The sequence below is a fragment of the Desmodus rotundus genome, chromosome 4 (assembly GCF_022682495.2).
Source record: "Desmodus rotundus isolate HL8 chromosome 4, HLdesRot8A.1, whole genome shotgun sequence".
Classification (NCBI taxonomy): Eukaryota; Metazoa; Chordata; class Mammalia; order Chiroptera; family Phyllostomidae; genus Desmodus; species Desmodus rotundus.
In genome coordinates, this window is record NC_071390.1 from 78,580,873 (window position 1) to 78,637,762 (window position 56,890).

The 56,890-nt window shown below is 36.7% G+C and overlaps 1 protein-coding gene across 3 annotated transcripts; it reads left to right on the forward strand.

Annotated features, from left to right (window-relative positions):
- Window positions 1–626: 626 nt before the first annotated feature.
- On the forward strand, window positions 627–40,934 carry COPS4 (COP9 signalosome subunit 4). Of its 3 annotated transcripts, XM_053922813.1 has the most exons (11): window positions 627–848; window positions 12,919–12,998; window positions 17,153–17,304; window positions 18,299–18,402; window positions 20,807–20,960; window positions 21,121–21,271; window positions 27,675–27,845; window positions 32,880–32,995; window positions 34,205–34,289; window positions 39,653–39,824; window positions 40,421–40,934. In XM_053922813.1, exons 1-11 carry the CDS (start codon window positions 775–777, stop codon window positions 40,479–40,481), a joined length of 1,320 nt encoding a protein of 439 aa, XP_053778788.1. In that variant the 5' UTR covers window positions 627–774; the 3' UTR covers window positions 40,482–40,934. The 3 variants fall into 3 exon arrangements, with proteins under 3 accessions (XP_053778788.1, XP_024430617.1, XP_024430616.1); XM_024574848.3 differs by lacking the exon at window positions 39,653–39,824 and having other exon boundaries at window positions 629–848; XM_024574849.3 differs by lacking the exons at window positions 34,205–34,289; window positions 39,653–39,824.
- Window positions 40,935–56,890: the final 15,956 nt, after the last annotated feature.

Below are 56,890 nucleotides of genomic sequence, written 5' to 3' on the forward strand. Positions count from 1 at the left end.
TCCAGAAAAAGTGAAAAATCAAGAGCAGAATAATGATACAGAGTGTTACCATTTGTGAAAACAAGAAAGGATAAAAACTTACATTTATTTATTTTCAGAAAGAAAATCTGTAAGGCCATATAAACAATGAATACAATTACATGAAAAGATAGAATGAATGTATAACTTTTTTTCCAAATAGTACAGTTTCCAGAGTGAGAGGGCGTGTTATCTATAATTACTCCTGGACAACAATGGCACTGTCCTGAGCAAATTGGGATATACGATCAACCCATAAACATGGTACAGAGTACGAGAGGGAATGTGGGCATTTTAAATTGTGCTGTACAAAAGTACCTGTCTTTGATAAACCGGCAACAAAAGCAACTCGTTCTTAACCATAGGCAGTTGAAGAGCCGTTTTAAATGAACAAGAATAGTAAACCATATACGTGAGACACGGAACTTGATGAAAAAGCCATTGTTTTTGCTTACCCGGAACTTATTAGAGTTGCACAAATGACACACTCCCTTGGAGTTTATCCACCAATCCGAAGTCGGAGCGTGCGAGTTTGAGCCTGTGGGAGAGGTCTGGGCGGGCCTCGGACTTTAGGAGCGGAGCTTCGCGTTACTCAACCCTAGGGGCGGACCGAGCGCAAGCTCACACACTGGGCGCTCTGGCCCACAAAGACGCTACTCTGTGGCATCTCGGGTTCCCTCTGGCCGCGCTCTGGAGGACTACTCTCGTTTTCTTTCTGATTCTGAGGCCTGCATACTTGGCTGAGCTGGGAGAAAGATGGCGGCAGCTGTGCGACAGGATTTGGCCCAGCTCATGAATTCGAGCGGCTCTCATAAAGATCTGGCGGGCAAGTGAGTATTTCTGAGGGCCATGGGAGGTGGGGAAGGAAGCCACAGAGTTGTTTTCCTTGGGTTGCCGGCGGCTTTCGGCTGTGTGCCCAGTAGCCGGCCTGCGGATCAAGGGGGCGGGCCTGATTGCGGTTGTGGAGGCAAACGTTGGAAGCCAGAGAAAGCTGGAGGGGACTTTGTGCAGGGAGGCCTTCGGGCCACAGACTTGCGGTGACTGTCAACTTGTTCAGCTCTCGACAGCATCATTACTCGTCTCCTAATATTCTGGAAACGCGTTTTGAGGGACGACTGCTCCCACGGCCTTCTCAGTCTTCCCCAGTGGCACTTCCTATCGCTGGCTGGCCTCTTACACCGAATTCTGTATTTCTTTGGGCTTTTTTTTTTTTAATTGAGGGAAATTTAGATTTTGGGACCTCGATGCAGAGTTTTATAGGGAGATAGTTTCTTGAGGCTGTTGGGGGTTGAGGAGGTATAGCCGGTAACATGTCGTCCAGAACCATTTGGGCCATGTTATTTGGGTCCTTGTGTACTATCCGCCACCAATTCTGAAGAAGAGCACATGGGCTGATGTCCTCATAATATGGGTCAGGATGAGTAGAACAGGTATCTGGATTTTTTGGCAATTTTGTCGCAATTTATGTAGAAGTTTTAGGTCCACTCCAAATTAAAATTGTGACGTGCCTATTAACAGTGTTAATCATAGGTAGCTATAGATATTGTCCATTTCTCTCTGTAGATTTCACAGTGCTGTTCCTTTATAATGAACATGCATTCTGGGTACAGTATGCTTTTCATATTGATCCCAATATTTACATCCTGGCCCACAAGTTGAAGTCACTTGATTTATATTAATGGTATACGCCTGTTCTTACTTGGGAATTGAAACTCTGACTGTAATTTATATAGCTGTGCAGCCTTTTCTTTGGTGGTAAATGTAATATACTTTTATCAGTGAGAAAGTTTGCTGTGTATCTTTACTTTCTGTGGCAATTTCCCCCTCAGGAAACTGGAGATAATTAGATGACTTCTTGTTGACAGGGACAAAATGTGTGTGTATATACACATACCACACATCACAGAGAACAGTACCTGACACTTAGAAAGTGCCATAAGATTATCTTGTTGCTATTATTATTAAGCAGTTATTAACTACATACTGAGTTTTTCTTTGGGTTGGAAAATGAGTTGACTCTGCCTTCATAGCTCAATACTTTTTGCATATACTTTTTTTATAGGTTTGGATGAAAGTAAAACTAACTTAGATTTTGCCCCATGTTTGCTTTCCTTTATGTTTTATTGAAGAAAATAAGTACATTAGTTATCAGAAGAGGTATATTTTTCATGTATTTGCAGGTATCTGAAACTTAAGCATTTACTTCCTCACCTCTGAATTGCAGATAAACAATAGTGCCTCTATTATTGGTGCCTCAGTTATTTATTGCTGTGTAACAACCCAAAAACTTAGTTGTAAAACAACTATTTTTTTTTTCAGGATTTTTTGGGTGAACTGGGCTGTTTTGCTGATGTTGTCTAGGCTCACTCATGCAGGTGCAGTTAGCTGGCAACTTAAGTGAGACTAGTGGGCTAAAATGGATACCCATACATCTCTGGTTGGGTCTCTCTCCCCACATGGTCTCTCAGTTTAGCTGAGGCTTCCTTACAGAACCAAGAGGGTGAGTGGAAACTCTCTTATTACTATAAGACCTCATAAGGCTAGACTTGGACGTCTCACAACATCAGTTCTCAAGTACCGGTCAAAGTAAGTCACAAGACCAGCCCAGATTAAGGGGAGGGGAAATGAGTTTACCTCTCTATGGAAGGAATGTCCAAGTTACACTGCAAAGGCAGGTGGTCAGAGGGAGGCACAATTCATTGGAGGCCGTTACTGTAACCATCTATTCCATGGGATTATTGTGAAGATTAAATGAAATTTATGTGTTTGATAACTAATAGCCAGTGCTTTCTGAATAAAGGCTTGGTCTTGCCTGCAGCTATATATCTGGTCCTATCTGAGCAAGAACGTGTCAGGATATTTATTCTCCTAACAAAACAGTTCCTCCGGCTACATGCTTTATGATAGAAACACTCTTGAAATATATTAGTAGTTTCGGGATTTACATTAGGAGCTGAGTAACAAAGAGTTCCATATTAAGGAATGATGGAGAAAATGTTTAAAAAATATTGATACTGTGTGTTCCCAGCAATAAACAGGATATCTAAAACAGTAGTTTTCAATAAATATATGTATATATATATATATATTTATTTATTTATTTGTTTGTTGACTTGAGAGAGATAGAGATTGATTTGTCGTTTCACTTATTTATACGTTCATTGGTTGATTCTTGTATGTGCCCTGACTGAGGATCAAACCTGCAACTTCCATGTATTGGGATTATACGCTAACCATCTGAGCTATCTGGCCAGGGCCAATAAACATTGATTCAGTGCATGCTACAAAGGTTCAGAGCTTAAATTTGAATCCAAGTTTGTCTACTTTAAAAAGCACATTTTTAACCTATACTGCTTTTCTTGCCAAAACTTCAATTAAAAATGTTTTCCCATAACTATGAATTAACACAGCAGTGTCAATTGATAGTTTTGATAATTGATAGTGATAATTGGCTGTATGAAAAGCATTTTTGCAGATTTGTACACTGCTTTTGTACATATATGCATTGTATTTGTTTGTTTTCTCATACAAAGCTTTAGAAGAGGAGGAGCTCCTTGAGAGGGAACATTTGAATAGATAGCTGTTACGATAGCCTTGTCCTATTCACTTAGCTAAAATCTACTTGGTTTTTCGAAACTCAATTCATATGTTGTATTTTCCTAAAGCCTTCTCTGAACAACCACCAATATACACTCATACCCGTCCACACACCTGGACCTGGTTAGTTGCTTTTCTTATGCCCCATGGCATCCTATATATATATTTTTTACCTCTGTCATAAAGAGGTATGGATTCTAGGTATTTGTTGAGTTAATCCTATACAAATAGAACCTTCTATGTTTTTCTTTTCTTTCCAGTTCTGGGGTATGGAGGGTACAGAGGAAGATATTGGATCTTTGGAGTCTAAACATTTCATTTTAGCCCTGGCCAGGTAGCTCAGTTGGTTAGCTTGTTGTCCCGATATGCTGAGGTTGCGGGTGTGATCCCTAGTCAGGGCACATACAAGAATCAACCAATGAATCCATAATAAGTGGAACAGCAAATCAGTGTTTCTTCTCCCCCCTCTTTCCTCTCTCTCTAAAAAAATTAATAAATTAAAAAATATTTAAACATTTATAAGCAGCTTGGAGAAAGGAAAGTAATGGCAGGTGTTTTAGCTGCCTTTGATTATTAGAAAAGCTGTTTGGAAGAAGATAAATTCTTCTGCCTTACAGAGGTAGACTTTGGATTAGAATGGAATAAAACTTCAAAAATGGAGGATACACACAGGCACACACACTCCCTTCACAGAATAGACTGTATAACCTTAAAAGCCCCTTCTAACTCAGATTCTCTAGTTTTTTGTTATTCCTGCACCCAGCAGTTTTAGTGGTTCCCATCTCAAGAGTGAAGGTCCATAACATCTAGTGTTCACTCTGCACCAAGAGCAGCTTTACTACATTTTTCATAATCCTTAAAAAGTAATATTATTTATACTACATATGAGAAAACTGAAGTGCAGAGGTGAACTTGCTCCAAGGTCACATAGCTAGTGGCAAAGCTGGAATACAACCTGCTTGGCTCATAGCCCTTAAGTCTAAACATATCTACCTTTTGGTCCTATATTGTTTTCACCAAACTGGACTACATTTCAGACATGATTTTTTCTTTTTTGGTGCATAGAATGCCTGTCTTTCCCCCAATTTTTTCCCACTTAACACACAGTTGAAATCTTTAGAATGCTTAAAGATAAACCTCATTAGGAAATTATTTATCTCTCCCAAAAAATTATGTTAACACTTACCTGTTTTTAAGATTTTTATCTTTTAATTTTTCAGCACCTTCATTATGACATGTCTATGTGGGTATGTTTTTACTTATCTATGTCAGTTAGCTTTTGCTGTGAAGCAAACCTCTGCAAAACTTGGTGGCTTAAAACAACAATCATTTACTTAGTTCATAATTCTGTTGGTTGTCAGTTTGAGCTGGGCCCAGCTAATGTCTCTTCTCTGTTCCACATGGTCTTGGTTCCACATGGGCTCCCACATGTGCCTGTAGTTAGCTGCAGGTCAGGTAGGCATCTCTGCTTCTGTGTGTTGGCTGGGGCAGTGGAGGTGACTGAGCTACATATTTCATTATTCAGTAGGTTAGCTTGACCTTGTTCATGTGGCAACAGTAGGGTTCCAAGAGATGAAAACATAAGGCCTCCTGAGGTTTAGTTTCAGAACAGGCACTTCACTTCTATTGCAGTCTGTTGGTCAAAATGAGACCAGATGAAAGGGTGGGGAAATAAACCACCTCTTGATGTGAAAACTACAAAGTCACATTGCAAAGGGACATAGATAGAGACAGTAAAAGAATTGTGGCCTCTTTCTGTAAATGCTCCACCATATTATCCTGGTTGAGTTTCATTTTATTTCTTGAATCAATAGGTTGGCTTCTTTCATTGTTCTGAGAAGTTTTCAGCTATATCTCTTTATTATTTTTAAACTTATATTTTATTGATTATGCTATCACAGCTGTCCTGATGTTTTCTCCTTTTGCTCTCCTCTACCCAGGACCCCCCACTCCTTCAGGCAATCCCCCCCACCATTGTTCATGTCTATGGGTCATGTGTGTAAGTTCTTTGGCTACTCCCTTTCCTATACTATACTTTACATCCCCATAGCTATTCTGTAACTACCTATTTGTACTTCTTAATCCCCTAATCTCTTACCCATTCTCCCACCCCTCCTTCCATCTCTTTATCTTTAACCTTTGGCATTTTAATTAGGATGTGTCTTGGGGTGGGCTTTTTTGTATCCATCTTGTTTGGGACTCTCTGTGCTTCCTGGACTTGTATGTCTTTTTCCTTTACCAAATTAGGGAAGGTTTTTTTCATTGTTTTCAGATAGATTTCCAATTTATTGCTCTTTCTCTTCTCCTTCTGGTACCCCTATGAAACAAATGTTGGATTGCTTAAAGTTGTCCCACAGGCTGCTTACGTGATCCTCATTTTTTTTTTAATTCTTTTTTTCTTCTTATTGTGCAGATTGGTTGTTCTTTGCTTCCTTATTTTCCCAATTATTGATTTGATTCTTGGCTTCATCCACTCTACTGTTGTTTTCCTGTAAATTGTTCTTTACTTCAATTAGTGTATCCTTCTTTTCTGACTGGATCTTTTTTATGCTGTTGAGGTCCTCACTAAGTTCCTTGAGCATCCTTATAAACAGTGTTTTAAACTCTGCATCTAATAGATTGCTTATCTCCATTTTGTTTAGCTGTTTTTCTGCATTTGTGATCTGTCCTTTCATTTGGGCCATGTTTCTTATTCTGTTTATTTTGGCAGCCTCCCTGTGTTTATTTCTGTGTATTAGGTAGAGCTGCTTTGACTCCGTGTCTCGGTAGTGTGGCCTAATGTAGTAGGTGTCCTGCAGGGTCCAGTGGCACAGCCTCCCCATCACCAAAGCTGGGTACTTGAGATGCACCCTTTGTGTGGGCTGAGTACACCCTCTTCTTATCATTGAGCCTTGATTGCTGTTGGCAGATCAATGGGAGGGATTTACCCAGGCTGGTCAGCTGCAAGGATTGGCTGTGACAACTGACCACCAACCTCCACCTTCCATGGAGGATCAGCTGTGCAGGGCCAGAGGTGGGGGTGTGGTCTCTAGCTCTTCACTGAGTGCACTGGCCCTGGGGTTTCCCAGGTGTTGCAGGCCAAGATCAGCCACCACCTGTGTTTTGCCTGGGGCCACCCTGCCTGAGTTATAAAGGAATCTGAGATAGCTGCTACTTGTGCTGGGCTTGGGGATTTCCAGGCAAAGCCAAGCTGTGAATCTAGGCTGCCCTTTCCGGGCCTGGGGCTCACTGAAGCCAGCTGCTGCTTGTTTGGTAGGATTTAGAAAGTTGCAAAGCTTGAGCCGAGACCAGCCATTCACATGGAAAAGCAGCTTGGGTGGGTCGGTAAGTTCAGTGGGGTGGAGTCTCTGGCGATCTGCAAGGCGGGTCATCCAAGGCGGGTCAAACAGTGTTAGCCAGGTTGATGGAATCTTAGATATGGTACCAGTCTGCTGGCTCTGTGGGGAGAGGGCCCAGAAAAGGGACAGTGGCCTCTGTTCACCTTGATGCCACACACCTCAGCCTCCCCTTGCACAACACTGGTGCTCCTTAAGCCACCTCTCCCATGCTAGGGCCCAGAGGGAGTGAGACTGAGTAGGTGAGTCCTGTGTGTGGGGTCTTTAAGAGGAACTGCTTGGGGCTCTAGTAGTTTCTTCCACCGACTCAGTTTTTGCAGCCAGAAGTTGTGTGGACATATCTTCCTGGCACTGGAACCCTGGGCCAGAGGGCCTGGTGTGGGGCTGGGACTCCTGGCTCCAGAGATAACCCTTCCAAATTTTTATCTATCACATGTGGATGTGGGACCAGCCCGTTCTGCATCTGTGCACCTCCTACCAGTCTGGATGGATGTAGTTTTTTAAATTTTGTAGTCATCACACTTCCATTCAACTCGATATGTGTCAGTTCTGAGTGATGGTTGTTCTATTTTAGTTGTAATTTTGTTGTGGTTGTGCGAAGAGGCGAGCAATGTCTGCCTACACTGCCATCTTGACTGGACGTCTCCAGCTATATCTCTTTAAATGTTGCCTCTTTTCTATTCCATTTCCTCCTCTAGGACTCTACTGAAAGTCCTGTTAACTTCTCTTACTGTGACCTCTGTGTCTCTACCCTGTCTTCTAAACTTACCATTTTAATCCTTTATTCTGGATAAGTTCTTCTGATCTGCCTTCTAGCTTATTAACTAGCTCTTCAGATGTGCTGTTAAGAACTCCATTGAGCCCTAGCTGGTGTAGCTCAGTGGATTGAGGGCCGGCCTGCAAACCAAAGGGTTGCCCGTTCAATTCCCAGTTAGGGCACATGCCTGGGTTGCAGGCCGGGTCCCCAGTAGGGGGCACACGAGAGGCAACCACACACTGATACTGCTCTCCCTCTCTTTCTCCTTCTCTTCCCCTCTCTCTAAAAATAAATAAAATCTTGAAGAAAAAAAAAAAAAACTCCATTGAGTTTTAAGTTTGGTTATAGTACATTTGTAGTTTTTAAGGTTTTGGTGGTTCTTTTTCCAAATGACACTTAAGAAAAGATTTTGTTTAATTTTGGATTATTTAGTTGCCTCTCGGGTGCTCCCTACTGGGGACCTGGCCTGCAACCCAGGCATGTGCCCTAACTGGGGATTGAACTGGTACCCTTTGGTTTACAGCCCACACTCAATCCACTGAGCTACGCCAGCCAGGGCTCAAGTGACACTTTTTATGATTCCTAGTTTCTTGTTGAAATTTAAAGCTTGTCTTTATCTCCATATACGTGGTTGTATTATGGTCTCTCCAATACTCCAGTATCTGGAGTCTCTTGTTATTGTCTGTTGTTTTTGTTGATTCTAGCTCATATTGTCATGTGTAACCTTTGTTTGTTGAGCAAATTATCTGAAAATGTATTTTTAGAAACAGTAGGAGGCCTAGGATGTTACCTTTCAGAGAGGATTTTCATTTCTTTCTGCCAGGCTCCTGAGGGTGCTAGCAATCTAGGACTTAGACTTCAGAATTTTTTGCTTTACTTTGGTGGTTCTTGGAATAGATTTTGTAACCTTACTTTGAAAGTGCTAGTGTTTTATCCTTTGGCGGGCAAGGAACTGAAATCCCTGTTCTTCCAGCTCTATTAGTCTGCTAGAAATTGCAAGTTGCTTCTCAGTTTTTCCAGCAGATGGCAGAATGTCCCAAAGCAGAACCCACCCCTCCTCCACCAAAAACGCCTCTACCTCTCAGCTGTCTTTTCAGAGTCAGCAAATGTTTTAAGGCAGAAGCTGTTATTCATCTCTTTATGCTCTTATTCTCACCTGTTTTCTCTTTCTGTTGGGATTTTATGCTTTTTAAAAACTTTATTTATTTATTTATTTATTGTAGGGTTGGTCTGATCATCTAGTTCACCATTACTGTAAATGAAAGTTCTATTAATACACGCCCATTTCATTCATTTTGGTCCTACATAGTGACTGGGGTACATTTTCATTTGTATGTTTTATTTACCTCCAGATTCCTTTCAAGTGCTAAGAAACCATGAATTGACTTACTGTACTTTAGTTCATATACATATACATAAGAAGTACTCAACAAACATTTGTTGATAAATGGATAGGACAGATGCAAGGTGCCTTAATTAATAAAATTTATTTTCCTCCATAATATTTTTTAAGGAAAAAATATTTGGTATTTGCCATGTTCTTAACGTCAATTGCTTTTCCATCTTTTCCACTAAGTACTTATAGAGTGCTCAATAAAAAGCTATTATTATTTTTCTAAACTCTCCTCTGATTAATTAACCCATTTTGGTTTTACTCTCTTTTGAATTAAAATATTATCTCCTTTTATTTCTTACACTATTCAGTTCTATTGTAACTTGTTTTTGTTTTATTGCAATTTAATACTTGATATATTATTTGACTTTTTCTTTTATTTTCCCAGCTATAAGATCTTAAAATACTAAGGTTACTTAAAATTTTTGATGTCATACACAGAATCTCATATAGCATCTTCAAAAGGCTAGGTTCTCAATTAGTATTTTTGGGTGATTTTTTATGACAATATTAAATGGCTATTTAAATCTCTTATGTAAAATAGGTTTATTACTCATTCCTTATTTTTATTGTGAAAAGTAACTTCTGGTCTTAGATACTAGAATTGACATAGTAGAGAAGGAACAAGGCAGCATCTAGCCCCAGCTCTGTACCTTAATCTATAAAAGTCAAGAGTTTGAGTGGGCAATTTCTAAGACTGTGGCAAATTATATAATTTGTTGATAAAAAGCTTTTCATCACTTTGTTTTTAATTTTTATTTTTTAAATCCTCACTGGAGGATATACCCACTGATTCCTTGGCGGGGGAGAGTGGAGAGAGAGAATGAGAAAGAGAGAAAGAAGGGGAGAGGGAGAGAGAAAAACATGGACGTGAGAGAGCAACATGATCACCCCACAACACACCACAGCCCAACCATGTGCCCAACTCCCTCCTATTTTGTGCCCAGGAGGATGCTTCAACCAACTGAGCCATCCTGCCAGGGCCACTTTTTAGATTTATTTTGGTGTATTCCTATTACACATCAGTTGATTTATGAGTTATGAAACTGTGTGTTAAAAACTTAGGTTACTCATTGAATTTCACTAAGTGAGGCATTGTCATCTTTGAATATAATATTATTAGTACAAAATAATCTATGAGGGTGTAAGAATAAGAGAATTCAGCCATAAGTTTTGATTTAATTGAATATGAAAAATAAGCCAATCAGCCCTTGCTTTTGTGGCTCAATGAATTTAGCGCTGGCCTGCCAACCAAAGGGTCACTGGATCGATTCCCAGTCAGGGCACATGCCTGGATTGTGGGCCAGGTTCCCAGTAGGGGATGCGTGAGAGGCAACCACAAATTGATGTTTCTCTCTCTTTCTCCCTCCCTTCACTTTTCTCTTAAAAATAAATAAACAAAACCTTCTAGTGAAAAAAATTAGCCAATCAAAAAATAAGTAAACCATTGACTATATGAACTTAAAGTGTGCCCAGGGCAATAAAGTAAAGGTATAAATATAGATATGGAGAATATCGTGTGTGTGTGTGTGTGTGTGTGTGTGTGTGTAGAATGAGATAGATAACTGAATTTTATGTCTCAAATGTAGCAATTTTTAAAGTAACAGTTTTTATTTTAAAATTTAACAGTATTTCCCTGCTTTCCTAGAATAGTTCATCTGTTTTGGAGTTTGCTATCTTTTCTGTCAGTATACCTGCTATCTTACAAAGTCAGTTTCATTTATTGCAGTTCTGAGAAATCATATAGTCAAGGTTGTAACAATATGGTGTGAATTGAGAATCTATAAATGATGAGTGGTAGCTTGAGGATATGCTCTACAAAATACAAGTCATAAACTTGAATGAGTTTGAACCCTATTTGTGAATTTTTATTTCTTAACTATATTCTGTATGACATTCTGAATAATTGCAATGTCATTAGGTTTGTAAAATACATTAACTAATGCTTTTATTAAGTATTATGATTAAGACAAATGAAAGAAATAAAAATAGTACATAGTTATGTACTTACCTCTTTATTGAATAATTACTAACAAATAAAATGAAATAAAGCAATAAAATGTTATAATACTGTTGAATATTTGAGTGCTTATGATGTGTCAAGTACTGTTCCAGGCTTTGTAGATATAGCAGTGATCAAAACAAAGCACAATTTCTGCCCTCATGGAATTTATATTGTAGGAAGGAATTTGCCATTGCCTATTAGTTATCGTTGTTCCTGTTTTTAGCATTTCCTCCATCCTTTTAAGAATGCTAATTTGAATCTTATGTGGTCATGAATATTAGGTGTCCGGGAACTTTAACGCAGCACCCCCGCCTGCCACAGATGAAGAATAAGTCTACCAAGACATGATCTGCTTGGGGAGGAGAGGTGACCCATCTCTCAAAGGAGAAGGGCCCAGAGCCTTTCCCTCCATGGGCTTTTATTAGGTTCATTCACATAGGAATACAGATAAAGCTCATCAATCATTGTTAGCCAGTAAGGGTTGAACAATACAGGATTTACAGAGAACCTTGAGGGCTTATTCTGAGTTACAGCCAATTAGTTAGAGGGCTATAAAACTTTAGGCGCCAGACTCATTTCAGGTCTGGACCCTTATCTTTTAAACTGAGGGTACAAATTAAGTAGGTTTCACAGGAATGTATGTATTTTTCTTAGACCTGATTCCCCAGGGAATCCGCCCCTCCCAGCACAGGACTGCACTGCCCTCTGTTATTGCTTCAGGCTTAAGTCAGGCAAGGGAAGTAAGGCAGCCAAGAGATTAGGAGACTTCTTGCAGACGGAATGAGCACTCACTCAGGCTATTTCAAAGCCAAGGGGCGAGGGTCCATCACCCCCTTTTTCCACAGCCCCCTGAGTCCTTCCTTGCGAGCTTATCCCTGGTGACCAGAGCCTGTCTTAGGTTGATCCTCCCTTGAGGATTCTTACCCATCATTGGCTAACTGGTCAAGCTCAGGGCCAGGCAGGGTGAAGTGGGCAGGGGTGGCATACCTGCCAGGGAGATAAGCTTTGTCTCCTTAGTGGCTTATGGTCCCAACTCTGATTCAGCCTTAACTATGGGGGGTTACAGCCTCTGAAACCAGGCAGGGTGGTTCCCAACAATTAGGCAGAATAGTTATTAGAACTGAATGCAAGTAAAGAATTAATAGGCACTAATGACAGCATAAATTTTGTTCTATGAGTGTATTTGTCTTGGTGGAGTTTATTTTGTACACTAAGACATTCAATTTCTAATATTGAATTTCATTGCCTAGTCAACATTATCCTATTGTTTGGACCCTTAGATTCATTAGGTCCACAAGAGGAATGGGTTCTGGGTCTCCTTGAATAATGTTCTTGTGTGTCTGTGTAATACATAATTGAAGAAAATAATGACTTATTTTTTAAGGCATTTGAAAGGAAATTGACTTTTTAGTTTAAATTCAAAACTACAGCTTTCAAGCAAAAGTGGCACCTTGGCTCTAGGAACTTACAGATTTACCTTTTGTTATCATGGGCTTGAAAACTTTTTAAAAGTTGTGGTATATGGTAAACTAGACTAGAAGTGGCATCTTAGAATTATAGATTGACTTTTTAGTTTTAATTCAAAACAAACTTTCAAGCAAAAGTGGCATCTTAGATCCGGTAACTTAATAGATTCTTGTCATGGGCTAAAACTTAAAGAGAAGAGAAAATCTGTGGTGTACTATAAAAAAAAAACAAACAGAACAAGAGCACTATGAAAGATGCCAGAGTAAATAGAAATGAATAAACGTCAAAGTTAACATTAGAATATATAGTGCTCTCTGAATGTTATTTTTATTTGTTATTGTTTTAGGTATCGTCAGATCCTGGAAAAAGCCATTCAGTTATCTGGGGCAGAACAACTAGAAGCTTTGAAAGCTTTTGTGGAAGCAAGTAGGTGGAATGAAAATTCCGTGTTTGCTTTGTGTTACTGAATAGGACTACAAAGCTTGCTTAAGCCTTGTTTTATATCAAATCATCAATATAAGTGCATGAGATTATATTTAATATACAGGGTGAGACAAAAGGAGGTTTAGTTTTGAGTATGCAAAACAGTTTATTCTTTTATTATTATTTATGAATATTATTTTCCATACAGACAGCTGTAAGCCTACTTTTGCCCCATACTTTACATTGAAATTGATGGGTTTATTTTAGAATTTAAACTATTTTTAACTTGATTTTTTGTCATGAATTGTTTTCAGAGTTACATTCCCAATTAAGATTTTATGTAGTTGCCAGTAATAGTAACTGATGGGGGACAATATAGAATAATGACAAAAATAGTCTGAATTTAAATCCCAGTCCACTATTTTATTGGCTATGTCATGTTGGGTAACTTATTTAACCTATTTGTGCCTCCTTTTCTTATCTTTAAAGTGAGATGATACATACCCTATAGAATTGTTGGGAGATTAAATGAGTTAATACATTGTAAAGTACTCCAAATTAGTACCTGGCATATAATAACTGCTATATAAGTGTGAACTGTTATTATGGCTAACATCATTCCTTTTCAGTAGGAACTAGAAATATCCAGTCTTTAAAACACTGTTCCCCACTCCCTGACTTCAGTTATCTAGAAAATTACTCAAAATCCAGGCTGGGACTTCTGGCTAAGGTGGAGGAGTAGGTAGACACACTGTGCTTCCTTGCACAACCAAAAGAAGGACAACAACAAATTTAAAAACAAAACCCAGAACTGACAGAAAATAGAACTGTATGGAAGTCCAACAGCCAAGGGGTTAAAGAAGAAACATTCATCCAGACCAGTAGGAGGGGCAGAGTCAGTAGGAGGGGCAGAGACAGGCAGCCAGGTGGAGAGGACTGGCAGCAAGGCTGTGGCTGTGGACTGGGTGGTCCCACATTCTAGTGCAGATAAATGGGGGAACTACCGCGGAGCAAGACACACCAAGCAACCCAGGGATCCAGTACCGGGAAATAAAGCTTCAAAATCTCTGACTGAAAACACCTGTGGGGATTGAGGCAGCAGTAGGTGAAACTCCCAGCCTCACAGGAGAGTTGGTTGGAGAGATCCACAGGGTCCTAGAACGTACACAAACACACCCACCTGGGAATCAGCACCAGAAGGGCCCAATATGATTGTGGGTAGCAGGGAAAGTGACTGAAAATGGGCAGAGTGGAGCAAGTGGCACTGTTCCCTCCCGAACCCCTCCCCCACATACAGCATCACAACCCAATGAAATGGGTTGCCCCGCCCTGGTGAACACCTAAGGCTCCTCCCCTTACTGTGTAACAGGTGCCTGGAGACCACCCCCCCCAAAAAAAAGGCCCAAATGGAAGAACAGATCAAAGCTCCAGAAAAAATACAACTAATTGACAAAGAGATAGCCAACTTATCAGATGCATAGTTCAAAACACTGCTAATCAGGATGTTCACAGAATTGGTTGAGTATGGTCACAAATTAGAGGAAAAAATGTAGCCTATGAAAAATGAAATAAAGGAAAATGTACAGGGAATCAACAATGATGGGAAGGAAACCAGGACTCAAATCACGGTTTGGAGCAGAAGGAAGAAATAAACATCCAATCAGAATAGAATGAAGAAACAGGAATTCAAAAAAATGAGGGGAGCTTAGGAACCTTGAGGACATCTTTAAACATTCCAACATCCGAATCATAGGGTTGCCAGAAGGAGGAGAGGACGAGCAAGAAATTGAAAACTTATTTGAAAAAATAACGAAGGAGAACTTCCCCAATCTGACAATGGAAATAGACTTCCAGGATGTCCAGGGAGCTCAGAGAGTCCCAAAGAGGTTGGACCTAAGGAGGAACACAGCAAAGCACATCATAATTACATTACCCAAGATTAAAGAGAAGGAGAGAACCTTAAAAACAGTAAGGGAAAAGGAGAGAGTTACCTATAAAGGTGTTCCCATTAGACCATCAGCTGATTTCTCAAAAGAAACCTTGTAGGCAGGAAGGGGCTGGAAAGAAGTATTCCAAGTCATGAAAGGCAAGGACCTACATCCAAGTTTACTCTATCCAGCAAAGTTATCATTTAGAATGGAAGGGCAGATAAAGTGCTTCTCAGATAAGGTCAAGTTCAAGGAGTTCATCATCACCAAGCCCTTATTATATGAAATTATTAAAGGGACTTATCTAAGAAAAAGAAGACCAAAACTATGAACAGTAAAATGACAACAAACTCACAGCTATTAACAACTGAACCTAATAAAAAACAAAAACAAACTAAGCAAACAGCTAGAACAGGAACAGAAACACAGGAATGGAGATCACTTGGAGGGTTATCAGTGGGGGAGTGGGAAGGGGGGAAAGGGGGAAAAGGTACAGAGAATAAGTAGAATAAATGGTAGAAAATAGACAGGGGAATGTTAAAAACAGTATAGGAAATGTAGAAGCTAAAGAACTTATAAGTATGACCCATGGACATGAACTAAAGGGGGGCATCCAAGGTGGAGGGGAATAAAGTGGGGAAAATGGTAAAACTGTAATAGCATAATCAATAAAATATATTTCAAAAAAGAAAAGAGAGAAATCTTCAAGGAAAAAGAAAATCCAGGCTGGAATGGATTCTGAATGAACAACATCAAAGATAGAATAGAAGGGGGAAAAAAGCAAAAAAATAGTATCGGTGATACTTGATAGTACTTTACAGTTTATAGTATGCTTTTCACATCCATCCCACACATTCTTTTTAATAACTATGTGACTACATAGTATTGACAATAGATGTCCTTGTATTGTAAAATGTATTGTAAAATGAGTCTCAAGATTTTCCTACACACTAACATTCAGTTAGTGTGTGGCAGAGCCCTGACTGGAAACTAACTTTTTTGACTTACAGTCTTTATTTATAATACTTATATTTCCCTGAGAAGTGCTAGTTTGTGTAGTAATTTCTTTCTAACACTTATATGTCCAATGGACCATACAATGAAACTGTTTTCTTAGTCACAACCAGTATTTCAAAAAGAATTCCAATTAATATAAACCGATTAATTATAAAGCCTATAAGTTACTGCCTCAAAAAATTGGGGCTTGAGATGTGAGAGAACCGGTTTCAGAAAAACTGTTAAGACTGGCTTTATTGAGAACATTGCACTGAAGTAGCAAAAGAATAGTGCTTTTTGTTAACTTTGACCTTTATATAAACTTTGAACCAAAGAACCATAAACAAAAACACTCTTCTGTTAAATCATTTATATCAACTGAACAGTCTTTGAACCATCATTTGTTTTCATAGTAACTGCTAATTTAAGACAGTTTAAGCATGATTCACAAGCATAATGCATTTTAAAAAATGTTATGATAGTATTAATAATAACAGTTGTTGAGTGCTACATGCCAGGTACTGTTCAAAGTGCTTTATGTGTACTGCATTTAAACTTGACAACAATCTTGTCCACATTTTATAAATGGGGAAACAGAAGCACGGGGAAGTTTCTTGTCTGAGGGTGTACAATCGGGAGTGGTGGAAGATGTGTGGCTGTAGAACTTTCTTTTCTTAATCATGTGTAATAATAACCTTATAAATGTTTATAAACAATGTCATAAAATATGCCAGTACATCTAGTGCTTACCTAACTTATTTTTTGTTGTTTTTATTGGAATGTGTAAGTGCTAGTAACTGTCTCTACTTGCTTTATTTAAATGTCATGAAATTATTTCACTGTTTTCTTCTTTAAACTGATTTTTGTAGCTAGATGAGATATAAGGACATAAATAAAAATATGAGTGTTTCTGTGCCTTTACTTTGTATAAAAATAAAGAAGAGAAAGGAATAATATAAATTCTCAACTGTTTAAACTTTTTTTTGCCAACTATTTCAATTTCTTAGAAAAGTTATGGTACTTTTGCTACTTTGGTGTTTATCGTTATGTAATCAAATAATTAGGCATAAGGAAAACTTATTCCATAATATGAGATGATAGGTGTGTGAATATCCAGGAATAGTGCATTGTGGGTTGCATTAATATATATTACTTTTAGTATTAATTTTAGGTAAAGATTGCTTAGTAAAAAAATTTATAAATTCATGTTTATCTCTTATTTTTTTTGACAAGTGGTAAATGAGAATGTCAGCCTCGTGATCTCTCGACAGTTGCTGACTGATTTTTGCACACATCTTCCCAACTTACCTGATAGCACAGCCAAAGAAATCTATCATTTCACCTTGGAAAAGATCCAGCCCAGAGTCATTTCATTTGAGGAGCAGGTAAAAATCTGGAGCAGTGATTTTTAACTTGAGATAGCAACAATTATTTTGAGAGATAATAAATTTTTATTTATTTATTTTTTAAAAGATTTTATTTATTTTAAAGAGGGGAAGGGAGGGAGAAAGAGAGGGATAGAAACATCAGTGTGTGGCTGCTACTTGAGCGCCCTCTACTGGGGACCTGGCCCGCAACCCAGGTATGCACCCTGACTGGGAATTGAACTGGCGACACTTTGGTTCGCAGTCCAGCACTCAATCCACTGAGCCACACCAGCCAGGGAGAGAGATAATAAATTTTTAAAGGAGATAATCATTTAATTTCATTTTGTCAAAACTGTGCTAAACAGCATTTTACAATATATAACAAAATATTAGGGTATAACTCCAGCTGACATTTGCTCATTAATTACAATTTGATTTCATATATCAAATATTACTTTATACACAATTTAAAAAAATCAGTTAAATTGTTAATAATGCAGCCCTGGCTGGTGTGGCTCAGTGGATTGAGGGTGGGACTGTGAACCAAAGGGTTGCTGGTTCAATTCCCAGTCAGGGCACATGCACTGGGTCCAGGTCCCCAGTTGGGGGATGCATAAGAGACAACCACACATTGATGTTTCTCTCCCACTTTTTCTCCCTGCCTTCTCCTCTCTAAAAATAAATAAGTAAAATCTTAAAAAAAAAAATTGTTAATGCTGATAACATAGGAAAACTCCAGCATTACCTGTGCAGTAACATAAAAGCAAAACTTAATAAACTAAGTTATTGCCATAATCCACATTGAAACAGTGTGTTATTTCAGTTTACTCTTGCTATTCTGTTACAAAATTCATAGAAAAATTTGGGTGGTCCAGATAAATTCTTACTATTTATACTTGCCAGCTTCATATGTTGAATTAGAGCATTGTCTCAATAGATAAACTTATTTATTTATTTTATATAATTAGTTAACTGATACCAGTTAATATAACATGTGTACCTACTGTTTCAGGTTGCTTCCATAAGACAGCATCTTGCATCCATATATGAGAAAGAAGAAGACTGGAGAAATGCAGCCCAAGTGTTGGTGGGAATTCCTTTGGAAACAGGACAAAAGTATAGTAAATAGTGGATATTGGATGGATATGTATATCTCTCTATATATCTATATATATAGGTATAAATACATATGTGTATATATATGTATAGATACACATATATATCTATATACTTGTACATATATATAGATATATACACACAACACATATAAAGGATATGTATAACTGTTTGCTTTTGATTTTTTCCTTAACATTCTAGTGTTGGAAACAGATAAACAATTTAAGAAATAAATTTTGCAATATGTGAGAAGGTGATAAGGGCTATGGAGAAAAGTAAGGGGCAAAGTAGGGGACAGGTTGTATCATTAAATAGGGCGATGGAGTGGTAGGGTGTTATTGATACCACCTTCTCAGACTTTTGAAGGATGTAAGGGAGTGGCTATGAGCTCTCTGAGGGAACAATATTTATAGATCCTCTTAGAGAAGATGGCTAGTGCAAAGGCTCTAAAATGAGAGCATGCTTGGAGTGTTTTAAGAACAAGGAGGCTGGCTGGTGTGGCTCAGTGGGCCTACGAAGCAAGGGGTTGCTGGTTCGATTCCCAGTCAGGGCACATGCTTGGGTTGTGGGCCAGGTCCCCAGTGGGGGGCACGTGAGAGGCAACCACACATTGATGTTGCTCTCCCTTTCTCCCTCCCTTCCCCTCTAAAAATAAATAAATAAAATCTTTAAAGAAAAGAAGAAGAACAAGGAGACCATTATGGGTTTAATGGAGTGAACAAAGGAGAGGGCAGTGGAGGATGAGATCAGAGAACTAGGGACCAGATTATGTGGGGTCTTGTAAGCCAGTGTAAGGCCTTCATATTTTCTTTAAGTAAAATGAGGTGGAGCCATTGGAACTTTTTTGTTTTTACAGAAGACTGACATGATCTGACTTACATTTTTAAGACTTACTCTGATGACTGAGTTGAGAATAAACTGTAGGCATGCAATGATAGAAACAGGGCCATTAGTTAGGAGGCCTTGTGCACTACTGCAGATGAAATGGAGATTTTGAGAAATTTTGGATTCTGGATATGTTTTTAAGGTAGAGCTAAGGATTTCCTGATGGCTGGATAATGGAGTGTAAGAGGAAACCAAGATAAGTCCTAATTTTTGGTCTAAACAACTGGAAAAATGGAGTTGCCAATCTACTGAGTGGTGAAGAATAGGTTTTGAGGGAAGATCAAGAGTTTTGTTTCAGACATGTGATAACCAAGTGGAAATATATATAGTAGGGAGTTGAATATATTAGTCTGGAGTTTAGGAGAAAAGTCTGGACTAGAGATACACATTTGGGAGTTACAGGTAAAATTTAAAGCCATTAGATTGGATGAGATCTCTAAGGTAGAGAATATAGACAGAGAATAGGACTGACTAATGTATAATTCTCTTCTCTATTTAAATTAATCCCATTTACCAGAACTTTTGCTGGTACATAGGATTAATTTTTCTGTGAGGATTAATCTTGAATTATGTGCGTTTTTTTGGATTATATAGGGTCTTCAGTTATGCATTTCCTGCATAAAATTTGAGCACTGTGATAAAGAAATGAAAACCACTTGTAATCTCATCACCCAGAGATAATTGCTATTATTTTGATATATGTGTGAAGAAATACATTTTAATCATGTTTTATCCAGTTTTTCACTTAGCAAAAATATATGATGACTATTATCACATAGTAATTATTATAATAACTATATAGTATTCTACCATCTTTACATACCACAACTCAATTGATTACCATGAATATAATTGGTGATTTCTATTTTTTCCTACTACAGATACTTATGGATATTCATTTTATAAATGAATATCTTTGTATATACATATATGTGCACATCCATGATTATTTTCTTGGGATTTATTTTCTAGAGGTAAAACACAGGGTAGGACAAAAGAAAGTTCAAAGTTGTTCTTATGGCAAATAATACAATAATTACATAAAAACACAAGAATAAACTGTGTGTTTCACATACTCACAACTGTAAACCTACTTTTGTCCCACCTGAATAGTGGGTGAAGAGTACCCACTATAAAGGAGTACAATTTGAAGGTGTCAGAGGATGGTTGGAGAACACATTCCCATTTTTTTCCCAGTATGGTTGTAGTTACTTATCATCTCATCAGTTACATATATATATCCCTGAACTGGGCAGTTTTTCTTGTAAGGTCCTTGACTTATGAAATTACTTAAAATTAATTAGAAGATAAAATGTAACATGAAAAATGATAATAAAAATGATAAAAATTAAAATTGTATAAAAATTTGTAAATATTTTTTAGCTTTTGTATATAATGCATTAAAAAGTTTTTGATTTCATTATATTAACACAATATATGTAAGGAAAAGATAACTTATTTTTTACCACCCCTAATCATTTCTTGATAAAATAATCTTTCTTCTTCTCTTATATCATAGGCAGTACAATGTGGATTATAAACTAGAGACGTACCTGAAGATTGCTAGGCTATATCTAGAGGATGATGATCCAGTCCAGGCAGAGGCTTACATAAATCGAGCATCATTGCTTCAGAATGAGTCAACCAATGAACAGTTACAGATACATTATAAGGTAAGCAGATAAGCTGATTTAGAATTAATTTTGTATTGGAGAATCCTGCTATACTAAGATGCTCCAGAACATCATAAATGCTATTGTATATTAGAAATTCTCTTTATTTTTTGCTTTTGCTTTTTAATTCCCCCCCATTGAAATCTTTTCCCTTCTATAGGTGTGCTACGCACGTGTTCTTGATTACAGAAGAAAATTTATTGAAGCTGCACAAAGGTACAACGAGCTCTCTTACAAGACAATAGTGCATGAAAGTGAAAGACTAGAGGCCTTAAAACATGCTTTGCACTGTACCATCTTAGCATCAGCAGGTAAACATGTCATTTATGCTTTAATGAACAGTCAATTTGCTTAATATTTTAGGCTTATTACTACTAGAGGATTTAGCAAAGGGATGTCTTATTAATGCAGTTATGGTATATTTAGTTTAAACATTTAAACAGAAACAGCAGTAAAATGGATTACCAACTTAAAAAAATTTTTAATTAATGCATGTATCAGTCTATTACCCACAGGTATTAGGAATAATTAAGAGATAATGTGACATTTAGTTCTCCTAAAATATCACTGAAAAAAATGGATATCAAATTAAGTGAAAATTATACAGAGGGGGTTAAAAATTAAAATCTAGAGATAGCTGATATGATAATTAATGTATTGCTTTAGGGGTTTTTGAAAATTTACTGATTTTAGAGAGAGAGAGAAAGAGAGGGAAAGAGAGAGAGAGAAAAATCAATTTTTTTCCACTTATTTATACATTTATTTTTTCTTATATGTGCCCTGACTGGGGAATCAAACCTGCAATCTTGGTGTAGTGGGACAATCCTGTAACCAACTGAGCTACCTAGCCAAGGCCAAGATTTTTTTTTAATCTTCAAGCCTCAGTTTTAGACCTGGCAGTTACCCTCTTTTTCAATAAATGTCAATAATAAACGGTTCTCCTTTTTTTCTAAATTATAGCGTATAAATCACTCAACTTACAAAGCAGAAAGGGCATTGAGAATAATGCTGATAATTCTAAGCCATGGCTTTTCTAAATCATTTTAGAATGTTTATTCTTGAATTATGTTTAGTTGAGAGCCTAATGACATGGTCAGACTACACTTTTTTTTATGAAGCAGTAATCATATTTTTCTTACTGAAGAGGCAGTATATAGAATGGTACTGCATCTTGTTCTAAAGAACAATTACCAGTTTCTTGTATTTCCTTTTTGTAAAAGTGATATACACACTTTTGCAGCTTGCTTGTTTATGTACTTATATATCATAGTGGTATTTCTATATCAATACATATAGCTCATTCTTTTTGATTTTCTATTGTTTGGCTTTTTGTAATTTAGTCATTACAAACAGTGCTATAATGATTAGTAAATGTATGGGTTAATTCTTGAGTCCAAGGGTATATACATTTGATACGAATTCTGTGTTGCCCTTTAATTTATACTCCAAACAACAATATCCGTGTGTACCTGGTTCCTCCCACATGTATTACCAAATATATTTATCCTTGCTAATCTGATAGATGAAAGATTGTATGTCATCCTAATATTAATTTGCGTTTCATTTACCTTGAATGTTTTTGAGTATTATGTTAAAAAATCATTGTTGATAAACCTTTTTTTTAGTGAATTAACGGTTTATGCCCACTTGTAATTTTTTTTGAGTTTGTATCCTTTTCTTGGTGGCTTATAAAAGCTCTTCATTTAGTCCTGACCAGCTTGGCTCAGTGAGTTGGGCATCATCCCACAAAGCAAAAGGTCACTGGTTCAATTCTCCATCAGTGCACATGCCTGGATTGTGGGCCAGGACCCTGGTTGGGGGCATGTGAGAGGCAATCGATTGATGTTCTCCCTTTCTTTCTCCCTCCCTTCCCCTGTCTCTGAAAATAAATAAATAAAATCTTAAAAAAAAAAAACACCTCATCATTTCTATGAGAAATTTAACAAATTTTCTTCCCAATTTGTTGTCCCCTTTTTTGGCTTTGTATATGAAATTTTCATCTTGTAGAAACGTTAAATTTTTATGTAGTTAAGTATATTAATCTTTTTTTAATGGTTTCTGGGTTTTGTTGACTTGCTTGGAAAAATCTTTCCTATTCTGAAATTGACATATTTTATATTTCCACATGTTTTCTTTTAGTACTTTAGGTTCTCAAATCCTCTGGTTTTAGGACCCTTTTTACACTAGAGCACTTTTGTTTATGTAGGTGATACCTGTTGATTACTGTATTAGAAATTGAAATGAGAAATTTAAAATATTTTACTAATTTACTATAAGTAGCAATAATAGATCTATTATATATAAACACAAATGACATATTTTAATAAATAACCATATTTTCCAGACCAAAAAATGTTAGGAGAAAGGAATTGTTTTACATTTTAAAAAATCTTTTCAATGTCTGCTTTAAAAGACAAAACTGAATTCTTAAAGGTACTTTTGTGCTCAATCTATTTGTCATATGTTGTTTTAGTGGAAGTAAATGAAGAAAATCCAGCCTCACACAGACATGTAGTTGGAAAAAATACTCATATTTAATTACTTTTTCAGATAATTGTGGATATTACTCTTTGATACTATACTTAACTGGACATGTAGTATAGTTTCTTATACGTTAGTTGTAATGAGGCATCTGAAACCGTATCACTGAGCTTTTTGCTCTCTGTTAGGGTCAAGTCTTGGTCTGTCTTGCCTGTTTTTTAAAAGATTTTATTTATTTTTAGAGAGGGGGAAGGGAGGGAAAGAGGGAGAGAAACATTGATATGAGAGAGAAACATCAATCATTTGCATCTCACAGGCACCCCAACCAGTACTGAGCCCAGAACCCAGGCACGTGCCCTGATAGGGAATCGAACTGGCAACCTTTCACTTTGCAGGAGGATGCCCAGCCAACTGAGCCATACCACTCAGGGTCTGTCTTACACTTTGAATGTATATTTTACACATGTAAGATTTTGTACTGTTATATATTGGTTGTTTGGAAAATAGTGGTTCACTGAGTTACTCAGAGCTTCCAAATATTGATATACTTACTTTGTTATACAATAAAAAAATATTTAAATATATTACCACTGATCTCATCAGAAAAACCTTTAATTATTGGAAAGTTGTCAAGCTCATGTTGGCAGATTGACATTTTCAAAAATTCCTATTGTTTTGCTGAAAACTCGAGTGTTATCAGAGACAACAAATAGTGTTGATTGATAGTGACAGACTCACTTTGTTCATTTTTAAGAATATGTCTTCCAAATACCCATGTCTGAAAAACTGTGACTTGTCAGTCATTAATTTATGTAAATGGTATTCCATGAAAAAAAGACTAGTTCAGCTTGCAGTATTTCCTGGGGACAACCATTGTACTTCCTTTTGCAGCAGAACTGCTTTATGTGCATTTTCCCTTTTGTCACCCGAATATTAAAAAGACGTGTTTTCAACTATCAAGATTTAATAAAAGTAAATTTTTACTGCTGCAAGGACACTTTAAAGTGAAACTATATTTCTGTTTTGACTGTTGAGTGTGTGGCACAATGTATTTTGGGCACCTATGTCACTGCCTTGTTTGGTGCTGTGGTACCAGTAGTTTTAGCTAGCCGCCATTGCCTCTGCACCCACAGTGCAGGTGTCAAAGTAGTGAAAAAGGCAAACGGTGTCCTTATGTTATAAAGAAAGTGTTAATCTCACCTATCCCTTGAAAGGTGTTAAGGACCCCCTTTGAGAATTGCTGCTAAATTTAGGGTTTCATTTTTTACCTTCATCTTTCCTCCTAGTCACTGCCTCCAACTCTTGCCCCAAAGAGTAATCACTAGTATAGATTAGTTTTGTCTACTTCTTACTTAAATTTATCTATAAATCCTAATTCATTTGGATTTGTTTTAGTGTGAGGGATGAGATAGGGAAATTAACTTTTTTTCTTAAAAGGCTAGTTGTTTGACCTAGCATCCTTTATTGAACAATCCATCTTTTTTTCCCTTATTGATTTGAAGCACACTGTAGTAGATTTCTGGACATAGTATTGTTTCTTTAATTAGCCTGTCTGTTTATGAACATACTGGTACTATGTTCTTTGAATTACTATAGTTTCATAACATGTTTTGTTATCTAGTAGATATACTCTCCCTTTATTACTCTTTTTCCAGTTTTTTCTGAATTTTTGTCATGCTTGCTTTCTCACACACACACACACACATTTTTGATGTATCATTTTAAAGTTAGTTGTGAGCCATTATGACCTTCCCTCCTTACATATTATCATGGATCTCCTAAGAATAAGAACATTTTTTTAACATGACTGTAATACCATTATCATCCCTACAAAAATTAATGGAGATGCCACTGTAGAATTTACTATTTGGTCTATCACTGTCTGAGTTGTCTCAGGAGTATCTTTTATACCTGCCTTTTTTCTGCTTAAACAAGGAACAAATTCACGTGTGGTATTTGGTGGTTGTCTTTTTACTCTTCAGATTTTTTTAGTCTAGAATAGATTCCTCACCCCCAACACAAGTTTACTGAGATATAATACAATTAACACACAACATCATATAGTTTTCTCACTTAAAAAAAGTACTGATTTTTTGAAGTTGTATGGAATATTCTTCATTCTAGATTTGTTTGATATATATTGTTTATTCATTCCTTAATCCCAATTACTTCCTGTAAATGGAAGTTAGCCAAAGACTTGATTAGATTCCAGTTACATTTTTTCTAGCAGGCATGCCTCACAGTGATGCTGTGTCCTTGCAGTTGCCTCACATCAGAGAGCACATAATGTCAGGTTGTGCCACTGTGAGTGATGCTGAATTTGATCATCTGGTTAAGGTAAAAGCTCCATTTTAAAAGTACTTTGTCCTCTTTGTATTTCGTAAATAATTTCAGGGGTGCTGCTTTGACACTACGAAAATTCTGTTCCCTAGTTTCCTTTCACCCTGAAAGCCTCTATCTTGTTTTCTCCTAGCAACCAGCCACATCCCCCAACCCCCAAGCATAATGTAATCATCAGTATGTATGTTGTACCTGCTTCGTATATTTACATAAATGAAATCTTATAGTATATTGATAATATACTTGTCTAGTTTCCTTTGCTTAACTTTATGAAATTTATTCATATTGTTACATATAGGTATAGTTTCTTCATTTTCATTGTGTGAATATGCCACAATTTATCCTATTGTCTTTGTGTAGTTTCTGATTGGCTGTTAGGAATAGTACTGCTATGAACATTTTTGTATATTTGACTTTGTTTTTTATTTACTCAGTGTGTAATTTAATTATTGTCCTTTTTGATGCTCAAAATTGTCCCAAATATGACCAAACGATGTCTTTTTGACACGGCCCCATTAATCTTGGAATACTTGCCTGCATTGCAGCATAAAAAGACGCCTTAGGGTTATCTTGTATTTTTCCTGCCTCAGACTTAAAATCAGCTATTTTTCAAGGATCCCTAGTTTCTTTTAATGGGGATACCAAGATCAGGGTGCTAGATATGCTCATTGCCACTGGGTGTCGTTGTGTTAGGCTCTTTCAGAATACAGAGCTAAAAACGTATGTAAAAAGAAAATTTGTTCACTGTATCCTTTCGATTTTTTAATGTCATCAGTTGTCATGTAATTTTTCGCCATTTATAGAGCCTTGAGCCCTGGATGGGTAGCTCAGTTGGGTAGCATGTCATCCCAATATGCCAAGGTTGTAGGTTTGATCCCTAGTCAGGGTATAAGAAGCAACCAATGAATGCATCAGTAAGTGGAATAACAAAATCATTGTTTTTCTCTCTCACTTTCTCTCTCTCTCCCTCCTTCCTCTTTCTTTAAAATTAGTAAATTAAAAAAGTCAATACAAGTTTTAAAAAATGGAGATCCTTGCAAATCTAACTTGAAACTATGAATGTTAAGTTTCCTATTAGAGAAATATTTGTTCATCTTTTATAAATTGTTTTATTACTACCAAAGAAATGCTTGTTCATTGTAGAAATACAAATAATTGAGAAGAAAATAACAATTAGCTATAATTTGAACCACGTGTAGGATTTTGGTGTATATCCTATTCTTCATAAATGGATATACCATTGTTTCTCAATATTACCTATTTGTGAATTTGCCTACTTGCTAAAATTTATTTGTCACCCCCAAATCAACACTCGTGGTGCTTTTGCAGTCATTTGCAAATAATGCACAGAGAAGGAAAAGATTCGAATCACCCCAATGTATGTTTTCAGCTGGGGTTGAATAAGGCAGTGCTCTACCTCCTTGGTTTCACTTTCATACTGTAAAGTTCCTTTTTGTGGGCTGTTAATAGTGTATTTTTCACATTTTTTTGCTTTTTGATGGTGATTTTGATGCTTAAAGTGGCCCCTTAAGCATAGTGCTGAAGTACTCTCTTGTGTTCTCAAGAGAAGGAAGTCTGTGATGTGCCTGATAGAGAAAATGCATATATTAGATAAGTGTCATTCAGGTATGAGTAACATAAAACAAGGCTGCATAATGATTAGCTGACAAACATGTGACCAGAGGCTTTTAGGAAACTAACCTATTTCCCGTAGGAACAGCAGTTGAGTATTCACTAATGTAGTGTTGGCCTCAACTTTATAAAACATAACTGCCACAAATAATGAAAATTGTTTATTTTAGTAGGCAAAATGGGGTCATAAGAAAAATTGTTTTTCATTGATGAAATAGATTGTGAGAATATTTGATGTTCATTTTCATTTGTTTTCCTTAGGACAACAGCGTTCTCGAATGCTAGCTACTCTCTTTAAGGATGAAAGGTGCCAGCAACTTGCTGCTTATGGGATCCTAGAGAAAATGTACCTGGATAGGATCATCAGAGGAAATCAACTTCAGGAATTTGCTGCCATGCTGATGCCTCACCAAAAAGCAACTACAGCTGATGGTAATGATCACGTCTTTTAAGTATGTGGTAGTGAATATTTAGGTACATGCCAGTGCAAAGTGTGTTAAATTTTAATCATCTTGATATCTTTCTGTAACATTTTAACTTAACACTTGATAAAAAAAGAATATTGACTGAAGATGAGTACCATACATAGATAGGGGTTTGAAGTATAAAAATAGCCCTATTGGAAAGTATTTTGTGGAATTATGCATTTTTGGGAAACTATAAGGGAAGTAGAATTATAGACTAGGCTTATAGTGCCTGTTTTTTAAAAAAACTCAAACCATTTGATAAGTACCTAAATTAATCTTAAACATTAGTTTGCTTAATAATTATCCAGTCTAATTTTGGATATATAGCAAAATTTGGCACAGTAGCTTGCCTAAGGTTATTCAGGGTGAAATTGTTTCCAATAAGAACAGAACTTGGTGTCATGTTTCTTTGTTATAAGGGATGTATTTGCTTAAGTTAGACTGCGTTTGCTAGGAAAGAAATTTTTAATAGATGCTTGTTCATAACATCAGTTATTTTACAGGTTTTAAAGTAGCTTATAATAGTAACAGATGATAAAAATATAGACATAGACCATCAGAAATGTGGAAAAGATTAAAATAAACATGCAGATCTGTTAGATTCACTGCTTGGGATTTACTTTCATCCTATTGAAGAGAATTTATCTGTAAAGTCATTTTTGTAGGATTTGGCTGAAAGGTGTACACTTCACCCAATCTTACTTCCCTGAGTTAAACCAGATCAGTGAAGGGATTCCATTGATTCTATTGAATTCTATTGAATTTCTTTCATTTAATTTTACTTTAAGAAGGAAACCAGTCGGAGCACTTGATAGCTTGCTCCCTGGCATATGTCATCATTTTGGCTCAAATAAACTCTTAATAAAAATTCTCTACAGAAAAAAAAAAACAAAAAACAAAAACAAAGAAGGAAACCAGTTGATTCTTTTTTGTTGTTTTTAAAGATTTTATTTGTTTATTTTTGAAGAGGGCAAGGGAAGGAGGAAGAGAGGGACAGAAATATTAACGTGAGAAACATTGATTGGTTGCCTCTCGTATGCGCCACACCAGGGACTGAACCCACAACCCAGGCATGTGCCCTGACTGGGAATTGAACCAGTGACCTTTCACTTTGCAGAACGATGCCCAACCATTAAGTCCCACCAGTCAGGGCAGGAAACCATTTGATTTCTATCTTTCTGGCTAAAGGAGATATTTTTTCCTATAGGCTATTCTTCATGCAATCCTGAGGGAAAATTCCTTTTTTAGGATTAGTTGTAATTCTCCTGAGCAGTTGGATTTTTGTCTTATGTAAAGACACTGTAAGTTGATAAACTGATTGGTATTCTTAATTTGGTTGGCTGCTAGAAAGCTTAAAATTAACTTGTAGTCCTCCTGTAAATAGTATGTGTTTTGATTGTTGCTACTCTTGTTTTTCTTTTTTAATAATTAAATTTATTGGGGTGACATTGGTTAATAAGATTATGTAAGTTTCAAGTGTACAATGTTATAATACATTATTTGTATATTGCATTGTGTGCTCATCACCACTTTTTTACTTTTAAATGCTCTTCTGTGCATTTTTCTAAGCAGCTTCAAATTCTTTTTGCAAGATGTATGAGAAAAAAGTTAAAAGCCAGATAAATAAGAAAAAGTTTCCATAATTGATATAGTTGAGCTTCCAATTTGACTTTGAGCTTTCCAGCCATAAAAAGGAAAAAGAGAAAGGATGTAATTACTTAGATAATTTTTTTCTAAAAAGAGGGATACTCACTAGATTCTGAGAATGAAAATGATTCTCAAATTTGTCACATGGGACTAAAAATAGGGCAGATGTTTTCTCTTACTCTTTCATTTTAGACCCTGTTGTTTTCCTTGTTTATTTTTCTTGGACATTTTTATCTACTGTCATTACAACCCTAGGCTAGCAATTTTTTTTTTTTTACATTCATTATTTTTTGTATTGGTTTAGGTTAGCAATCTTGAGACATAGTATATTCCCAGAATTGTAGAATGTTAGTACTAGTCTACTTTCTGCTCAGTAGACTTGCCTATTTTGGATATTTCACATAAATGGAATCATGTATATGAGAGAAGACCCCCCAAAAAACAGAATCTATTTATAAAAAATTGGGTATTTGTTCTTACATGTTTAAACTTCAGGCAGCTTCAAAGTACTCTCAATCTGATGTAATACACCTATTGAGACTTTCTTTCGCTGCTCAAAAGTTTTTGAACTTGTCGATTTTGATGCCCTTTTAGTGCTTCTGCTGTTTTTCGTTTCACCTCTTCCACATGGGCAAAAGGTTTCCCTTTGAGAACCTTTTTCATCCGGGGAAACAAAAAGAAGTAAAAAGAAGTCGTTCTGGGGGAGATTGTGTAAATAGGGAGGGTGGGGCACAGGGGTGATGCCATTTTGGATCAATAACTGTTGAACACTGAACACGGTGTGGGCAGGTGAGCTCGTAAATCAACCATCATGAAGTGGGCAAACGCTTTGAGAGAGTCTTCAAAAAAAATTCACTGAAGCTGAACGCAGCCTCTCACAACAATGCCAGCTGGTACACTGATACAGATGTGTTACTACAACATCACCAGCAGGGGAAGCCTGTACTGTAAGGGGCCCCCCACCAGAAGGTAATTGCAGTTTTTTGGGTCCCTCCTCATATACCTGGCGTTTTGTGACTGAATTCTTTTATTTATCATGATGTTTTCAAGGCTTATCTATTGTACTATGCATCAGTACTTCATTCCCTTTCATTGCCAAGTAATATTCTATTATATGAATATACTATATCTTATTTCTTTATCAGTTGGTAGGTATATAGGTTATTTTTTACTTTTTTGGCTATTAATGCTGTATGAACATTCATACAAAAGTCTTTGTATGGCCATAAGTTTTTAATTTTTTTGAGTATATACTTAGGAGTGGAGTTAGGGGTCATGGTGACTCTGTTTAGTCTTTTGAGGCGTGCCAGACTGTTTCCCAAAGTAGCTGCTCCATTTTACATTCCTGCCATCAGTGTCTGAGGGTTTCAGTTTTTCGTATTTTCTCCCACACTTGTTATTATCTGTGTTTTTCATTTACCCATCCTGCTGGGTATGAGGTGGTATCGATTTGCATTTCCTTGAGGGCTAATGATGTTGAGCACCTTTTAGTGCATCTTTAGAGAAATGTCTATTCAGATCATTTGCCTACTTTTAAATTGGGTTAAAATTTTATTACTGAATTGTAAGAATTCTTTGTATATTTTCAATCTGATCCTTATCAGATAAATGATTTGCAATTCTCTCATTGTCTGTTCTTTCTTTTTTGATGGTGTCTGTTGAAACACGAAAGTTTTAAATTTTGTTGAAGTCTAACTTATCTGTTTTTTCCTTCTATTGCTTGTGTTTTCAGTGTTGTACCTAGGAAGCCATTGCCTAATCCAAGGTCATGAAGATTCTGTTTTCTTCTATAAGTTTTCCAGTTGTAACTCTTATATTAGGTCTTTGATTCATTTTGAGTTAATTTTTATATATGGTATAAGATAAGGTCTCACTTTATATGGATATCCAGTTTATTACAGCAGCATTTTTTGAAAAGACTCTTACTTTCACATTGAATTGTCTTAGCATACTGGTTGATGATCAGTTGATGCTAAATGCGAGAGTTTATTCTGGATTCTAAATTCTATTCCACTATTCTGTATGCCTGTACTCATGCTAGAACCACAATATCTTAGATGCTATAACTTTGTAGTAAGTTTTGAAATCGAGAAGTGTGTCTTCCAGCTTTGTTCTTTTTGAAGGTTATTTTTGCTCCTCTTGGTCCCTTGAATTTCCATGTGAATTTTAATCATATGTCAATCAGCATGTCAGATTTTGCAAAGATGCTAGCTGGATTTTTGATAGGGATTACATTGACTCTATAGAACAATTTGGGGAGTATTGCTATCTTAACAATATCAAATCTTTCATGTTTTCCCATATTTAGGTCATTATATTTGCAAGTTGCTAAGAGAATAGATTTCAAAAGTTCACATCATAAGAAAAAAATTTGTAACTATGTGAGGTGATGGATCTTAACAAAAATTATGGTAATCATTTTACAACATATACATGTATTAACTTATTATGTTGTATACCTTAAACTAACACCGTGTTATATATCAGTTAAATTTCAATAACACTGTAAAGAAAGAAAAAATAATTGGGTGAACCCACCAGTCTAACGTCTTCATTATGGGGGCCTTGGGTCCAGAACTTCATCAGGCCCTGTATGACCTCATTTAAGGAAAGATGCTATACTTTATCTCTCATGAAGGGTTAGCTTGTTCCTACATTCTGCACATTTTTCACATTTGCTTCAGAATAAGGTGCTCATGGAGTGCCCAAAAGAACAGAGATATTTCTATTGAGCTATATGTATTGACTTTATTAAGCTTGCATGATTGTTTTCCTGCTGTTTGCTAATAAGAGTTAGCTTATAGCAAGAAAAGTTATAAGTCTGCTAGGTAGCCTAAGGTAGCAGACCTTCAAACCCAAAAGGTTAAATCCATTCAGCTAGTTAGTAATTTACTTGCCGATCCCTCATTTTCAAAATATGTTATTTATATTTAATTGCATATTATTCAAGCTGTATCAAATAAGGTATTTGAGTTATTTTTAAAGTTTTGATGGGCCCTGGCTGGTGTAGCTCAGTGGATTGAGTGCCAGCCTGCAAACTGAAGTGTCGCTGGCTTGATTCCCAGTCAGGGCACATGCTTGGGTTCTGGGTTGGGTCCCCAGTTGGGGGGTGTGCAAGAGGCAGCCAATCGATGTATCTCTCACAAATGGATGTTCCTCTTCCTCTCTTTCTCTCTCCCTTCTCTTCTCTCTAAAAATAAATAAATCTTAAAAAAATATAAAGTTTTTATGGGAATAAAGACAATGATTATGATTTATTACCTGCTTAGAAATTTTCAGAAAAAATGATGCATCTTTTAAGAGTATAAAACTAGTTTCAAACTTATGACTATCTTATTTATATTTATTTAAGGTTCTAGCATCTTGGACAGAGCTGTTATTGAGCACAATTTGTTGTCTGCAAGCAAATTATATAATAATATTACCTTTGAAGAACTTGGAGCTCTTTTAGAGATCCCTGCAGCTAAGGTATTTTCTTGTTTCCAATAAAAAGGAAGTTAAGAGACTAAATTATTAATGTAATGAGAAAATAAAATATATAATTGTTAGATATTGGCAACTGCAACAAAAATATACATAAAAAGCCTCAGATAAGTGGAAATAAATTATTTGAATGTTAAAATAGTACTATAGTGGAATTGTCTTTGTTTTTGTTTATATTTTTGATAAAGTGACATAGAATAGAAATCTTAAAAGGTTTCTAGATTATGATACCCATTTCGTGAGAATATGCTTGCTTAGAGTCTTTAAATTTTATAGTGGTTTCTGATTTCTGACTGAAGATTTTGATAGATGCCTTATTACTTCTATATTCTGCCCTTAGATTGATTAAATATTTCTTCTGTTTGAGACTATGGCTATGGTAATATGCCAGGCTAGTCTGTTATAACTTCTGTGTTTAACATAAGAAGTTGACTGAGTTATTAGAGAATTAATTTCATTCTTTGTAACGACAAGGGTTTAGTTGGCTATGTACAAATCCCAACAAAATACCAATAGTATTGAGATGGTATTTCAAGTATCACTTACAAAACATTCTCTTAATTTTATAATATTTAAAAAAATTGTTTATTTACTTTTAGAGAGAGCAGAAGGGAGGGAGAAAGTGAGGGAGAGAAACATCGGTTGGTAGCCTCTTACACACCCCAGTTGGGGACCAGGCCTGCAACCCAGGCATGTGCCCTGACTGGGAAGCAAGCCTGCAAGCCTTTAGTTCATAGACAGGTGCTAAATCCACTGAGCCACACCAGCCAGGGCAGAAATACTACTTTCTTAAAGACTTTTTGGGTGATAAATGCTGTGAAAATTGAAATGAAATAAAATGAGAAAAACTAGGATTTTTTTTTTTGAGGTGAGGATCCCAGTGAGACAAAAAATTGTTAGTTTGATTTTAAGCAGAGACAAAAATTAGTAAGAGGGCTAGCTCTTGTTCAAAATCTCACAAGTAAAATATATCCCAGTTAATTTAAAATAATGATAATGGATTGTCCCCAGAAAGAATTGGGGTGATATCATAGGAAGATTTATAAGATTTACTGTTGTAATGAATGGCTGATAAATACATTTGTAAGCTGAGTGATGGTTAGCTAAACCAAGAGCTTTCAATTGTCGTATCAAATGTGAATGTGTTAGATAAGATAAAGTGTCTGAGAATGAATTTATTTTTTATTTGAACAGGCAGAAAAGATAGCATCGCAAATGATAACAGAAGGACGTATGAATGGATTTATTGATCAGATTGATGGAATAGTTCATTTCGAAAGTAAGTTTTGCTTGTTTCTGTCATAATGAAATATCAGTGAGGTATTGTATATTTATGATTAAAACATGTTGAACAATTTCCTTTGACCTAGAATCTTAGTACTGGAGTAGGCTTATTGCCCAAATAAATAATTTAAAATGTGTTTTTGTGAATTTATATTCATGGACCTATTTTATGCAGCATTTTCTGTGCTGTGGAAGTATTTGAAACTGAAATTGTCATTTGTTCATTTACTCATCAAACATTTATTGAACACATGCCATGTAGCGGGCATGCAGAAATGACAGCTGCATTTCCTGTTCAGCAACTCATTAAACTAATGGAGGCAGGCAGGTAAGTAGATCTCTTGACTTTCTCATTTTCTAATACCTCCTCAGCCCCTATTCCTACGTCATTTACATTGTGGACTTTGCTGTGCACTTGTAAAATTTTAATTTGAAATATCCTACTCTGACCATATCATTTTCCTCTCTTTCTAGGGATCTATCTCAGTTACTTGCACTTCAACTCTTGACTGGATTGTTGACTCTTACCTTCTTTCAGTTAGCCCAGCCCTTTTTTATCTTTAACCTTCTTCCTATTCAGCTTGGATTTTGATTCATTATTTCATTACTCTTTTACACATGTCCTGGAACATTTGTCTGTTAACTTTTTGTTCTGGCTGTCCAGCAAAAAACTTCACCTTGAACGAACCCATTCTCCATCTTTCCCATGCCTATACTTGAGTAGCAAACTGATGTTGAAGAGTCAGAACACCAGACAAAATGACTACCACTGCCAATTCAAGGTCAAGGGTCCTCAACACTACCTGGGATTCTTGTTATATTTTTTTAGTCTATTCTTTTTCCTACTCTGCAATGATTATTTCAGATTTAATTTTTCTTAAATCTCTGACTCTTCCCCTTCTATCTCAGCAGATGCCCTTGTTTCATATTTTACAGAAGAAAAAAAGCTGTCAGTGTGAGATTATCTTCTTTATCAGATTCATATGATTCATAAACTTGTATATGTTAAATGTAAATCTAATTGTCTTTTTCTTCCTTCATGTTGTCCTGAAGATGGTTTTTGTCTCCCTCTCCAGCTTTTTTTAAAAAGATTTTTATTTATTTATTTTTAGACAGAGGGGAAGGGAGGGAGAAAGCGAGGGAGAGAAATATTAATGTATGGTTGCCTCTTGAGTGCCCCCAACTGGGGATCCAGCTCACAACCCAGGCATGTGCCCTGACTGGGAATCAAACTAGCAACCCTTTGCTTTGCAGGCCAATGCTCAGTTCACTGAGCCACACCAGCCAGAGCCCCTTTCCAGTTTTCCACTTGTGTTTTGGATCTCTTCTTTGCTGCTGCCGTTATCCCTCCTCCCTAAACAAAACATTTTTAGGAACCTGAACTTGGCAGTTATTACTTGTTTTCATCCTTTTTCTGTTGGCTTCTTTCAATCAGGTTTTTTTTTTTTTTTTTTTTTAAGATTTTATATATTGTTAGAGAGAGAGGAAGGGAGGAAGAGAGGGAAACATCAATGTGTGGTTGCCTCTCATGCTCCCCCTACTGGGGACCTGGCCTGCAACCCAGGCACATGCCTTGACTGGGAATCAAACCAACAACTCTCTGGTTTGCAGGTCAGCACTCAGCCCACTGAGCCACACCAGCCAGGGCTCTTTCCATCAGTTTTAAACATACTTGGATTTTAACAAAAATTCTTTTGTTTTTTCAAGCTTATCTTGACTTTTAAACATATTTAATAGAGTTGATCATTTACTCCCTTTTGATACCTCCCTCCCCACCCCCATCATGTTGACTTTGGTCCTGTCCTTCATCTCATTCTCCTGATTTCTTTCCTACTTCTCCAGGTATTCTTCCTAGTCATCATTATATAGTAGATTCTTTAGGCCCTTTAAATTTAAATATTGAGGCTACTTGGGGCTTTTTTCTCAGCCTTTTCTCCTCCCTCTACCAAGTTTCCCTAGGCAGTCTCATATATTCCCATTGATTCAGTTACCATCTCTATGTAGGTAATACTTATATATACTTTTCTAGAGTAAATCTCTCTTCTGAGTCCCACATGCAGTGGTTCTAATTGATTTCCAGGCATTTCATACCTGATTGTGTCATGGGCAGCTCAGCATGAACATATCCCAAAATGAATTCATTCTCTCTCTTTCTGCCTGCCTCCCACAGCAACCAACCAACCCACCAGCCATCCAGAAACCACATTGTTCACTTTCTCCAGCATTCCTTCTCCTTCATCTTTCCTCTTCTTTGTTGGCCAGAATCCTTTCAATTTTATCTCCTAGGTGTATCTGGAACCCACAAACTTTCCTTCATTTCTTACTGTCACCAGTTTATTCTTAACCCCCATAACTGCTTCTGGGCTTGAGAAATAAAGATATGAGAAAAGATATAGATAGAGAAAAAAAGGTCCTGACTTTTTTTCTCATACCTATAATTGCTTCTTTCTAATCTAGTTGCCCTAGTACTACCAGGATGATTGTGATCTTTTAAAAATGCAAACAAAAATATTTTAAAAATTATTAAATTATTACTCTTCCTTGACATTTTAATGAATGACTTCCCATTTCTTATAGAACAAAGTTCTACAAAGTCTCCAAAAGGTTGTCTATATTTTTTTTATAGCTTTCTCTTTCCAGTCCAACAGACAGGTCTTTTTGGTTTTTCCCCAGTGTTGTAAATTCTTTCCCACATCAAACATTTTGAAGTATTCACTTCTTTCCACAGTCTCTCCAACCAGTCACCAAGTGAATAGACAAGTTAATGTATACCAACTTGTTAGAATATGCAATATTTTTCTAATTTTCTTAGATTTAAAAAAGTGCAATGATATATATGCTCATTATAACAAATAAGGCATTATAAGAATAAATAAAGGAAGACAATAAAATATTTTTACTTCTACTTACGTTCCTCTATCTCAGCTTTCTGACATAACTAATATTAGTCTACAGTCTTGTGTGTCTTTCTGCATGCTTATACAGATGAGTAAAAACATATAGAGATTTTTTTTAAGTCATGTTGTATTTTAAAGTAAGTAATGTTCTGCAAATTATTTTTAAAAGTTAATGTACCTTGGACATATATTTTTTTAATTAATTTATTTTTATTCAGTTACAGTTGTCTGCATTTTCTCCCCTTCCCTCCACCCCACCCCAGCCAGTCCCACCTCCCTCCCCCACCTCTACCCTCCCCGTCTTGGACATATTTTTAAGTCAGTAGATGAAAGTCTCATTTATTTGTTTTAATATTTGTATAGTGTTTCATGGATTTCAGCTATTCATCTGTTGATGGACATTTACTTGGTTTTCTTGTGCATATCTTTGTATATTGGTACACTTAGTTCTGTTTTTTTTATGTGTTCACATTTTTTTTAATTTTAATTTTTATTGTTATTCAATTACAGTTGTATGCCTTTTCTCCCCATCCCTCTGCCCCACCCCAGCTGAACCCACCTCCCTCCCCCATCTCTACCCTCCCCCTTGATTTTGTCCATGTGTCCTTTATAGTATTTCCTGTAATCCCCTCTCCTCACTGTCCCCTCCCTACTCCCCCCTGGCTATTGTTAGATTGTTCTTAACTTCAATGTCTCTGGTTATATTTTGTTTGCTTTTTTCTTCTGTTGATTATGATCCAGTTAAAGGTGAGATCATATGGTATTTGTCCCTTACCGCCTGGCTTATTTTACTTAGCATAATGCTCTCCAGTTCCATCCATGCCATTGCAAAGGGTATAAGCTCCTTCTTTCTCTCTGCTGTGTAGAATTCCATTGTGTAAATGTACCATAGTTTTTGGATCCACTCGTTTGCTGATGGGCACTTAGGTTGCTTCCAGTACTTGGCTATTGTAAATTGTGCTGCTATGAACATTGGGGTGCATAGGTTCTTTTGGATTGGTATTTCAGGATTCTTAGGGTATAATCCCAGCAGCAGAGGTACACTTAGTTCTATAGAACAGTGTCTAAAGAGTTGTATCCTTTGTTGCATCAAAGGACATATGTATTTTGATTCTTAATAGCTGCTATTTGCTTTCTGGAGTAATGTAGCTATTTACACTTCCACCAGTATGAGAGAATGACATTTTCAACAGCTAGATATTATTCCCCTTTTGTATTTTGCAAATTAGTATATTCTTGTCTTATTGTGCATTTCTTTGGCACTGGTGAAATTTAGTGTCATTCCATGTATTGGCCATTACTATTTTCTTTTCTGTGAATTGATGTTACTTTTTCCTGTTTTCTTCCTCCCACACCTCTCCCAATATCAGTTTGCTGTAGCTTTTGGTTTAATGATAATTTTAACTGTGTTTGTTATATGTGTTACAGATACTTTTCTTGCCCTGTCAGTTGTGTTTCTGTAAGGCAATACCATATCATAAATACATTTAAAAATTTACTAGTAGCCAAATATGTCTGTTTTTAATTTTATGGCTTTTGAGTTTCCTGTATTGATTAAGAAGGTCTCCTAAACCTTGGGGTAAAACTAATATTTTTCTAAAATTCTAATATTTTTCTTTATTGTTTTATATTTAGAAATTTAATCTGTCTACAGCTCATTTTTGTGTATAATTTTAAGCTGTGGTCTAGTTGTTTTTTAAAAGATGCATAACCAATTATGCAAGTATCATTTTTAAATAAAATATTTTCTGATTTTTCATATATGTTAGGTTCTATATAACATTTGGTTCTATATAACATATTTGGTTCTATTTGTGTACTCAATTTAGTTCTAATTATCTGTAAGGATATGGTAATAAAGTTATCGTAAATTTTACTATTTGTAAAGCAACTCTTAACCTCTCACTTCTATTTTTTTAATCAAGTTGAAATTCACATAACTTAAATTAATTATTTTAAAGTGAACAATTCAGGTTCACAGTATGTTCACAATGTTGTGTAACCATGGTTTCTACCTAGTTCCAAAACATTTTCGTCTCTCCAAAAGGAAATCCCATGCCCATTTAGCAGTTCCTCCTCATTCCTCCCTCTCCCCAGCCCATGGCAACCACTGGTCTGTATTCTGTCTCTGTGGATTTATCAACTCTGGATATTTCATATAATTGGAATAATACAGTATGTGACCCTTTGGCTTTTCTCATTTAACATGATGTTTCCAAGTCCCATTCATGTTGTAGCATGTAGTCAGTAGTTCATTCCTTTTTAAGCCTGGATAATATTGCATTGTATAGATATACCAAAATCCTGCCACTGTTTTTCAAAATTATACTGTTGTCCTGCTTAGAAAGTAAAACAAAGAAAAGGAGGATTGTGTCTTTGCAGTGTCTTTAAATTTACGTATCAATTGAAAAGGACTGATAAAATAAACATTTTAAAAAAGATTTTATATATTTATTTTTAGAAAGGGGAAGAGGAGAGACAGAGAGGGAGAGAAGCATCAATGTGTGGTTGCCTCTCAAGCGCCCCCTACTGGGGACCTGGCCCGCAACCTGGGCATGTACCGTGACTGGGAATAGAACCAGCGACACTGGTTCACAGGCCAGAACTCAATCCACTGAGCCACACCAGCCAGGGCAAGTTATTTTATGTTCTTGATGAAGATTTACAGTTTGTTCTTAATTGATTCTGTGCCCATTTTTTGTAAAGTTCCATTATTTTAAATGGAACGCTCCCCCCTAATTTTCATATCTAACTGGATATTGCTTGTATAGAGAAAAACTGGCTGGATTCATGATGAGTTGTTATTTGTTTGTTTGATTTGAGTTTAAATATTAAAACATTTATTCTTGAGAGTCAAGTTGAGACAGCCTGGAAAATAGAAATAGATTTACTTTCCCCAGTAGATGGCAGTGTCTTATGAGTCATTGATAATGAGATAGCTTCAGTGAAGCCGTCTGTCTTTTTATTGTGGTGGTTGAGGTTGGTTGGTTGGTTTTATTTTGTTTTCATGAATAATAATTGTGTGTACACATTTTTTGTTTTAAATCACTTTGTGCCAGTGATTTAGGTAGCTTTCTTAACTTTTAGTTTATTAGCTTAATTTTATTAGCCAAGAGTTTTGGAGTAAACTTTAAAAAAATAAATATTTCTGTATTTATTTTTTAAGTTATATTTGCTGTGAATACAAAAGAGTAATTTCAGTTTTTTACATTATTTCTTTTTTCTTTAGCACGAGAAGCCCTGCCAACATGGGACAAACAGATCCAATCGCTTTGTTTCCAAGTGAATAACCTTTTGGAGAAAATTAGTCAGACAGCACCAGAATGGACAGCACAAGCCATGGAAGCCCAGATGGCTCAGTGACCCCTTGCAGAACTTCTGTGCACACTACGCCTTTTTCCATACTGTACAGATTAGTTTCACTATCTCTAAAACATTTGCGTATCTATTTCAATCCCTTTTATGCTGGATTCCTCTTAAAGAAAACATTAGAGCAGGACATACAAACATTTAAAAATATGTAGTTCTCATATATTCAGGGTCTCTGTGTATCAAGCTAACTCAGATGTTTTGAAAACTTTTACTTTAAACAGAGTAAGTGAAATATCTGTGGCTAAAAAGTTTGGGATTTGTGATAACTTTGTAGTCATGTAAAACTTAAGTGCTTTGTGCCTCTCCAAATGTGGTTATTCTAATAAATGGAGAAGTGAGCCAAATTAAAGTAGCACTTTGTTTTTAATTAATGAACAGTGATTTTTTTTTCCTTTTTCCTTTCAGTTAAGCAGATAATTATACCTTTTGCTAGAAATGCAAAGATAAGCTATTATGCCTTTTTTCTAGGAATTCACAATCACCAAGCCAATAGATAATGAATGTAATACTTATATATAGTTGTACCAAGTACTGGTATATTTAGCAGAGAAAGATCAAGGAAGGCTCCTCAGAGGATAATTTCAGCCTAACTTTATAGAGAAGTTGGGAAAGACTTTCAAAAAAGTTTGTGGGTGACTATCAGTTTCAGCTCCAGCACTTAAAGAGCCTGGAAATTATCACTCCACATGGTAAGAAGATAGCTGAAGAGGCTGAAAGTCAATGGCTTTTATTAGCTATACCAGAGAATTGAGGTCAAAGAGCAAAGCACTACTCCAAAAACTGGAGAGACAGGCAAATAGAATCACAGCAGCAATTATCTTTCTAGAAATAGAATCCACTTGAGCCAGTAACTGAGGTGAACAGTGAAATGGTAATTGACAGATTACCGGAGGCCTACTGCAGACTAGCTTGACAGTTAAAACCCCAAGTGCCCACTCTCAGGGAAGCCCCCATACTTTCTAGAATTTACCCTCAGGAACCACGTAAGTTCTCATGATTAAGATCAGGGATTCCTTTGTGTTTTAGAGCAGGGGAGAAGAAAGTAACTATTTTGGAATACACCCAGATCATTTTCCACGATAAAGGCCAGAAGGGAAACTACTTTCTCAGAGCCTTATCTGACCTGAGGAAAGGGTAGTTAGACAAGTCCAGGCCCTGTTAACATTTCTGCATCACATCAAGAGGAGGGAAAAAGGACTAGGAAACACTTTTGAAGGTGACAGCCCAGGTACCCAGAACAAATAAAAACAAAAAATAGAGGTATAGCCCTGGCCCATGTGGCTCAGTTGGTTGGAACCGTTGTCCTGCAAGTGAAAGGCTGTGGGTTCAATTCCTGGTCTGGGCGTGTACAGGAGACAACCAGTCAATGCTGCTCGCTCTCATCAATGTTTCTCTGTCTCTCTCTAAAAAAGCAATGAAAAGAAATGTCCTCAGCTGAGGATAAAAAAATTAAAAATAGAGGTATAATCATAAGATTATAGAATACTTATCCTGTAGAGCATAGTCAGTGGGTTATGACAGAGCTGCAAGACCTTTTAAGTAAGATTTCCTAGAGAACACAACAAAGAAGAAAAACAACAAGGAAAATCGAGGAAACAGAAGAATGCCACTTAATAGCTGTAGCAAACATTAAGTGCAGCACAACTCCTACCCAGATTAATATGAAACCTTATACTAAAGCCTAAATTACCTCAGTTTCTATTACCTGATACGTTATGTCTGGCTTTAATCCAAAAAAATTACAAAGCATGACAAAACAATCTGAAGTGATAAATCAAGCATCAGAACCAGACTCAGCTATGGCAGGGATGTTGGAATTATCAGATCAGGGGATTAAAACAACTATTGATCTGCTAAAGGTTCTAATGGAAAAAGTAGACAACATTCAAGAACAGATGGGTAATATAAGCAGAGAGATGAAAACTAAGAATTAAAAGGTGATGCTACAACTAAAAGATCACCATAACAGAAATGGAGATGCTTTTGAGTGGCCATGATAAGATTGGATATGCCTGAGGAAAGATCAGTGAGCTTGGAGATATGTTGAATAGAAACTTCCCTACATCTAAGATAACATACCTTTGAAATGTCAGGGTAATTTCCTTTTCCAGACCTCTTGAAGGCAAAACTGCAGGCACCAGAGCATAAAACCAAGAGAGCACCAGACCACAGGATGCACCATTGTTATCTTGTTCCCCCTCAACTGACACCCTACACCATGTCTATGTATTGTAGATGTTAATGATCCTTATCTGCCAATGTTAAAGAAGTGTTTCTCCATTTCCCCTTTTATTCAGTTCTAGAGATTTCCCCATTTTGCTTTCTCCTGCTTCTTTAATCTACTACCAATGGATTTCATATACCTTCCTTGTTTTCTCCTTTGATTCTAAGTGCATAAAAAGAACTCAAAACTGCCATTTGCAGGGTGTCCATCCTGTGGCCCTCAGACCTCATGCAGCCCAGGATGGCTATGAACGTGGCCTAACACAAAAGTCGCAAGTTCATGTAAAACCTTTTTTTTGCTCATCAGTTTTCATTATTGTTTGTGTATTTAATATGTACCCCAGGACAACTTTTCTTCTTCCAATGCCAAAAGGTTGGATACCTTTGCCGACATTTTCTCAATCTGTTGAGATCTTGCTTCTTGAGCATGTTCTCAAAAACTTGACTCAAATAAACTTTTTTTTAAAATTGAATTTATTGGGGTGACATTGGTTCATAAAACCAAAATAAGCTCTTACAAAATTTTAAAAAAGAGAAACTTCCCAAACTTAAATACAAATAGGAAAAAGAAAGATGGAACAGCCCTGGCCATTGTGGCTCAGACAGTAGGAGCGCTGTCCCATAGCCGAAGGGTTGAGGGTTTTATTCTAGATGGGGCACATGCCTGGTTGCGGTCCGATCCATCGTCTAGGCACATATGAGAGGGAACCAATTGATGTTTCTCCCTCATATCGATGTTTCTGTCTCCCTCTCTCCCTTCCTCTCTCTAAAAGCAATGAACAAAAAAATGTCCTGGGGTGAGGATTAAAAAAATGAAATAAAAAGATGGAACAGAACTTGGCCAGTGTGGCTCAGTTGATTGGAGTGTTGTCCTGTACACCAAATGTTTGAAGGTTTGATTTTTGGTTAGGGCACATACCTAGGTTGCAGTTTCAGTCCCTGATTGGGGTGCATACAGGAGGCAACCATTCGATGTTTCTCTCCCACACTAATGTCTCTGTCTCTTTTCCCCCTTCCTCTTGCTCTAAAATCAATAAACATATTTAAAGAAAAAGATGAAACAATACCAATAAATATAGGACAATTATATAAAGTGTAATAACATAGGTATAATGGGAATACCAGAAGGAGAGGGAAAAAAAGAACAGAAGAAATACTTGAAATAATAAGTGCTGGCAATTTTCCAAAATTAATGATAGACACCAAAGCATAGATCTAGGATGCTTGGAAAACACCTTGCATTATAAATACCAAAAAATCTACACCTTACCCTATCATATTCAAACTGCAGAAACTATAAAGATGAAGAGAAAAATCTTAAACCATGGAGGGTAAAACACCTTACAGAGGGGGCATGGATGAGAATTATATTGGATTATTTGGACAGAAACCATGCAAGCAAGAGCAGAGTGGAAATATTTAAGATGGTGATAAAAACCCCTCCAATAAAGAATTTTATCCAGCAAAATTATTCTTCAAAAATGAAGGAGAAATAAAGACTCAACAAAACTGAAGATATTTGTTGCTAGGAGATCTGCCTTGTAAGAAATATTGAAAAGTTCTTCAGAGAGAATGAAAATGGTATGGGTTAGGAACTCAGGTCTACATGTAGAAAAGAGCTTCAGAGTAGAAACAGTGAAGGTAAAATAATTTTTTTCTTATCTTTAGGTGGCCTAATATATAACTTTGTTCAAAATAATAACACATAACAATTTTAGATAATTATAGCATATGGATAAGTGAAATAAGTGACAGAAGTGACAGGAAGAAGGGATTGGGAATATTCTGTTCTATGGTAGCTACACTACCCATGAAACAGTGTAGTGTTATTTAAATGTGTGTGTAGATTGGTTGTAAATGTATATTGCAAACTCTAGGGAAACCGCTGTACATTTTAAAAAAAGAAATGCAATTGATATGCTAAGAGAGGAGAGAGAAACGGAATCATAAAATGCTCAACTAAAAACACATCATTAATATCCATGAGGCAAAAACTGATAGAACTGCAGGGAGAAATAGATAAATTCACTATTATACTTGGAGACTTCTCCTTCTATCAGCAATGGACACATCTAGCAGGCAGAAAGTTGGTAAGAACATGGTTGAACTCAAGAGCACCATCAATCAACTGGATATAATTGACATCTATAGACTACAGTGTACTTCACCCAACAACAGCAGAGAACACATTCGTCTGAAGTTCATATAAGACATTCAACAAGATAGATCACATCCTGGGCCATAAAACACACCTTAACAAATTAAAAAAAATAGAAATCATACAATGTGTGCTTTCAGACCACAATGAAATTAAACAACAAATCAATAACAGAAAGATAGCTAGGAAATCCCTGAATATTTGGAGATTAAATGGTACACTTCCAAATAATACATGGGTCAAAGAAAAAAATCTCAAGAGAAATGTAAAAATATTTTGAATTAAATGAAAGTAAAAATACAACTTATAAAAATTTATAAGATGCAGTGGAAGCAGCTCATGTACTAGAAAAGAAGAAAGATCTAAAATAAATGATTTAAGTTTCCACTTTAGGAAACTAGAAAAAAAAACAATTATAGCGAAGTTACAGGATACAAGGTTAATATACAAAAGTCAGTTATTTCTCATATTTATCAATGAACACTTAGAATTTGAAATTTTAAAAAAGTATGTGCTGAAAGTAAAGAAAATAGGACACATTTTTGAGCATTTTAATTTTTGTAATGACAGTTTACTTTCAATATTAAATTGTTTTGGTACAGCATAGTGGTTAGACACCAAAGTGTTCACACAAAATGTTCCCCCCAATCTAGGGAATTTTGAGTGAGGAAGGGGTAGAATGGGATAAAGAGGTAAAGTGAGGCTATACTATGAAGGACCAGGGAAATTTGGGGTCTCTTTTTTCAAATGTTCACAATTTAATTTGTGGCAGGCAGTATACAGTATGGACTGGAGGGACAGTAATGGGAGCTGGACGCCTAGAGGCAGAGAAACCAGTTCAAAGATAATGAGGGTTTGGATTACATCCGTGGCAGTGAAGACAAAGAGGCAAGGACAAGTTAATTCATTCAACACGTGATTTGAGTAGATGTCTACTAGGTGTCAGGCATTATTTTACTCACAAACAAAATAGACCATCCATTGGGGTTTATTAAGTGGAGTTTGACAGAAATTAGTATCTGACTAGAGAGGCCTAGGGGATATCCAGATGGACTTATTCAGTGGGCAGCTAAAGAGACGTTCTGAACATTAATAGTAAGGGAGAAACTGGAAATACAATCCTTGCATATAGGAGACCATGGAAGCCATGACAGTAAATGACACCAAGAACAGGTGTGAAAGGAGTGGACCTAGGATAGAACCTATATCTTGCAAAGCACCTACATCTATAAGGTAAGTAATGGAAGGGGCAAAGCACTGAAATTTGTTGAATGCTTATTAAATTCCAGGTGCTTTTACATTTTATCTCAATAAAATTTCATAATATACTTATACAGTAGATAGTTTTGCCTCCTCCTCCCCCTGACAAATGATAGGGACTCAGAAGTATAAGAGAACTAAAGGAAATTAGGAAGTGACATTTCCATCAGGGCAAACTGTTGCAGATGGATCAAATAGGATAAGAAATGTGAAAAAAAATAGTTGCTTCACACATTTACCAATATTTAACCAAAATTGAGTCATACTGAATTTGATAATTGAATTTGTATTTATTTGCTCTGATACTTCACATTAAAAAGAGAAAGAACATGCACAACATAACAATGAACCCATCAGATATGCGTTGAGAAGCAGAGCATGGTACATTGTTACTTTGTCAGCATCAATAATCTCACAGGTAACATGAAAAGGAAAAAAAATGTTGGCTAAATGTACCATAAGTGTCTTAAAATAATTACCTGTAGTCTTTTTTCCTTCTGTTTTAAAGTTCTTAGATGAAAGATATCTGGTTGTTGTGGACCAAAATCTCCGATTAATAAACCAAACTATGAGAACAAATTGATGAGATCCTTGAAGTTAACTAACGACAAACACATTTTATTGAGAGCAAAAAGGCATAAAGAATTGTGTAAATCTTTTATTTGGTTTATATTTGAAATGTAATACAAAATTTATAAACTAGAAAATGTAATAATCTGAAAGCAAGAAGAAACTAAGCTGGACCATTTAGCAAAACTAAGGGATGAAATTCATTTAAAATAAATCAAAATTCCATTTTTTATTCCATTGGTTGTAATTAAACATATCAATCATATTTCAGTTGCATAGAGTGGAGATGTACCCAAGCTGAAGAAGTGTCTGTGGATTTTAGCTGCTTTGATAAGAGCTCTTCACTTATAAGGGACATCCACAAAAAAATAGACTTAAATTTTCTCAACATACTTTCTTATTTTTAATAAACTTTTAATTTCAGAATCATTTTAGATTCACAGAAGAGTTGCACAGTTAGCAGAAATTTCCCACATACCCTGCACCAGTTTTTCTATAGGTTGACATTTTAATATGGTAAGTGTGTGACAAATAATGAATCCATGTTGATAACATTATTATTAACTGAAGCCTATACTCTATTCAAATCAGACTCCTCTAATTTGACCTAATGTCCTTTTTCTGTTCCAGGATCCCACCCAGGATAGCACGTTACATTTAGGCATCATGTTTTCTTGCTCCTCTAAACTTTGTTTCTGGGACTCCCTGTTTTTGATGACTTCACAGTTTTGAGGAGGACTGGTATTTTGTAGAATGTGCCTCAATGTTAATTTGTCTAATTGGTAGCTTTTTCAATTGGTTGCCATATCTCTTTGTCTCAATCTGTTTTTAATGTAAATCATATTATTCTTTGATTTTTGTGTCTTGAGTCTCCCATATCAGATATTTGTATATCTAAAGTTTTACTGTCTGTGAACACTGTAGGGTCCAAGTTGATGAGCAGAAATTAGTACCACCAAGATATCTGACTTCACACCAATTCAAAGATTCGGTGAGATTATTTCTCTAAGGCTAAAAAAAGTAAAAGTTCAGGTGTTAGGATTCATTACTGTGTACAGCGTGGCAAAAGTAGATTTACAGTTGTGAGTACATGAAACACGGTATATTCTTGTATTATTATTTATTATATTATTTTTCATATGAACAATTGTAAGCCTACTTTTGCCCCACCCTGTGTGTGTGAGTAGATATTGTATTTAAATTACCTCCTGTATTTATTTGAACAAACAGCGTTGAAAAAGGTCTAATTTTACATCTTTACTTCTGATCTCATCCTGTCCAGTCTGTGTTACATAACTCCCTTAATTAAAGCCTGAAATAACTCCCCACTTCTTAGCAAATAAACAGCAAATTATTGGCCTAATATTCATAACATTGCCTGCCAAAGCCCCAACTCATTTCTAAAAATCTTTCATTTCTCAGTATTTTCCTATTGGTACATTATATTCCCACCAAGTTGGACCTAAGCTCTTAAAGATACCCTTTTTGCCTCTATAGTTTCACTAATGTGTTGTTATTAGAAGCAACATCTATTTCTAGTAATTAAAATCACATCTCATGTCAGAGACCTTCCGTTTGCTCCATAGGATCCATTTCTGCCGTTGTGGGCCTTGCCCTGTGCCCTGGGCTGCTGACCTTTTGACTATAGCAATACTTTTTTACCTCTGCCCTCCTGGTGGGTTCACCCAATGGGAAGCCCAGAAGGACATCAGAGAGTGAGGTCTGGGTAATTTATTCCCTTGACTCAGTCCTGAGGGGGTTGCTTCAGGCTGCTCATGACCCTTTTTTGAGAGGTTACTATTCCTCTTAGAGCAGCCTTCTTCACAGAGCTCTCTCCTTTGGAATTCAGGGAACTTCTCCCTCCTCTCCTGCCAGAAGCCTAGGGTAGTAACAGTTCAGTAGCTGTTGCTGGCTCAGATTACTCACCATTCCTTGTCATTTCCCTACACCTCTCACCCACACCTTTATAAGTGGTCTTCATTAAATTCTTGTGCCGTCTACTTCCTACTGTGACCCTGTTAGTCGCTTCCTCATTGGAATCAAAAATCACTTTTTTCAAGAACCTTCATTTGTCCATCTCACAGAATATGATATTTTCTCCCTCTGAACATAGAATAATACTTTGCCTAAAGGCATTAGTCAAACTTCGAGTTCTAAGTGCTTGCTTGTCTAATCCCTTCTTTTTAAGTATGAAGCCTCTAAGGACAAGAGTACCAGCTTATTTGTCCCTCACAGCACCTAGCAGTGTCGTGCATAGTACTAGCTACTTGATACATTATTTGCTATATAAATGAAAATTTCTTACATATCTCCCAAAGGTTATTTTTAACTTACACAGAGTTCTCATTCATTTAAGACAGGAAGTGAGATATTGCAAAGGATGTTGAAGGATGCAAATGAACAACCAGATCAAGGGATACCTAGGGCAAGATTAAGAACCTGTAGAGTTTGAAATGTGCCACCTTCCTGGCATCTCAACCCCAAAGCTCTCTGAACCTCATCCTTTGGGTTTTCCTGGAGGCTTCATTACATAGGCATGATTGATGAAATCACTGGCCATTGGAGAGTGAACTCAATCTGCAGCCCCATCTCCCTTTCCTGGAGGTCTGGGAGGTGGGCCTGAAAGTTCTAGTCCTCTAATCACAAGGTTGGTTCCCTGGCAACTAGCCTCCATCCTCAAGTGCTTTCCAAACATGACTTCATTAAGATAAACTCCTCTGTAGTTGAGAGAGGCTTGTTAAGAATAAGAAGATACCTTTATTACTCATATCACTGAAGAAATAACAGAATTTAGCAGCCCTGTTTGTGTCACAAACAGGGGTGAAGACCAAATACACAGATTGCAGTTTCTCATTGCACGTCACGGTGTCCCAGCAGCCCTCCACAATCTTCGTGCGTCCACACTGGTCCTTCACTTCAACCTGCCTGGAGCCTGTACCCCCATGTCAGTGCTAGCTTGACAGACCTTTGACAGGTATTATGGGCAAGCCCTGACAGTGTGTCCCTGCAAAGTTTATTATGAAGTGCATTTTGTTAAGTTCATCTTAATTTCTCTCCACCATTAGAAGCAGTATGGGGCCACGGAATATGGATTAGATTTGGAGTGAGAATATCTTTGTTCCAATCCCGGTTTCTTGAATTGTGTGATCTTTAGAGTGGTCATTTAACAGTCTGGTCATTTAACCAGTCATTTATTTAATTTTTTTTTATCTCCACCTGAGGACATTTTCTTTTCATTGAAGGGAGAGAGGAATGGAGAGAAAGAAGCATTGATGTGAGAGGGAAGCATCAGTTGCCTTCCCAACGCACCCAAATGGGGATGAAACCGGCAATACAGGTATGTGCCCTGACTGGGAACTTTCCAGTCTTTCCATTAGGGGACGATGCTTCAACCAACTGAGCCACTCTGGCCAGGTCTAACCAGTCATTTAAATTTCCACTTACTAATCTGTAAAATATAAATTGTTTCTGACCTGGTCACCTACTGTTTATTGAGAGAATTAAATAAGATAAAGTCTGGGGATGAGTTTAATGAATGATAAAGAATCAGCTAACTAGCCCTGGTGTGTCTCAGTGGATTGAGTGCCAGCCTGTGAACCAAAGGGTCGCTGGTTCAATTCCCAGTTAGGGCACATGCCTGGGTTGTGGGCCAGGTCCCCAGTAGGGGGTGCGGGAGAGGCAACCACACATTGATGTTTCTCTCTCTTTCTCCCTCTTTTCCCCTCTCTCTAAAAATAAATACATAAAATCTTTTTTTTTTTTAAAGAATCGAATTAATACAAGGGAGCATGGGTATCATGTAGCAAGGATATTTCCTTTGATGATGTGCAAACACAGTTTTTGGCAATAATACCAACTAATATGCATTGAGATTCTACTCAATATCAGGCACTGTACTAAACTCACATTGTTGACTTAATCTTGCAACACCCCTGCAAAGAAGAGATTATCTTTATTGACTTGGTAGAGAAATGGAGGCTCATGAGTTTAAGTAGATTATGAATTGCAAATCCTTCTCTGGCTCACTCCATAGTCCCTGTTCCTCCCTGAGCCCCTCAGCTTTAGAGCTCCACTCCATCCTGTCACTTATTACAGTGTCACATTGTCATTGGTTTGTTGTGCTTTTGATAACTGGAACTCTCTTTTCATGTTTATTCCTCGAGTGCCAAGCACAAAGTTAGGCTCACAGAACATAATTTTCATTGTCATGTTGAATTAGTACTCATTGATTTCCTTACAGTGTGCTAGTCATTGGGATGTAAAACATTTCCACTTCTGAATTCAGGATGTGTTTTAAAAAGCACAAAGTAAAGAAAAACACTAAAATAAAAACACAGTGCCTCCAGATACTCAGGCTATGTGATTATATTATTTACTTTTTTAATATTATTTCCTTCATGGAGAGAACAGTGTCAAAAACAAGCAAATTACCGCTATTGTTTTCTATTACTTTACACTTTTTTATTTCTTGAATTAGCTTATTTCTTTCTATATCTCATTGTTTAGTGAAACCTGGATACACTAACAGTTTCCTTGAACAAGAAGAGAGCAGTGTGTGAAACCAGGGGAAGTATAAAAGCAGTTATAGTTGGATATTTCTTCACACAACTGAAAGTGCATCATGCAGGAATGGTTCAAACATGTCTAAATCTGCCCCGAGTCCTAGCAAACAGCCTCATGCAAAGGATGCTCGGTTATTTTGGATGTGGATAAAATCAGTTTAATATCTTTTTTGAAAGAAGGAAAAGGGCTTAAAATATTCTTTTAAATATTTATAGCTGTTGAAATCATTATCATCAGAAAATAGTTCTAGGTATTCCCCCTTCCATGATTAAATGTGGTAGCATGTAATCACCACATTTTTTTTTCAGTTTTGGTAAAATGATTATAAGTACACAAAATGAGTACAAAATTTGGTATTAGGTATTTAAAAAAACCCCTCTAAAATGAGATGCATTTAAAAGAACCAAGATTGAGAAAATAGTAAAAAGGCAGGAATAGATTAATTCACAAAAGATGACATGAAAATTACCCATAAATAAGCTTCGGGCCAAGATAGAGGCATAGGTAGATATGCTTTGCTTCCTCCCACAACCAAAAGAAGGCCAACAACAAATTCAAAAACAGAAACATCCAGAACTGCCAGAAAATTGAACTGTGTGGAAGTCTGACAACCAAGGAGTTAAAAAAGAAATGTTTACCAGACTGGTAGGAGGGGCGGAGATGGGCAGCTGGGGTGGAGAGGCAACAGACCGGGCCAGCAAGATGGCAGCTGGTGGAGTGGGTGGTCCCACATTCACATGCTGGTAAACAGGGAAGAACAACTGGGGAACGAGACAGACTGCACAACCCAGGATCCCAGCATGGGAAAAGAAAGCCTCAAAACCTCCCACTGTAAAAACCTGTGGGGGTTGCAGTGGAGGGAGAAACTCCCAGCCTCACAGGAAAGTTCATTGGAGAGCCCCATGTGGTCCTAGAATGTACACAAACCCACCCACCTGGGAATCAGCAACAGAAGGTCCCAATTTTCTTATGGGTAGCGAAGGAAGTGACTGAAAGCTGGGTGAGAGCCAAGAAAGTGGCATTGTTCCTCATCTGACCTCTCCCCCTCAAATAGCACAACAACAGCAGTGAAGTGGGCTGCCCCACTCTGGCAAATACCCAAAGTTCTACACTTTACAATGTAACATGTGCACCAAGACAAAGAAATATGGCCCAAATGAAAACATAGAAAAAAACTCCAGAAAAAAAACTAAGTGACAAGGAGATAGCCAACTTATCAGATGCAGAGTTCGAAACACTGGTAATCAGGATGCTCACAGAAATGGTTGAGTAGGGATGCAAAAGAGAGGAAGAAGTGAAGGCTATGCAAAATGAAATAAAGAAAAATATATAGGGAACCAACAGTGAAGGGAAGGAAACCAGGACTCATATCAATGATTTGTAATAGATGAAAGAAATAAACATTCAACCAGAACAGAATGAAAAAACAAGAATTCAAAAAAAATGAGGAGGGGCTTAGGAACCCCAAGGACAATTTTGAATATTCCAACATCTGAATCACAGGGGTGCCAGGAGAAGAGGATGAGGAAGAAATTGAAAACTCATTCGAACAATATAATCAAGGAAAACTTTTCTAATCTGGCAAAGGAAATAGACTTCCAGGAAGTCCAGGAAGCTCAGGGCATTCCAAAGAAGTTGGACCCAAAGGAGGAACACACTAAGACACACCATAATTACATTACCCAAGATTAAAGAGAAGGAGAGAATCTTAAAAGCAGCAAGAGGAAAAGAGAGAGTTACCTGCAAAGGTGTTTCCATTAGACTATCAGCTGATTTCTCCAAAGAAACCTTGCAGGCAAGAAGGGGCTGGAAAGAAGTATTCCAAGTCATGAAAGACAAGGACCTACATCCTAGATTACTCTATCCAGCAAAGCCATCACTTAGAATGGAAGGGCAGATAAAGTGCTTCCCAGATAAGGTCAAATTAAAGGAGTTCATCATCACCAAGTCCTTATTATATGAAATGTTAAAGGGACTTATCTAAGAAAAAGAAGACCAAAACTATGAACAGTAAAATGACAACAAACCCACAACTATCAACAACTGAACGTAAAAACAAAAGCAGAAACAAATGAAGCAAACAACTAGAACGTGAACAGAATAACAGAAATGGAGATTGCATGGAGGGTTATCAGTTGGGAGGGGGTAGAGGGAGAACGGGGGGAAAGTTACAGGGAATAAGAAGCATAAACTGTAGCTATAAAATAGACAGGGGGAGGTTAAGAATAGTATAGGAAATAGAGAAGCCAAAGAACTTATATGTGTGACCCATGGACATGAACTAAGGGGGGAAATGTGGGTAGGAGTGGGGTGCAGGGAAGAGGGGGATAAAAGGGAGAAAAATTGGAACAACTGTAATAGCATGATCAATAAAATATGCTTAAAAAAGAAAATGACCCATAAATATATTAAAAATGTTCAAACTCAGTAAGTATTAAAGAAGTGCAAATTAAACACTAGTCAGAGTGGCAAAAATAAAAAAAAATATGCAACACAATCTTCTGGCAAGGCTGTGGAGAAGCAGGCACTCTAACATATTGTTGGTAGGAATGCAAACTGGTGCAACCATTCAGAAGGAAGTTTTGGAATACCAAACAAAACTATATATGCAGTTATCATTTGACCCAGTAATGTGACATCTACAAATTTATCCTGAAAATATACCTCAGACAATGCAAATATATATATACATATACACACACACACAAACACGAAGTCATTCATAGCAGCATTGTTTGTTTTTGCAAAATAGTGTAAAGAATCCAAATGCTTATCCATGGGAGAGTGGTTGAATAAAACTATGGTACATCCACACAATGAAGTGTTATGAAGCTATCAGAAAAAGAGTGAGAAAAATCTCTATAAACTGATATGGGATGACTTCCATGATATAAGTGAAGTGCATGAAAGAATATCATATGATATCTTTCATGTAAGAAATGCAGGGATATAAGAAAATGTACATGTAGTATGTGTTTCATTGGGCAATGAGAATTATAGGAAGGATAAACCAGAAATAAATGACATTTGTTAAGTTCAGAGGAAATGGGTGGAAAGAATGGGAGAGTGGGGACCAAGTGGTGGGGATAGGGTTGACACTTCTCTAAGTGCACCTTTTTGTATGGCTCTGACTCTTTGAACCATGCTACTATTTCACACATAAAGTCAACATGTAAGTAATTGAAATCAACCAGAATGTGAAGGGATGCAAAATATAAACAGTAACAAATGGACCTAACTACATTAAAGTTAACTTTATAACCACACTGAAGGGAGTAGGGAAGAAAAGTTAACCTAAGTAACTTTGGAAACAGTATTTTGACTGTATAATGTAAAGCTAAGGACAATAAGAATCAACAAATATTGTACTCTAGTTAATAAGTTGTTTTTCACAGGCATATGGATTAGCAATTCTGAAAATTCCACATATGGCTTGAACAAATAAATGTATTGTGAATAATGAGATTGAGACTTTTCACTGTCAGAGAAAGAAATTATGAATAAGAAAAGGAGGAAGGCTAGTATGAGTCCTGTGCTGTTGGATTGGAATCAGAGATATGAATTGATAGCTATTTACACACACACACACACACACACACATTGGGTTGGCCAAAAAGTTCGTTTAGCTTTTCTGTAAAAGAAATTACACATTTTTCTTTTTCATCAATAACTTTATTGATTTGGATATTTTGAGTATGTTGGCCATCTCCCTGCTATTGACTTCCAGTGGGTAGAGGCCAGAGGTGCTGCTAAACATTTTCCAGTGTATAAGACAGCCTCACAGCAAAGAATTATTTGGCCACAATGTCGATAGTACCAAGAAATTTTGCAAATTACTTTTGACATGTTCCATCAGTCACAGCACCTTCTCCATGCACTGCACAAAGCTTTTTGGCATTTCAGTTGTGTTTTTACCTTTCTTGAAATAATAAAGCATAATATGCCAAAAATGTTGCATATCTTCTTCCATCTTCAATATTAAAATGGCTGCACAAAAATTCACCAATTTTGGTAAGTTTTTAAAAAATTTTTTAAATGCATGCTGATATGTCAGCTGTTACCATACAATCTGACAAAACTGTTTTTGAATAAAGTTAAAGACATCTAAGCACTACTGGAGCCATTGTATGGAAAAAACTAAATGAACTTTTTGGCCAACCCAATGGAAATGTGTGTACATGTATATATACATAAATATATTTCCTAGTCTTTTCCATTGACAGGACATAGAAGCAACAACCCCAGTATCAATGAGCATACTTCATGCCCAAATCTTGATGTGTAAATACTATTTTCCAATACAAAAGAACCAGAGTTCGTTGGAGAAATGGCTGGCTCTGGAGCTGGGGCAGGGAAAGAACATGCTAAGCCTGGAACACTTTGTGGGGCCAAACAAGTAAGAAAGGTAAAAAGATGGATTAGAAACAGGACCCAGAGCCCACCTGGTAGCTCTCCCAGTGGCCAAGTCTGAGACAAGTTGAGAAACAAAATAATGTTAATAGTAGGTTATAACTTGTAGACTGAAATAACTATTCATAAACCCATAACGATATAATTTTAAAAACTTTAAAAATGAGGGAGGAGGGATAGTGCTTTCTTATGGTAGAATTCCCATTAGTGAATGTAGTAGTGATGCAATACAAGATCACTGTTTGGCAGATACCACAGTATTAGTTGTGGCAGTCAAGACTCATGGATGGAGGCTAAAATGAGTAGACTTTGAAAGTATGAGAAACAGGATATTTACGTGATCTCAAAGTATCTTCTGCAGGCTACTCATTCATTACAAAGGGAAAAGTAGCAACTTTATAGTGAGTAAATATGGCAGACTCTATCTTAGCCAAGTGATCAAACTTAATATTATCAGTAATGGGACCTATTGACATTATGTGTCTCTTCATTATCATGCAATGAAGGATACAACATCACTTCTGTGTTATTCCTGCCAAAACTGCATAATTGGAATCTAATAATGAGAAAGTACCAGACAAATATGCAAAGGAAGGGATATGTACAATATAACTGGCCAGTACTCTTTTAAAAGTGTCAGGATCATGAATGACAAATAAAGCCTAAAGAAAAACTCCAGGAGGATGGAGACCCAGGAGACGTGGTGACTATGCCATTTGGGATCCTCAGTTGAATCCTGGAACACAAAAGGGACTGTCACTGCTCTCTAGCCAGATCCCAACATAAGCATACCTGTAGCTGGATAAGTTGGGCTTGTTAGCCTGGGAGAAGGCACACCATGGGAACTGTGGGGCGTTTCAGTAAGAAAGTTTCAGGAAGGAATTTTTGTGTTTTGGTTGGGTGATTCAGAGGAGGATCAAGGAGACGGAAGTGTTCCAGCAAGTGGAGACAACTCTATGATTGGGTATATTAATAATCTTATCTACAGACTCTACAGAGCAAGGCCAACCCTGCAATAGCCAAAGCACCAGCAGTTACTCACATTAGCCAGGAAAGAAAAACATTGGCCTTTTCTGACTTAGAGAATGTTTGAAGTTCATCTGCGTTCAAATATAATTATGGAATGCTAGTGTTTTTATATCA

Coding starts and splice junctions, on each gene's coding strand:
- COPS4 (XM_053922813.1), top strand. CDS start 775: ATGGCGGCAGCTGTGCGACAGGATTTGGCCCAGCTCATGAATTCGAGC. Junction 12,999..17,152: donor GAAAGCTTTTGTGGAAGCAA/GTAGGTGGAATG, acceptor TTTTTTGACAAG/TGGTAAATGAGAATGTCAGC. Junction 32,996..34,204: donor TAGAGATCCCTGCAGCTAAG/GTATTTTCTTGT, acceptor TTATTTGAACAG/GCAGAAAAGATAGCATCGCA.